Here is a 72089-nt window from a genome sequence, read left to right as displayed (position 1 = left end):
AATATTATTTATTTTTAATGGAAATTTAGGTCAAAAGACACTTCAGGATGTCAAATGACCATAATGCCCCTGTTCGGGTTACATTCCCGATTTTTCGGTAACACCGGGTTTTGTCTGTTTTTCAATTTCTCACTTTTCTTTGTACTAATTATTTAATTTTTCTTTGACATTTCTAATGATATTTATACTTCAATTGATGTCTCTTTAAGTCCTAAAAATATTTTCCAGGGTTCCCCGCAGTCCAGGGCTAGTCAACGGTCCACGCCGTGACTTCCCGGTGCGGTCACCCATCGCTAGGGTTCTCGACTCGCTTAACTTGGTTACCTTTCTTTGCTATTATTTTTCCTTTGTTTTTCTTGTATTTTTTTTTCTTGTATTTCATTATTTTATGTCTCCTCACTCATAACGAAGTGTAGTTCTAGGCATCCTAGCTGTCCGGACAACACTGGTCACCGGAACAGTAGAACGCACTACCGAACTTAGGGGTGTTACAGCTGCTTTTTCTGATTTTTTCTCTTCTATTTATAATGGTTGATCTAGGGTTAGGTCATTTTGAGTCCAAAAGGCTTTAGGAGTCTAATTTGAATCAGAAAACAAGAGCGGGAATTTGAGTCATAAAACTGGCTGCTGCATAGTACATGGCTCGTGTGTCACTACATGGGTCCCGACATGTAGGGCCGTGTAACTTGCTAGAGTGGAATTGTGGAGTCTTGCATTGGCACAGAGAGTTACACGGGTCTGTGCCAACTACATGGGCCAAGTTACACAGGCCGTGTACTATTGTTCCCATAGGATTCTTCAAGCTTGCGCTCGATAGAGACTTACAAGGGTCCCTACAGATTACACGGGTCTAATTACACGACCCATGTACTTTTGTTTCTCCATTGGCTATTTGGCTTTCTTCTGGCAGAAAGTTACATGGGTCTGGGGCTTGGTTAACACGACCCATGTACTTTGTATCAGCAGCAATACTCAATCTTTTGACCTCTCTAAGCTTCCTTTTGCACTCCTATACTGTGGGGCTTTACCCAAACACCTGAAACGATGCAGAAAACATGGAATTAAGGGCTTGAAAATTGAAATTACAAAAACTAATGAAATCAACTACTATGCATGAAAATACTTGCTTAAATGCTATGAGATAATATACAAACGTGCTTAAAAACATCTATACAATTCAAGTGTATCAAAGATCAAGGAGGTCAAGAGCATTGGTGAGACCAGTGAGAGGAAATCAAGATCAAGTGTTGATTATGTACTCTTTCAGCAACTCTTGTAAAATGAATGAATGAAATACACCTAGGAATGCCCTTATTCAATTCTTGGTGGCTCAGAATCGAATCCCTTAGAAAGTCCATGATCATACCATATTATTTGCTTATCCATGTATACATGAGATGTATGGGAATGTATGCAAGTATATGATATATGCATGCGAATTAGATAATGTGCAAAGTGAGACCATAATATTAATTAATGTTAATAGTATGCCCTAGAGCATATCATTTAGTATGTATCTTGTACATATTTTATTAATAAAAGATAATTTCACTTTTCCATTTACATAATGTATTTATGTATAATAGAAAAGGTCCATTAATATTTTGTTAGAAATTCTATTCTTAAGTTGTTGAGAATACTAGTGAGAGTATTTCTAGCACAAAATATCATAAATTGGCTCATAATAGAGGATACTAAAGGAGCAGAAGCATGAAAAACATAAGTTTAGATCATTAAAATTCAAATTTTTTCATCTAGGGTCACATGCATCATGCAAGATTCATTTTTATCTATTTGATTTCAATGATAAATAGCATATTAAAACTCTTTTAATATATTTTTGGATCTACATTTGCCATTTAAGATTTTAGAATTAACAGATTAATTCTTTAGAACCCCAGATTAGATTAAAAATAAGTGCACTAACCTTTTGATGCACTGCACTCTGTTTGGCACCTTTGGGATGAGCCTTAGGACACCAGGTGTTGTCTCTCTAGCTTGTCCACACCAAGATCACCTATGGCAGCCCTTTATCAACTTCTAAAGCTTTTTCTATGAATTAGAAAATCAAGTTTTGCCTTTTCAGAGATTACAGATGTAAACAAGACACTAGAAACAATTTCTAGTTTTTAATTCAAGAGATTGTTTGCTAATCTCTTTGAATTGATGAGAGAGTGAGGCAGCCAAGGGTGGCTGCACAAAGAGATAGATGGTAGCTTGTTATTTTTTCTTTTCATCCTATTCCTTATATATCTAGGTTACCACTTAAAACCCTTGCCACATGTCACCTTTTGATTAGCTCTAGGTTTAATTGACCCAATCACAATGTGCCAAGTGTCAAACTTATGTTTAATCTTGACTTTGATCATCTTACATGATTAAAAGATATATGGCAAGCTTATGTGTAGTGCCATGTGTCACCATCTCACGGTGCCACATGTCACCATTTGAAATGACCAAAATACCTCTGCTCTTAATTTTGAGTTCTCAACCCAAAATAATTTTTTCTCTTCTTCTAATCAATTTATATCAAATATAAATTAATTAATTAATCTTTCTTAATTAATTTCTCATTAATTAAATTCATATTTAAACACTTTAAATATAAATTTAACTTATACTATACATCCAATAACCTAGATTTGGTTTCAAGCCATGCTAGGGACTTTGCAATCTAATTGCAAACCAAACCTATTTAATTAATCAATTAAACTCTTTAATTAATTAATGAAATTATATTTAATTTGGTAATTACTTGTGTATGTGTGAGACTTCCTAGGCTCATCACTAATTGGCAATGAGACATGATATCAACTCTTAATATCATCAGAACTCTTTCTTACCATAAATGATTTCTCTAAATCATTTTATGCACCTCATAGACAATGGTTAACACCTAGCATAGCATGTCATGGCCACCCAAATAGTAATAAGGTTTACTTTAAATGAACCTATAATCATATGTTACCATGCACTAGAATCTCTCTGTTACAAAATCCTAATTCGAGCTGGAGTCATGGTTTATGTCAAACCCTATTTGCTATGAATATTATGTTCTCTTTTAATTCCAGTTCTTGATTAAAAAGATTTTTTCATCAGAAACTCTTTTCTGAATAAATCTATCTATCCTGGCTAGGAACTTGAAACATCAAGAATAATTAAATGAACATAGGATTCTATCCCTATTTACTTAGAGGTACAAATTCCATCTTAATCAACACCTACCTCCATATATAACTAGTAGGAGCCAACACATGCCCATATACCCATACAAAGTATAAGTATGAAAGCAGTATCAAACTCAAACCACCTATATACAAGATAACTGTGCTATCTCAGGTCTAAAGATTATATGCACTGATATGATTTATGACAATACATTGACAAGAGTAAACTCCATGTGCTTGTCATAAATGTCACTGGTTCGACCTACTTATCATGTATAAGTGCCTATCATGTTTGTTATATGGCATGAGATTCACCATCCATCTTATTTACATCTCATATAAATAACTTGGGAACAAACATGATTACAATCTTTCTGGATAAGTCATATCCTTATTGTGAAGTATCCTCGATTGTGAACCTATTTATGATACTTTGTGCTAGAATCACTGTCACTCATATTCTTAATAATTTAATAATAGAATTTCTAACAAAATATCAATGGACCTTTTCTATTACACATAAATATATTATGTAAACGGAAAAGTAAAAATGCCTTTTTTATTAATAAAATATGTACAAGATACATACTAAATGATATGCTCTAGGGCATACTACTAACAATCTCCCACTAGCACTAGAGCCATTCATTACAATATCTTAGACCCATCTTCTCAAGATGTCGGTCTAGCTGAGTCTGTGACATAGGCTTAGTGAATGGATCAGTTGGATTTTCAGCTGATGCTATGTTCTGCATGGCTATATCGCCTCGCTCAACTATTTCTCTGATAATGTGGTAGCGCCTTTCTATGTGTTTAGATTTCTGGTGAGACCGGGGTTCCTTAGCCTGTATGACTGCTCCATTATTGTCACAGTGAAGTGGAACTACTGACTCAATAGAAGGAACTACTGCAAGTTCTGTCACGAACTTCTTTATCCAAACAGCTTCCTTTGCAGTTTGATGCAGCAATATGCTCAGCCTCGGTAGTGGAATCTACAGTCATACTTTGTTTGGAACTCTTCTAACTGACTGTACCTCCATTACAAATGAACACATATCCAGAGGTAGACTTTCTATCATCAATATTTGATTAGAAATCAGAATCAGTATAACCATCCAATTGCAAGTCTCCACCTCCATTTATCAGGAATAAATCCTTAGTTCTTCTTAAGTACTTAAGGATATTCTTGACAGCTATCCAGTGTTCCAAACCTATATTGAATTGATATCTGCTAGTCAAACTAATAGCATATGCGATATTCGGCCTAGTATACAACATTACATACATCAAACTTCCAATAGCCGAAGCATATAGAATCCTGGCCATTTTATCTCTTTCTTCAGGTGTCTTTGGAGATAACTCTTTTGAAAGGTGGATACCATGTCTTACTGGTAACAATCCTCTCTTAGAATCAAGCATGTTAAACCTCTATAACACCTTTTCCAAGTATAGACTTCAAGATAAATCAATTATTCTTTTTGCTCTATCTCTATAGATGTGAATCCCAAGAATATAGGTTGCCTCCCCTTAGTCTTTCATGGAGAATGTATTTGACAAACATACCTTTACAATTGTCAACATATCTGTGTCATTACCGATCAACATATCAGTGTCATTACCCATCAACAATATGTCATCCACACATAAGACAAGGAAAGTGATAACACTGTCACTAACCTTCTTATATACACATTGCTTATCCTTATTTTTGATAAAATCAAATGACTTAATGGCTTCATCAAAATGGATGTTCCAACTCCTTGAAGCTTGTTTCAACCCATAAATGGATTGCTTTAGCTTGCATACTTTGGAACCATCTTAGGATTCAAAAACCCTAGGTTGTTCCATGAAAACATTTTCTTCAATGTATGCATTGAGAAAAGCTATTTTGACATCCATCCGCCAAATCTCATAATCATAGTATGCAGCTATTGCTAATAGAATCCTAATTGATTTAAGCATGGTGATAAAGTCTCCTCATAGTCGATTCTTTACCTTTGGCGAAACCCTTTCGCTACTAGCCTTACCTTATAGGTCTCTACCTTTCCATCAGAACCAATTTTCTTTTTGAAAACCCATTTGTTTCCTATAGGTACAATACCTTCAGGTGGGTCAACAAGATCCCAAACTTGATTCTTATACATGAAATCAATCTCAAATTTCATAGCATTAATCCATTTTAAAGAGTCTATATCTGATATAGCTTCTTCATAGGTAAGTGGATCATCTCCATGATCAATTTCTTCATAAGTAGACAACTCTTATTCTTCTTCATGAAGGAAATCACAATTCACTGGTGGGTGAGATACCCTAGTTGTTCTACGAGGAAAAATTATAGATGTTTCATCAATAGGTGTAGGTTGACTAGATGGATCTGTATCCATCTGATCTGTTGGTTAGTCAAAATTCTCCAATTCTAACTCTATTTGCCTTCTTTTGCCTTCTTGAACAAACTGTTGTTCAAGAAATATGGCATCTCTACTTATCACAACCTTTTGTGAGGTAGGCAAATAAAAATAGTATCTAAAATTATCTTTTTTGTAACACCCCTATGTTTGGTAATGTGTTCTACTATTCTTGTGACCAGTGTTGTCCGGACAGCTAGGATGCCTAGAACTATACTTAGATATGAGTGAGAAGACATAAAATAATAAAATACAAGAAAAGAAAATACAAGAAAAATAAGGGAAAAATAATAGCAATGAAATGTAACCAAGTTAAACGAGCTGACAACCCTAGCGATGGGTGACCGCACTGGAAAGTTGCGGCGTGGACCATTGACTAGCCCTGAACTGTGGGGAACTCTAGAAAATATTTTTAGGACTTAAATAAATATCTATTGAAGTATAAATATCATTAGAAATATCAAAGAAAAATTAATTAATTAGTACAAAGAAAAACGGGAAATCGAGAAAACGACAAAACTCGGTGTTACCGAAAAATCGGGAATGCAACCCAAACAGGGGCATTGTGGTCATTTGACACCCCGAGTTGTCTTTTGACCTAAATTTACATTAAAAATAAATGATGTTACACTTGGAAAATGTCATGAAAAATTAAATTTGTGGTACCTAAATTAAATAGCAAAAGATAGGAGTTAAATGTGGAATTTGGAAACTTTAGAATAAACAAATATTAAATCTTTACATGGTGCTCCACTAACTCCATTAAGTGGACCATTAAGCATCATATTGTGGCAAAAACTTCATCTTCTTCAACCTCCCAAAACCAGCTGAAGTGCTCATGAAAGGAAACCTCCATGGCCGCATTTCACAAGCTCCATGTAAGCTTCAATCCTTCATCTCCAAGCCAATTTCCTTGCACTTTCCTTCACTAAAGTTATTCTACATAACTTGGGCAATAGATAGGCAGCAAGAAAATTAAGTTTTGGTGAGGTTTTGAAGAATTTCAAAAGTGGTAAGTATGTATGTTTGATGCTTGTTTCATTAAACCTCGAAGGGATGTTATGGGTAGTTGAATTGTGGAAGGATTTTTGAAGTTTGATGAGTTAAGGGAGAGGTACATTTTTGGCAGTCATGGAACTTCAATAAGAGCAGTTTATCCTTGCATGTAAATGGTAGATTAAAGTGTTAATGTAAGTATTTATGTGTGTAGGAATAAATTAGATAATGTATACTAGATGTATGTGATAGTACACTTGATTTTGGAAACTTGGAAGTTAATTGAAAGGGATGTACAATTTGGCAAACTTGAAGTGTGAACTAAAATGTGTTGTTTCATGGTTTGGTTTATGGAATTATATTGTTGAATTATGGTGCTTGTTATGGCAGCATGTATATGTGTATAAAGGTTTGTGTATGGACATGTAAATGAGCTATGTTATGTAGTTTAATTGTTTGCAATTGGACTTAGAAAATTCTGGACTATAATGTGCATATTGAGTGTGGTTATAAGCTGCCAAAATGACCAAAAATGAGTTGCTAAATGTGTTTATGTTATGGTACAAAACACAAATGGCATGAAGGAAGTGACTTGGTAAGTGTTGAATGTGTCCTTTGGTATGTGATGAAGAGTATGTTGCAGGGCAGTGTGTGTTTTAGCTTAGAACCTTAAGTGTGTGACTCCCTTGTAGTGTATTTAATGGGATATCAGTAAATGAAGTTGGTAATTCATTAGGTATACTACGGGATCATGTTATGCCTTACAGAGGGGTAGGGTGTGACATATTTTAGTGGTATCAAAGTTAGTTTTTAAATTCTGTTTTCACATGTAATTTGAATATTCTTTCTTCATAGTACAACTGCTCAATGTCATTGTTTGATATATACAGTACATTACATTATAAATATGCACTAACGGGAGGAAATCTCCTTGTGTTAATTGTTCAGGAGGTCTAAGATCCTAGAATTGACTATGGAAGATGGTAATCGTTCAGTCGATCAATCTATAGAGGCTGAGGTACAAGGGGATGCCCCAGCCCTACACTGTGTGAGTGCTAGCATCATTGATTGCATTGCTGTTCCATGTACAAAAATGGACTTTGAGGTGCTAGTAACAAGTCTGCTAGGACAAGAGGTCAGGGTTAATAGAATGTATAGGGATTGTCCTTTGGTGATCCAAGGACACACTTTTCTGTCTGATCTCATTGAAATGCCCTTCAGTGATTATGATATCATCTTGGGCATGGATTGGTTATCCAAGCATCACGCCATGATTGACTGTAGATTGAAGACAGTCACTTTTGGCCTTCCTCAATATAGTGAAGTGGTAATACATGGGGAGAGATATCTATTGCCATCAAACGTCATTTCGGCTGCACTAGCCAGAAAAATGATCAGAAAGGGGTGTGAAGCAAACTTGGCACATGTGGTAGACACCTAAGTGGGGAGTCCAGCATTGAGGGACATCCCTACAGTATATGACTTTCCAGATGTGTTTCCTGATGAATTGCCAAGATTACCTCCAGAAAGAGAGGTACAGTTTGAAATTAATGTTATGCCTGGTGTGGATCCAATCTCCATAACATCATACAGAATGGCACCAGCAAAGTTGAAGGAGTTAAAGGTACAGTTCCAAGAACTACTTGAAAAGGGCTTCATCTGCCCTAGTGTGTCACCTTGGGGAGCGCCAGTATTATTTGTTAAGAAGAAAGATGGCACCCTCCGCTTATGTATTGACTATCGACAGTTGAATAAGGTGACAATAAAGAACAGATATCCATTGCCTCGCATTGATGATCTGTTTGATCAGTTGAAGGGTGCAGCTGTATTCTCCAAAATTGATTTGCGATCTGGTTATTATCAGTTGAAAGTGCAAGAGCAGAGTATTCCAAAAATTGCTTTCAGAACTCGATATGGCCACTATGATTTTCTAGTAATGCCATTCGGGTTAACTAATGGTCCAGCTGCTTTTATGGATCTGATGAACACTATCTTCAGACTATATCTCGACCAGTTTGTGGTGGTGTTTATTGATGATATTTTGATATATTCGAGGAATGCAGAGGAGCATGACAGACATCTGTGGATTGTACTACAGACTTTAAGGGAGAAACAACTATACGCCAAATTGTCGAAATGTGAATTTTGGCTGAAAGAAATCTCCTTTTTGGGACATGTTGTGTCAGCTGAAGGGATCAAGGTAGATTCCAGCAAGGTAGAAGCTATCCTTAATTGGAAGCCGCCCAAAAATATCACAAAAATTAGCAGTTTTCTGGGTTTAGCAGGATATTATCACCGGTTTGTGAAAGGGTTTTCTATGTTAGCTTCTCCACTAACCAAGCTGCTTCGAAAAGATGTAAAATTTTAGTGGACAGATAAATGCCAGCAGAGTTTTGATGAATTGAAGAGATGTTTGACTGAAGCACCAGTCCTTACTTTACCTACTCCGGGTAAAGAATACACAGTTTATAGTGATGCTTCTCACAATGGGTTGGGCTATGTACTGATGCAAGATCGAAATGTTATTGCTTATGCATCACGCCAACTAAAACTGCATGAGAGGAACTACCCAACACATGATTTGGAGCTAGCAGCTATTGTTTTTGCTCTGAAGATCTGGAGACACTATTTGTATGGGGAGAAATGCTAAATTTACATAGATCACAAGAGCTTGAAGTACTTAGGCACCCAGAAGGAATTGAATTTGAGGCAGAGGAGATGGTTAGAACTAATTAAAGACTATGATTGCTTAATAGACTATCAGCTAGGGAAAGCAAATGTGGTGGCTGACGCCTTAAGTCGCAAGACTATGGCAAGTCTCAGAGTTTCTCCTTTGTCCATGGCACATGAGTTGAAAGCACAGGATGCCAGTTTAGAGACTGATGATGAGGGACATACAATAGTTGCATGGCATGTACAGTCAGTGTTGATTGATCAGATCAGAATGGCTACTCAGAATGATGATAAATATCAGAAGCCACTGAAAGAAGTCCAGCAGGGCAAGAAACCTGAATTCTCTGTGAGAGATGATGGTTTACTACTGCATCAGGGTAGAATGTGTATTCCTAATGATGTGGAATTGAGACAGATCATTATGAAGGAAGCACATGAGTCTCCCTTTGCATAGCACCCTGGTGGAACTAAAATGTATAGAGGGTTGAAAGAGCATTTCTGGTGGATGGGTATGAAGAGGGATATAGCTGAATTTATTTCCAAATGCCTAACTTGTCAGCAAGTAATGGCAGAACATCAAGTTCCAGCTGGTTTGTTACATCCATTGCCAATACCAGAGTGGAAATGGGAACGGATAACTATGGATTTTGTGATGGGACTTTCGAGGTCATAGAATAGTCATGATGCAGTATGAGTTATAGTTGACAGACTGACCAAGTCTGCTCACATTTTGCCAGTTCGGATGGACTATAGTCTGGAAAGATTGGCCAGATTGTACATATATGAAATTGTAAAATTGCATGTCATGCTAGTATCGATTGTATCTGACAGAGATCCTAGGTTCACTTTTAGATTATGGGGTAGTCTACAGAGAGCCCTAGGAACTAGATTGAACTTCAGCACAACATTCCACCCATAGACAGATGGCCAGTCTGAAAGGGTAATTCAGATATTGGAGGATATACTACGGGCTTATGTGATTGAGTTTGAAGGTAGTTGGGATATACATTTGCCTTTGATTGAGTTTGCTTATAACAACAGCTACCAATAAAGCATTGGGATGCCTCCATATGAAGCTTTATATGGCAGAAAGTGCAGAACTCCCCTATGTTGGGATGAAGTAGGTGAAAGAAAGATGATTGGGCCAGAAATTGTTCAGTAGACAAAGGAAAAGATCAGATTGATCAGAAATAGACTCAAGGCTGCATCAGACCGTCAGAAGTCCTATGTTGATCTGAAGAAAAGAGATATTGAATATGCAGTGGGTGATAAGGTATTCCTCAAAGTTTCTCCTTGGAAGAGGATTATGAGATTTGGCAGAAAGGGGAAACTGAGTCCTCGTTTCATCAGACCATGTGAGGTTCTGGAAAGAGTGGGTCCTTTGGCATATCGGTTGGCATTACCTCCAAAGCTAGAAAAGATACACAGTATCTTCCATGTGTCCATGTTAAGGAGGTACAGATCTGACCCATCTCATGTACTAACAGTTGAAGAGATTGAGGTAAATCCAGACCTCTCATATGAGGAAGAACCCATAGAAATTCTGGCTTATGAGGTGAAGCAGCTGAGGAATAAACAGATACACCTGGTTAAAGTGCTGTGAAACTATCATTCTGGCCAAGAAGCTACTTGGGAACGTGAAGAGGATATGAGGAGACAGCACCCATAGCTGTTCAGAGACTAATGCCAGGTAAAATTTCGAGACGAAATTTATTTTAAGGGGGGGGGGGGAGAATTGTAACACCCCTATGTTCGGTAGTGCGTTCTACTGTTCCTGTGACCAGTGTTGTCCGGACAACTAGGATGCCTAGAACTACACTTAGATATGAGTGAGGAGACATAAAATAATGAAATACAAGAAAAGAAAATACAAGAAAAACAAGGGAAAATAATAGCAATAAAATGTAACCAAGTTAAACGAGCCGAGAACCCTAACGATGGGTGACTGCACCGGGAAGTTGCGGCGTGGACCGTTGACTAGCCCTGGACCACAGAGAACCCTAGAAAATATTTTTAGGACTTAAATAAATTTCTATTGAAGTATAAATATCATTAAAAATATCAAAGAAAAATTAATTAATTAGTACAAAGAAAAATAAAAAATCGAGAAAATGATAAAACTCGGTGTTACTGAAAAATTGGGAATACAACCTGAACAGGGGCATTGTGGTCATTTGACATCTCGAGTTGTCTTTTAACCTAAATGTACATTAAAAATAAATGATGTTACACTTGAAAAAATTTCTGTAAAAATTAAATTGGTAGTACCTAAATTAAATAGCAAAAGATAGGAGTTAAATGTAGAATTTGGAAACTTTAGAATAAACAAATATTAAATCTTTACATGGTGCTCCACTAACTCAATTAAGTGGACCTTTAAGCATCATATTGTGGCAGAAACTTCATCTTCTTCAACCTCCCAAAACTAGTTGAAGTGCTCTTGAAAGGAAACCTCCATGGCCGCATTTCACAAGCTCCATGCAAGCTTCAATCCTTCATCTCCAAGCCAATTTCCTTACACTTTCCTTCACTAAATTTGTTCTACACAACTTGGGCAGTAGATAGGCAGCAAGAAAATTAAGTTTTGGTGAGGTTTTGAAGAATTTCAAAAGTGATAAGTATGTATTTTTTATGCTTGTTTCATTAAACCTTGAAGGGAGGTTATGGGTAGTTGAATTGTGGAAGGATTTTTGAAGTTTGATGAGTTAAGGGAGAGGTACATTTTTGGCAGCCATGGAACTTCAATAAGAGCAATTTATCCTTGCATGTAAATGGTAGATTAAAGTGTTGATGTAAGTGTTTATGTGTGTAGGAATAAATTAGATAATGTATACTAGATGTATGTGATAGTACAATTGATTTTGGAAGCTTGGAAGTTAATTGAAAGGGATGTACAATTCGGCAAACTTGAAGTGTGAACCAAAATGTGTTGTTTCATGGTCTGGTTTATGGAATTATATTGTTGAATTATGGTGCTTGTTATGGCAGCATGTATATGTGTATAAAGGTTTGAGTATGGACATGTAAATGAGCTATGTTATGTGGTTAAATTGTTTGTAATTGGACTTGGAAAATTTTGGACTATAATGTGCATATTGAGTGTGGTTATAAGCTGCCAAAATGACCAAAAATGAGTTGCTAAATGTGTTTATATTATGGTACAAAACAGAAATGGCATGAAGGAAGTGACTTGGTAAGTGTTGAATGTGTCCTTTGCTATGTGATGAAGAGTATGTTGCAGGGCAGTATGTGTTTTAGCTTAGAACCTTAAGTGTGTGACTCCAATTGGTATGAGACCAATTGGACGTGAAACTAGGCACAAAAAGTGCCAACTTTCATGAAGGAGGCTTACCAAAATTCTACTTATAAGGTGACTTGAAAAATGACCAAATCCGGATTAGTGCTTTGAAAACCTGAAAATTGACCATTTGGGTAGCAGTTAGTGTTTTGGACATAACTCACTCAAAAATAGTCCAATTGACCTGAAATTTTTACCATGAATAGTTGAGACATATATCTACAATTCTTATGAAGACACAAAAACCCAGAAATGGCCAGAACCAAGCCCAATAGCTTGCACAAGTTCAGGTCCAAAAACTGGCTGAACCAAAAGTGACCTAAAAATGACCTAAAGTGACCATTTTGATACATTTTGTCCAGCATTGGTAGATTGACCATAACTTGGTCTACATAACTCAGAATGACCTGAAATTTTGCCCTGTGTGCAACAAGACATAGACCTACAAGTTTATAGTTTTGACCAAAACTCGAAAACCGAGGGAACTAGGTCATCCGGCTAGGTCAAATTAGTATACCGGAATCTGACAAATTGCAATAAAATGCAATATACATGAAAATGAATTGGGTAACATGTACCAACACTAAAAGGCTATTAAATATGACACATTGGTAACATTAAAACCTAATTCACCTAGACTGCATCGAGGGTCAACATCTTAGGTTCACTAAGGAAATAATAGAATTCAATAAATTAAGTATTAAGCCTTATTATTAGAGACAGTTTGAATGAGTACTGAAACACTTCAAATTGTGTTTCTCATTTAGCAAAGACTCAGGGAAAGGGAAGGAAATACTGAGTCAGAGCTAAGAGGCAATTATTAGAGGTTTGTGCACAACAGTTATTTCTTTTGGATTTTCAATTGAAATAAATTATGACTATTTGTATATTATTGTTTTAAATTGTGAAAAATTGTTTGATTGATATTTGATGGATACTTATTGATTGAAAAGCATTGTAAATGGTTTAAAACCACAGCTATCATGTATATTGATTGAATTCCTCGCTAGCTTGTCTAGTGGGATGAATTGAATTCCCTCTCTGGTTGAAGTGTTGAGGTGTGTATCTGTTGAGGACGAATAGAATGAGTACTCATATTATTGGTAGCTAACTATGTTATTCCTCATTAGCCATCGGCTTTTGGGATGAATTGAATTCCTCACTAGCCATCAGCTTTTGGGATGAATTGAACTTTGGAACATGATTAAGCTGTGTGTGTGATTTATTGATATTTATTGTGATATTGTTAAATGGAGTTTAAATTCTTTATGACATTCATTGTCTTTGAATTTAACTATGGTTTTAAGTATCCACTATTTATATGAGTTATGATATGTGATTTAAAGTTGTATTTGGTTAATGTTGTGCACCACTGAGACAATGGCTCAGCGATAGCTTTTCATTGCTGTCGTAGGTAGACAGACTGACAGGGCAGTAGACTAGGCTGCTAGTGCTTCATTGAGATTTCATCGGGTATATTGAGTATACCATATTTTGCATTTTGTATTGTAATGTATGTTCACTGTATGTATATTGTCACACCTTACCCCTCTGTAAGGCATAACATGATCCCGTAGAATACCTAATGAACTACCAAACTTCACCTACCGATAACTCATTAAGTATCCTACAAGGGATTTTAAAACAATTTTCTTATTTTTGACAAGTGGTGAGCATTTTCTAATAAGTACTTAAAACATTTAGTTAAAATTAAAACTAGTTAATATTTTTGGCCCATTTTATTTTTACGCAAATTTTATAAAAATTTTGATAGAGTTCCCTCTGTATTTTGAGAAACCAGTTCTTCAAATACCTGTAAAAAGCATTTCTAAAAATTTTTCTCAACAACTGCTTCAATTTCATACTCAATCTCAATCAATTTCTCAACACATTTATCAACTTTCAAATTTCAAATCCACTATCCAATGATCATCAAAATACTAGCAATCCATTTCATTCAAATTAAATAAAATAGTTCCATTCATATTTCATTAGAAACAAAACAATTTAGATACATCATTACAAAATTTACATTAAGAGAATTTCAAACTACAATATATATTACAACTTTATACAAATTTTATACAAACTGCTCAAGACCCATTTTTTTCATGTCCATACATTTATGCGCAATATATACATCAAAAGAAATATTTACAGTTAGGGTATAAATTATACCCGAAGACTTCAATCTGAATGATCCTCAATCTTCATCAGCTCAGTCTGCTGCTCCTCTAGTCTCTAAATCTGCGACAGCAATAAAAGCTATCGCTGAGTACTAGGACTCAGTCGTGCACAACATACTAAAATAATCTTTATGTAGAATATAAATCACATTTATTCGAAAATTTGACTAAACATGAGCATTAAATACAAAACATGAATTATGAAATTTTAATGCAAACCAAGTTCATTTCGAAGTATCAAAACACATTTCATAAAATCCACAGTTAGATCATGCCATTCGAAACAAATAGAATCTCAATAGCCAGAGGCTAAAGAGAAACCACATCACAAGGCTAGCTAGCTCAAATATATGGATATCCATTCACATCCTCTTCTACTGGCACACCTCAACACTTCCCCAGAGAAGGAATCAAAATTCGAAACTAATTACCTCCACTAGTCGTGCTAGTGAGGTGTTCAAATATATGGTCATGACACTGTAGTTTCAAAACTTATCTTAACAATTTGCTAAACATTGTCATTTCAATATACATAATAACTTTCAACAATTTAAATCAAAACATCATAAGAATGCCATAATCCAATATTTCACATTATTCAAAACAGTATGCAAAAGATGATTACAAAAAGTATACATTGTGCACAAACCTCAAGCGAGTCGCCCCTTAGCCTCGACTCGGTTCCTCGGGTTCCTTCCCGATATTCTTTTCAACTGAAACACACAATTTTACAATGTTTCAGTACTAGAACTTAACATAAATCCAAAATAAATTTAGCATCATTTTTACCTAGCTCTAACGTGCTAAACTCGACATTCTTGAAATTTTGTGCTTTGGGTTACTATTCACTACACTATTCAAGTCAATTTGTTGACTTTCTAAGGCTTAATAGGTATGGGAATTCCAACTTCACCCACATACCACATTTTGGTCACTAAACTTGTTGGTTTTGGTCATTTTCTCAAAACTTAGGTCTTTTAGGCAAAATTGCCAAATTTTTAGTTTTGGTGTCCCTAATTGTACTGTTTTATTGGTCAGTTTACTGTTAGAATTTGGAAAAACTTTCTTCATAGAAAATGTTCCCTATTGTCTCAAGTTTATTCTCCTTTTTGAATCACCCCAATTGGAGTTTTGTAGCTCAAGTTATAAGCAAATTACGTTTACTGTTCATGCTGCAGAATTTGGTTCTGTAGATTTGTTGATCCAAGTTCATTCAGTAATTTGATCAAGTTAGGTTCATAATTTGGTCTAACTTTCTTCATGTTAAATGTTATAATATGTCTTAGGTTTCCATCGGTTCAAGAATCACCTAAATCAGAGTTTTTTAGAGAGAGTTATAGCCATTGAAACTTTACTATTCAAATGGCAAATCTGCAGTCTGCAAATTCAGGTCACCAAATTTGCTCAGTAATTTGATTGGGTTAATGGCATAATTTGGGTTGGTGTTCTTCATGAAAGTTTTAGGTCTATATCTCATCTAACTACTGGTAAACTTTTAGGTCATTTTGACCTGTCTAGCTCGAGTTATGACCAAATAAACAAATACTGTTTATTTGGTCAGCTTGTGCAGAGGTAGCCTGCTATTTTTCGACTTCGGTCACTTTGTTCACTAGGTTTTAGTCACTTTTTGAGCAGGCTTCCTAAATGAAAATTGTGTCATTTAGTGCCTATTTTCATCCCCAATTGGTCCCATATCAATTGGACTTGTAAAATTTCATTTTTGGTCCCTCAAAGTTGACTTTTGGTCATGGTGCATACCCAATCCGAATTTAACTTTGATTCAAACACTTCTAACACACTTAATTAGGTCACAAATGGTCATTTCTTTCCTTAAAATAAGTCAAAGACATCATTTACCAATTTCTTAAATTTTCTCCCAAAACCCTAAGGGTCAAGAACCAAAATTCCTCAATTCATGAATTCTAAGTGTACAAGTCTCACTTACTTACTCAATCAAGCATGAGTACCTCTTTAATTCTAACAATTTCTATCAAACCCTAATTAATTTCATGCTGACCAACATTCATAAAGCTTCATACATGAGTGATTTCTTGAGTTTCTATGTAATTTGCTACTTATTCAAGCTCATTTCTATGCATTTTACTCAAATTAAGTTAGAAAGAGGGACTTACTTGTTGAGAAGAATTTGTAATTCCAAATCTTCACTTCTTTTTTATCCTTCTTATTTCAAATCTCTTTATGAAAGCCAAAGAGCAAGACCTTACTTTGGTGAGTATGAAATTTGTGAAGAAATAATAGGGTTTAAGAAGCTTAAATGACCATTAATGGAGGAAATTAAAAAGAAAAAGAAAGAGAAAAGAATGGGAGCCGGCTGAATTTTTTTAGGGAAGAAGAAATGACTTTTCCTTCTAATTTTTTAGGTATTTTAAGTGAAATTTTATGTATTTGACTTAGTAAAAAAAGTTGGGAAATTAAAATTGATTTTTGACATCACAATGATGTCATCCACATGATGCAATAAACCTTTTTCTTTTCTTTTTCAATTTTCTTAAATTTTTCATTAGTTCTTTAATCTAATCTTGATTCAAAAATTTTATTTTCTCTGATTTTATTGGACAGTTAGGTCAGAAGTCAGCTCTCGGGGTCAATTGACCAAATTATCCCTCGCCGATTCATCCCAGTTTGCAAATAATTCAATATTTCTTTCGGCTCCCTGACCTAATTATTTGACTGACTTAACAATTCTTTTTCATGATTTTCTCTTTTCCACTGTGTTCGTAATGGTCCTAAGGACCGCAGCGTCACATTTTACGGTTTGAAATTTGAGTTTAAAATGACTTCGCAGTCCTTCCCGAGAAGGTCACCCATCGCTGTGACTCTCAGCTCGTTTAATTTCTTATGTTCTATTTTTCTTGTTTATGCTTAACTAATTGGACATTACTAATTATTTGTGTTTATAGCTTCTCTAGTTGTCTTAAGTGTGGTTCTAATCCCCTTAATTGTCCGGACTAACACTGATCACCGGAATAGTGAAATCTACTAGGCTATGTAAACGGGGGTGTTACATATATAGTATTCTTGGTTTTGAGCAGTTGTAAATTAAAATTGTACATTGAAGTTGTAAAATAAATTGTAAATTAATTTGGTTTGTAAATATTGTGATATATTTCTTTTATCTCAGCCTTTGAAAACACTGAAAAATTATTGTGGATTTGAGTTGACAAATGTTGAGAACCATATTGTGTTGATTGAATGTTGGAGTTTGAGATTGAGAAATATATTTGAAGTGCTTTTTACAGGTTTTTGAAGAACTATTTTATTCAAAATACAGATGGCACTCTGCCAAAATTTTTATAGAAATTACTAATAATTCAAAGGTGTTAGCTGTTTCACTTCAGTCCAAAAAAAATATTTAATACCTGTAAATAGTGCTCACCACTGTAAAAAGAAGTAAGAAAAGTTTTAAAATCCCTTGTAGTGTATTTAATGGGTTATCAGTAGACGAAGTTAGTAATTTATTAGGTATACTACGGGATCATGTTTTGCCTTATAGAGGGGTAGGGTGTGACATTTTTGATATCCAACAAATCGACCATTTTCTTATCTGGTTTCCAATTTATCAGTGTTCAGCTTTTTGATATCAGCTGGACAACCCCAAATCTTAACATGCTTTAGACTTGGTTTTCTTTCATGCCATATCTCATAAGGTGTGGAAGAAACTAATCTGGATGGAATCCTTTGCAAAATATACAAAGCTGATTCTAATGCAAATCCCCAAAAAGTGATTGGCATATCAGTATAGCTCATCATACTACGTACCATATCCAATAGGGTACGATTTCTCCTTTCAGATACACCATTTAGCTGTGGTGTTCTTGGAGGAGTCTGCTAGGAAATAATGCCATGCTCTCTCAAGTATTCATCAAATTCAGTACTCAAGTATTCACCTCCACGATCTGATTGAAGAGATTTAATACATTTTCTTGTTTAATTTTCTACTTCAGATTCAAATTCCTTGAACTTTTCAAAGGATTCATGTTTGTATTTCATCAAATACAAATACCTAAACTTTGATTTATCATCAGTAAAGGTAATAAAATAATGAAAATTGCCTCTAGCCATTTCCTTAAATGGACCACATACATCACTATGTATTAGCTCCAAAATATTTTCAGCTCTTAGCCCTTGTCCAATAAAGGGTGATCTAGTCATTTTACTTGAAGGCAAGATTCACAAGTTAGAGTAGGCTTAGAGCCCAATGAAGATAAAATCCCCATTTTCTCTAGTTTTGTAATCCTATCTTCTATAACATGACCTAACCTTAAGTACCAAATATATTTTGAACTTGAGTTGATTTTCACCATGGCATTGCATTCATCTAGATCACTTGCATTCATTTTGTGTTTGTCATTATTATCCAAATAATAAAGATCATCATTCATATAACTCGAACCAACATATTTATTTCCAAAATAAATATTGCAAACATCATCTGTGAACTGAAATTCATAGCCATTTCTAGTCAAACTAGATATAGAAATGATGTTCTTAAAAGCATCAGGTACATATAAAATATTATCCAAACACAAAACATGTCTAGATATGTAAAAAGATTTAGATCCTATGGCTAAAGCTTTAATAGTTGAGCCATCGCCAATTCAGAGTCTGACATCTGTAGAACGCAAGTTGCTACTATTTGCTAGTTCCTGCATATCATAAGAAATGTGAGAACTGGCACTAGTATCTAAAACCCAAGCTGTAGATGAACTATGAGTATCAACAGAATCTAAATAACAAGATATGGACATACATTTTGAAGATGTATCCTTCTTGTCCTTCAGAGAAGCAAGATACTCTGGGCAGCTTCTTTTCTAATGCCCATCCTTCTGGCAGTGGAAACACTTTCCTTTGCCTCCATCAGCTTTAGTTTTCCCTTTCTGTTTAGCTATTTTCTTGGAAGGACCAGGAATCTGAGGTTTCTTCTTCTTATTGAACTTTCCAGTATAAGAAGATGCAATCAAAGCTATCTCTTTTCCTTTATTGCCCGGTATATTTTTTTGGGCAATAATCAGCATGTTGTGTAAACCAGCCAAGGTACATTCCTATTTAGTCATATGGAAATTTGTTATAAAATTCCCAAAAGACTCAGGAAGAGACTGAAGGATCAAATCCGTCTGCAATTGGAAATCCATGTTGAAGTCAAGATGTTCTAGCTACTCAATTAGCCGAATCATCTTGTGGACATGATCCCCAACATTCTGTCCCTTAGACAACCTCATGCGGAATAGCTGTCTAGATATCTCATACCTAGCATTCCTGCTGTGTTCACCATACAACTCTTGTAGGTGAAGGAGGATCTCACTCGCACTTTGCATGTTCTCATGCTGCTTCTGTAACTCACTACTCATAGAAGCAAGCATATAACACTTGGCTCTCATATCATGCTCCTTCCACTTGTCCAAAGTTTTATATTCCTCTTGTGTGGCCTCTGGAGGAAAAAGACTAGGAACCTGTGAATCTAGAACATATCCAATATGTTCAAGGTTTAGGATAAGTTTCAAATTTCTTAGCCAATTAGATAAATTAGGTCCTGTCAACCTATTGCAATCAAGTATGCTTGCAAGGATATTGGATGGTGGTGGTTGTTCTATGCTCATTATTATCAGAAAATTAACTGTAGAAAATAACTAGATTAATTAGTAAATGTATTATGTATTTAACCAAAATGATTATGGTCTTTTAATCAAATTGGTCCTCCCACTAACTTAGCGAATCCTACACTTCCAAAGTAGAAAACAAAAATCCTAGTTGGATGGATTTCTAGTGGGTGATTGAATTCTTATAATTCTATTGATCATCCTTAGGTACATCCATTATTAGAATTACTGTTAGTAGCATGCCCTAGAGCATATCATTTATTATGTATCTTGTACATGTTTTATTAATAAAAGGCATTTTACTTTTCCGTTTAAATATATTTATGTGTAATAAAAAAGGTTCATTGATATTTTGTTAGAAATTATATTCTTAAGTTGTTAAGAATATGAGTAATAGTATTCTAGCATAAAGTATCATAAATTGCTTCACAATCAAGGATACTTCACAATAAGGACATGACTTATCCAGAAATATTGTAATTATGTTTGTTCCCAAGTTATTTATATGAGATGTAAATAAGATGGAATGGTGAGTCTCATACCGTATAACAAACATGATAGGCACTTATACATGATAAGTAGGCCGAATTAGTGACACTTATGACAAGCACATGGAGTTTACTCCTATTAATGTATTGTCATAAATCATATTAGTGCATATAATTTTTAGACCTGAGATAGCACAGTTATCTTGTATATAGGTGGTTTGAGTTTGATACTGCTTTTATACTTGTACTATGTATGGGTATATGGGCATGTGTTGGCTCGTACTAGTTATATATGGAGGTAGGTGTTGATCAAGATGGAATCTGTACCTCTAAGTAAATAGGGATAAAATCCTATGTTCATTTAATTATTCTTGATGTTTCAAGTTCCTGGCCAGGACAGATAGATTTATTCAGAAAAGAATTTTTGATGAGAAAATCTTTTTAATCAAGAACTGGAATTAAAAAAGAATATAATATTCAAAGCAAATGGGATTTAACATAAACCATGACTCCAGCTAGAATTGAGATTTTGTAACAGAGAGATTCTAGTGCATGGTAACATATGATTATAGGTTCATTTAAAGTAAGCCTTATTACTAATTGGGTGGCCATGGCATGCTATGCTAGGTGTTAACCATGGTCTATGAGGTGCATAAAATGATTTAGAGAAATCATTTATGGTAAGAAAGAGTTCTGATGATATTAAGAGTTGATATCATGTCTCATTGCCAATTAGTGATGAGCCTAGTAAGTCTCACACATACACAAGTAATCACCAAATTAAATATAATTTAATTAATTAATTAAAGAGTTTAATTGATTAATTAAATAGGTTTGGTTTCATTGATTAATTAAACCATACAATTAAATCGTATAATCAACAATCTAAATGGCAAATATAGTGGCTCTGATACCAATTGAAGGAGCAGAAGCATGAAAAACACAAGTTTAGATCATTGAAATTCAAAATTTTTCATCTAGGGTCACATGTATCATGCAAGATTCAATTTTATCTATTTGATTTCATTGATAAACAACATATTAAAACTCTTTTAATATATTTTTGGATTAACATTTGTCATTTAAGATTTTAGAATTAATAGATTAATTCATTAGAACACTATATTATATCAAGAATAAGTGCACTAACCTTTTGATGCACTGTAGTGTGTTTGGCACCTTTAGGATGCGCCTTAGGACACCAAGTGTTGTCCCTCTAGGTTGTCCACACCAAGATCACCTATGGTAGCCCTTGAACAACTTCTAAAGCTTTTTTTATGAATTAGAAAATCAAGTTTTGCCTTTTGAGAGATTACAGATGTAAATAGGACACTAGAAACAATTTCTAGTTTTTAATTCAAGAGATTGTTTGCTAATCTCTTTGAATTGATGAGAGATGAAGAAGAAGAGAGAGTGAGGCAGCCAAGGGTGGCGGCACAAAGAGATGAATGGCAGCTTGTTATTTTTTCTTTTCTTCCTATTCCTTATATAGCTAGGTTACCACTTAAAACCCTTACCACATGTCACCTTTTGATTAGCTCTAGGTTTAATTGACCTAATCACATTGTGCCAAGTGTCAAACTTATATTTAATCTTGACTTTGATCATCTTACATGATTAAAAGACATATGGCAAGCTTATGTATAGTTCCATGTGTCAGCTTATGTGTAGTTCCACAACATCTGATGTCTCAACTTCATCCCTCTGGCACATGGTGTACACCCTGACTGGTGCACCACTCTGCTCAGGTTGGCTCACTGTGCCCTGGCTGCCAGAAGTGTTACCTCTACCCCTGCCTCTGCCTCTGCCTCTACTAATTGTCTGTTGTCCTCTGGAAGCAAAACCTTTAATAGATCCCTCAGTAGTAGTAGGCGGCCCAGATCTGCGGGCACTAATGCAATCTCTAGCAAAATGCCCACTTCCACCACAATTGTAACAGGCTCCTATGGCCTTATAACATACTCCTCCATGAGTCCTGCCATAAGTCTCACAAGCACGGGTAGGAAAGGAACCCTGAGATGTTTGCTGTCCGAATCTAGGTGGCCTCTGCCCTGAGAATCTTCCCCTACTAGATCCTCTGTTACTTGGTCCCCCAAAGCTCTTCCTCTTACCTGAATTGTTACTTGGACTCTAACTTGTAGGCTTACTGCTCTTCTCTTTTTTAGTGATTACCTTCTCAGATGCCCCTTCCAGTTCTATCCTTTCCAATTCAAAGGCTTGTGATATCAACCCAGAGAAGTTGTCATGTCAAAACCCAACCACTTGCAATCTCAAACTAGGCCTCAAACCGGCCTCAAACCGGCCTCAAACCGTTTGCATCTGTCTCTACTTGTGGTGATTAGGCTTCTAGCATAGTGGCTGAGGCGAGAAAAGTCTTTCTCATACTCGGTTACAATCTTGTTCCCTTACTTCAAACTGAGAAACTCTTGTAGCTTCATATCCACATAAGTATCAGGAACATACTTTTATCTAAACTCCCTTAGAAAGTCATCCCATGTCAGCACTGGTGGCTCAGCCAAACTGTGGAGAATGGTCTTCCACCACTCATATGCATCTCCATGCAGCAAGGAAATTGAATATTCAAACTTCAACTCATCTGTGCAGTGCAATTTCTTGAAGACCCTCTCCATCCATTCTTGTAACACCCCTAATTGCATAGCCTTGTATATTTCACTGTTCTGGTGACCGGAGTCGGTCTGGACAATTAAGGGGATTAGAACCACACTTAAGACAACTAGATAAGCTATATACACAAATAATTAGTAATTGTCAATTAGTTAAGTATAAATAAGAAAAATAGAACATAAGAAGTTAAACGAGCCGAGAGTCACAGCAATGGGTGACCTTCTCAAGAACGACTGTGAAGTCGATTTAAATTCAAATTTCGAACCGTAAAATGTGACGCTGCGGTCCTTAGGACTATTATGAACGCAGTGGAAAAGAGAAAATCACAGAAAAAGGTTGTTAAGCCAGTCAAATAATTAGGTCAGGGAGCCGAAAGAAATATTAAATTATTTACAAACCGGGTTGAACTGGTGAGGGGCAGTTTAGTCAATTGGCCCCAAGAGCTGACTCCTAACCTAACTGTCAAATAAAATCGGAGAAAAGAAAATTTTGGAATCAAAATTTAAATTAAAGAACTAAGGAAAAATAAATGAAAAAAAAAAGAAAAAAAAAGTTAAAAAGTTAATACATCACTTTTATTACATCAAAATGATGTCAAAATGGATTTTTAATTTCCTACCATATTTGACCAATTCAATTACATAAAGTAACCGTAAAATACATAAAAATTAAAAAAGAAAATGACAGCAGCCATCTCTCCCTAAGCTCACCATTTTTGTCCTCTATGAAAGCTTGAGTTCAAGCTTGTAAACACCCATTTGACCCTACCTTGCCCCAAATTCTCCCATAAAAACTTGTTTTAGTCATTTGAGAAGAAGATTGATCACCAAAGAAAGAAGAAAAGAAGAAGGAAATTAGAGAATTCAAATCCAAGTGGAGGTAAGCACCCTAATTTGAAAATTTGAGATTTATTAGTTGTGTTTGTAGTTTAAAGTAACTTAGAAGTTAAAGAAATGAAACAAAAATAATTATGAGGACCAAACCTAAATTTTGGCCAGCATGGTAGGGAGTGTGATTTGCATGGCTTGATTGATTTGGATGGGAATATGAACCTCAAGTAGTTGAGTGATTATAGTTAAAGGCTTTGAATTAGTTAAATGCAAAAAATGTGTGAACTAGGGTTTTGGACACTTAGGGTTTAGAGAAAAAAATGTGAGAAATTGGTAAATGATGTCTTTGACCTAGTTTGCAGTGAGAAATGGTCATTTGTGACCAAATGAAGTGTGTTAGAAGTGTTTGAACCAAAAGCAAATTCAGATTCAATGTGGTCATGCTTCCTGATCCCTTTGAGGGACCAAAACTGAAAATTTACAAGTCCAATTGGTATGAGACCAATTGGGAATGAAAATTAACACTAAATGACACAATTTTCATTTCGGAACTATGCCCAAAAAGTGACCAAAACCTAGTGAACAAATTGACCAAATTTGGAAAATCTCAGTCTGCCCTGTACAAACTGACTAAATGAATAGTATTTGTTCATTTGGGCATAACTTAAGCTAGATAGGTCTAAATGACTTGAAATTTTACCAGTGGATAGTTGAGATATAGACCTAAAACTTTCATGAAGAACACAAACCCAAATTATGCCATTAACCAAGTCATTTGGCCACCTAAATTTGGTGACCTAAAACTGCCAAAACCAAAATTTGCCCAGAAATCTGGGTTAAGTCCAATCTGGCAGCCATGATTCAAATGGCTATAACTTGAGCTACAAAACTCCAATTTGAGTGATTCAAAAAATAAGAATAAACTTAAGACAATAGAAAACATTTTCTATGCAGAAATTTTTACCAAATTCTAACGGTAAAATGACCAATGGAATAGTGCAACTTAAGACACCAAAACTGAAAATTTGCAAATTTGCCTAAAAGACTTAAAATTTGGGTAAACAACCAAAACTAACAAATTCAGTGATCAAAATGTAGTATGTGGGTGAAGTTGGAATTTCCATACCTATTAAGCCTTAGAAAGTCAACAAACTGACTTGAATAGTGTAGTGAATAGTAACCCTGAAATACAAAATTTCAAGAACGTCAAGTTTAGCACATTAGAGCTAGGTAAAAGTGAATTTATGATACTAAAACACTGTGAAACTGTATTTTTCAGTGGAAAAGAACACCGAGAAAGAACCCGAGGAATCGAATCAAGGCCAAGAGATGACTTATTTAAGGTTTGTGCACAACGTCTAATTTCTGTAAATTATTTTCTATATATTATTTTGAATAATATGAAATAGTGAATTGTGACATTATTTATGATGTTTTGATTTAAATTGTTGAAAGTTATTGTGTATATTTGAAATGGCAATGCTTAGTAAATTGTTAAGATAAGTTTTGAAACCACAGTGTCATGACCATATATTTGAACAGCTCACTAGCATGACTAGTGGGGTAATCAGTTTCGAATTTTGATTCCTTCTCTAGTTGAAGTGTTGAGGTGTGTGCTACTAGAAGAAGAAATTGAATGGATATCCATATATTTGAGATAGCTAGCCTTGTGATGTGACTTCTCCTTAGCCTCTGGCTATTGAGATTATATTTGTTTCGAATGGCATGATATAACTGTGGGTTTTATGAAATGTGTTTTGACACTTCGAAATGAACTTGTTTGGATTAAAATCTCATAATTCATGTTTTGTATTTAATTCTCATGTTTAGTCCAATTTTTGAATAAATGTGGCTTAAATTCTGCATAAAAATTATTTTCGTATGTTGTGCACCACTGAGTCCTAGTACTCAGTGATGGCTGTTATTGCTGTCGCAGATTTAGAGACTAGAGGAGCAGCAGAGTGAGCTGTTGAGGATTGTGGAGTGACTTACCTTAAAGTTATATCGGGTATAAGTTATACCCTGACTGTAAATATTTATTTTTGATGAATGTAATGTACGTAATTATATGGACATGTAAAATTGGTCTTGAGCAACTTGTACAAAATTTGTATAAAGTTGTAATAAATTTTAGTTTGAATTTCTCTTAATGTAAATTTTGTAATGATGTATATAAATTGTTTTGTCTCTAATGAAATATGAATGGAACTATTTTATTTAATTTGAATGAAATTGATTGCTAGTATTTTAATGATTACTAAATTTTTTGAAATTGAGAAATGATGACTGTTGAATTTTGAAACTTGAGAAATTGGTTGGGATTGTTGTGGAGATGATGAAAGTGGTTGAGATAAATAATTGGAAGTGCTTTTTACAGGTATTTGAAGAACTGTTTTCTCAAAATACAGACGGCTCTCTGCCGAAATTTTTATAAAATTTGCGAAAAAATAAAATGGGCTAAAAATTTTAACTGGTTTTCAACTTTAATAAAATGTTTTAATACCTATTAGAAAATGCTCACCACTTATAAAAAGTGAGAAAATTATTTTAAAATCCCTAGTAGGGTACTTAATGAGTTATTGGTAGGTGAAGTGCGGTAGTTTATTACGTATTCTATGGGATCATGTTATGCTTTATAGATGGGTAAGGTGTGACAGTTCTAACCATTGTTCAGCTTCCAATGGATCCACTGTACCCTTGAACTCTGTTGCCCCATACTTCATTAACTTGTTATATTGTCTAGCTAGGGATGGTGGTTGCACTGGAGGTGCTTGCACAGGAGCTTGGACTGGTATATTGCCAGCTATTTCCTGAAATAGTGCAGCCATCTGCTGAGCGAACTGAGCAGGAAACTGCATGGGTGGGATGGGTGCAGCCGATCCATTGGCATTCTGAGGAGCTAGGGCTTCCCCCTGTACCTCAGCTACTACTGATTGCTTTACTGTGTGATCCCACTCTTCCATATTGAATCACAAGGAATTCTATTCCCTGAACTACCAACACAAGGAGATTTCCCTCCATTAGTCCATATTTATGATGTAATGCACTATATGTATCAATAATGACAATTGAGCATTTGTACTTATAAAAAATTTTCAAACATGCAATTTCAAAACTTGTATAAAAACCAAAGCTCTGATACCACTTAACATGTCACACCTTATCCCTGGTAAGGCATGACATGTTCCTGTAGCATACCTAAGGAATTATCGAACTCCACCTACCGATAACCCATTGGTTATGCTACAAAGGATTTTAAAACAAATCACAGCTTTTTATCTTATCAATTCTTTTGCAGAAAACTGCATGAGAATAGTTAAAATTACATGTAAACATTCATTGGAAATAATGATAGACTAAATATTGCAGAAGTTATATTTTCATAAGTCTCAAAGTAAAATATAAAATAGTTACAAACTTAAAATGCGATAGCAATGCAATGCTTTTAAATACAAACTGGTCAATGTCCGTACATCCATACATATAGGTACAAAATATATCAAAAGGAAATTACAAGGGTATACCTACAATATATACCCACAAACAATACTAAAATACTGCTTCCAAGTCTCTCACTCGGCAGCCTTCTCCTTTCCCTTACCTGCGACAGCATAAAGAAGCTATCGCTGAATATATCACTCAATGGTGCACAACTAATAACTTTAAAACTTAAGGTAAAACATAATTTGTCAAAGCATTCTTTAATCACATTTTTCTTAAGCATGAAAACTTCACAATAGTTTTGAGTCCATAAGAGCCATTTATTAGAATAACATTGCAAATGAGATATCACACTTCATAAATCACAATTCACAAAGCATTAGTGTTTCCAATATCAACACACAGTTTAGGCCATGATACAAAATTTCACGATCAGTGCCGTGTTGTACACCACGACAAAGCAATCTCAACCTCACTAACCATTATTAATGAGGGAAGGGCTAGCTAGCTAATGAGTACTCATGTAGTCTTACCCCACTAACCGTTATTAATGGGAGACATAATCAATATCAATTATCAACCTCAAGTAGCCGTTACTACTGGGAAGTTCCGAAAGGGACTGTCATGCTAACTGTTGTTTTAAAACAGTTTCCAAAAATTTCCCACTCAATAATCACATTTATAAACTAATAAACACATTTAAATTCATCATAATATCCATATAAAGGTGGCAACACCTAAATTTCTTAAATGTAAGAGAAAAACCATATTTCAGTCAAAGTAAACTTGTTCAAAGCAAACTCATTCAATTTAACACATTCCAAGCAATTTACAAGTTTAAAAACGAAGAAAATGTTAGTTGTGCACAAACCTTCAATGCTCTCCTTTCTCTTTACTCACTATTTCTTATCCGCTCCAACTTCTTTTTCTACTAAAAATAAACAAATAAAATACCTCAATATCAATCACAATTGCTGCCAAAAACTCATTACACGCATGTCTAATATATCCCAAGTTAGCTTTGCAAATTTTAGAAAATTTTTGATTTTGGACAACCTGGCGCCCCAATTTTTGAACCCAATTTTTACCTAGTTTCGATCATAATTTGGTGAGGTGTTTTTCATGAAAATTGTTCATCTAGGTCTCAACTTTATTTTTCTTTTTGAATCGCCTAATTCGGAGCTGTGTAGCCAAGTTATTCCTAAAACACAATTACTATTCATGTCACTGTTCATGCTGCAAATTTAGTTCTAGCAGATTTATCGATTCAACTTCATTCAGCAATTTGATCAAGTTAAGTTCATAATTTGGTCTAATGTTCTTCATACGAAATGTTCTACTATGTCTTAGGTTTCCATCGATTCAAGAATCACCTAAATTGGAGTTTTCTAGAGAGAGTTATGGCCATAAAAATTTTCCTGTTCATATGGTAAATCTGTAATTCTGCAGATTCAGTGATTCAAACTTGCTCAACAATTTGATTGCGTTAAGTCCATAAATTGGCCTCAAGTTCCTCATATGAAATGTTTTACTATGTCTTAGGTTTCCATCGGTTCAAGAATCGCCTAAATCAGAGTTTTCTAGAGAAAGTTATGGCCATGCAAAATTTACTGTTCATATGGTCAAATTCTGCAGGTTCCAGATTTCTGTCTCCAAGCTCAAGGCTCATTTCGGATAGCTTAAGGTCATTTTCGGGGCAAGGTATCTCCATGAAAATTCTAGCCCTATGTCTCAAGTTTCGTTTCCAATTGGTTTCACAACAATTGGAGTTGTGTAGCTTAAGTTATGGGCTTCCAAACATACTGATATCAGTGTGCAAAATTCTGCCCTAAGTCCAATTTTTCATTTCTTCAATTACTTCCATTAACCAACCTCAATTCACATTTAATTCACCCAAAATGACTTTAATTTAGCATTGACACATCAATGGCACTTCCTAGCATAAACCCCACAATTTTCAAATGCCAAAGTTTGTAATTTTCCCTAATCTTACTATTTCATTACTTCCATTCATCAACCCAATGTCAATTCAAACTAAATAAACATCAAATGATTATAATTTAACACTACACACACCAACTTCACTCTCTAGCACCAAAACCCAATTTCCCCATGTACCCTAATCTTCCATAATTTAATTTATGCAATCCCATGAAATCTTACTACTTCCAATCATGCATACTACTTCACTTTAACTTAGATTTATCATCAATTTAACTAAAAATACATCAAACCCTAATTTTTCTCTCATTTGGCCAAAGCCCTAGTTAAGGTTCCATGCATATTTTTTTTCATTTTCTTATAAAATTTTATCATAAATTAACTTCATTCCAAGTTTATACAACTAATCTAACATGAAAAGAAACTTACCTCTTGTTGATTTCTTTCCAACTTCACTTTTCTTCCAATTCTTGTTCTCCTTGCTTTTAATCTCTCAATCAAAGATCTCTTTGATGTTTTCTTTTAGTGAGCTATGGAATTTATGAAGGGAATTTAAGGGAATTAAAACTTGGGAGGGGAAATCATTGAGGGGAAGAAGTGGAAGAAGAAGAGAAAAAGAGAGAGAGAGGAAGAGAGAGCAGAGGGTAGTGGCATCTTATGAAAAGAAAAAAATGAAGAAGATATTTGTCTTCTTATATATATATATATATATTTATTTATTTATTTATTTATTATTTATCCCCAAAATTAGCTTATTAAAATTATAAACTTTAATTGTGTCATTAGGATAATTAAACTTTTTTTTTTTACATTTACACTTAATTTTGTCCTTTTAATTAAATAGTTAAATTTAACTATCAAAAGCCCATAAGTCTTTCATTTTAATTTTGTCATAATGGAAATAAAAGTTTAAGTTTTCATTTCATAAATTTTCCCTTACATATTTTTACGTGAATTTTTCTTCAATTTTTACCCTATAATTCAATTCATTAATTTTATTTAATTTGATTGACATTTTGGTCAAAAGTCAACTCTTGAGGTGAATTGACCAAAATGCCCCTCATCGGGTCATAATCCTTCTTTTTATAATACTCGATGAGTCCTTAGCTTTTTTGTTCACTAGAATTTTTATTGTGTCTATCTCAATTAATTTTTTATTTATTTTTGGTCCTCAAGGTGTCTTTGAATAGTATTAGTCACGGACCAAAACTGGTACTATTCATAACTCGGAGGTTCGGGGTATTACAAATATATAATGTAAACAGAAAAGTGGAAATGGCTTTTTTATTAATAAAACATGTACAAGATACATACTAAATGATGTGCTCTAGGGCATACTACTAACAGATACTTCACACAGGACATGACTTGTTCAGAAAGATTGTAATCATGTTTGTTCCCAAAGTATTTATATAAGATATAAATAAGATGGAATGGTGAGTCTCATGCCGTATAACAAATATGACAGGCACTTATACATGATAAGTAGGCTGAACCAGTGACGCATATGACAAGCACATGGAGTTTACTCTTGTCAATGCATTATCATATATCATATCAGTCCATATAATCTTTAGACCTGAGATAACACAGTTATCTTGTATATAGGTGGTTTGAGTTTGATATTGCTTTCATACTTGTACTGTGTATGGGTATATGGGCATGTGTTGGCTCCTACTAGTTATATATGGAGGTAGGTGTTGATCAAGATGGAATCTGTTACCCTAAGTAAAAGGGATAATGTCCTATGTTCATTTAATTATTCCTGATGTTTCAAATTCCTGGCCAGGACAGATAGATTTAGTCAGAAAAGAGTTTCTGATAGGAAAATCTAATTAATCAAGAACTAAAATTAAAAGAGAACATAATATTCATAGCAAATAGGGTTTGACATAAACCATGACTTTAGCTCAAATTGGGATTTTATAACAGAGAGATTCTAGTTCATGGTAATATATGATTAAAGGTTCATTTAAAGGTATTCCTTGTTACTGATTGGGTGGCCATGACACACTATGCTAGGTTTCAACCATGGTCTATGAGATGCCTAAAATGATTTAAAGAAATCATTTATGGTAAGAAAGAGTTTTGATGATATTAAAAGTTAATATCATATCTCATTGCTAATTAGTGATGAGCCTAGTGAGTCACACACAAACACAAGATAATCACCAAGTAAAATGTGATTTAATTGATTAATTAAAGAGTTTAATTAATTAATTAAATAGATTTGGTTTGCAATAAGATTGCAAAGTCCCTAGCATGACTTGAAACCAAATCTAGGTTATTGGATGTATAGTATAAGTTAAATTTATATTTAAAGTGTTTAAATATGATTTTAATTGTGAAAAATTAATTAATGGATATTAATTAATTAATTTATATTTGATATAAATTGATTAGAAGAGAAGAAATAATGATTTTGGGTTGAGAACTCAAAATTACAACATAAGGGTAATTTGGTCATTTCACAGGGTGACATGTGGCACCATGAGATGGTGACACATAGCATCATATAAGTTTTCCATTTGTCTTCCTATCATGCAAGGTGATCAAAGTCAAGATTAAATCTAGCTTTGACACTTGGCTTAATGTGATTAAGTCAATTAAAAATAAGATGCAATGTGATGGTGGCATGTGGCATAGGGTTTAAGTGATTACTTGACCTAATTATATAAAGTAATGTTATAAGAAAATAAAATTAGACAACACTCTTATTTCTCTCAAAAGTGGTGTCACCTCTTCTTCTTACTCTCCTCTTCATCTTTTCTCATCAATTCAAAGAGAATTGCCCAAATTCCTTTGAATTAAAATTGCTAGAAATTGTTTCTAGTGTCCTATACACACATACAACCTCTCTAAAGGTAAGAACCCAATTTATAATTGGTTGGTAAAGGCTTGAGAATCAAATTTTAGGCTATCCATTAGTGATCTTGGTGTGGACAAGCTAGAGGGATAAGACTTGGGGTCCTAGGTGCTTCCTAAAGGTGCTAATCACATCCATTGTGCATCAAAGAGGTTAGTGCTCTAATTCCTCTTTTAAACTAGGGCTTAAATCAATTAATTTGTTAATTCACAATCTTGAATGGAAAACATAAATCCTAATACATATTAAAAGTGTTTTAATATGCAATTGAGTATTGAAATTAATTAGGCACATAAAGTATGTGGTATGATGCATATAACCCTAGAAGAAAATTTTTGTTATTCAATGCTCTAATGAACAATTTTCATGCTTCTGCTCCTTCAATTGGTGTCAGTGTAACAACCCTCACCCGTCTACAGTGTAGCCGAATAAGGCGTGCCACACGGAGTGTCAGAGCACCTAGTCTGTAATTAACTCATTTTCCTGAGCTCATTTTGATTTTAAGAAGTCTTTTATGTAATATTCATATCATATTGATACTATTTTTATACTTCAATAAAATCAGTGTTTCAAAAAATGGTAATAGAAATCTGGCAAGGTGCCATCTGTATTTCGGACAAACTGTCTTTCCAAACTTGTTAAAAATAGTTCAATATGATAATATCAAAATCTCAACCATCCAACTAATTTTTCAGTCTCACAATTTTATAATTTCAAAATACAGTCCATCATATTTTACATTCATCAAAACACTATCCATAGGAGTTTAATATATACAAATTATTACAAACCTTAAAGTTTTATGATATCTATATATATTACATAACAAAATGTCAAAATACAACTGATAGTCATTACACAAGATCCTAAGTCCTACCATGCATGCAGTGTAGTTGTAACACCCCTAAGTTCGGTAGTGCGTTCTACTGTTCCGGTGACCAGTGTTGTCCGAACAGCTAGAATGCCTAGAACTACACTTCGATATGAGTGAGGAGACACTAAATAATGAAATACAAGAAAAGAAAATACAAGAAAAATAAAGGAAAAATAATAGTAAAGAAATACAACTAAGTTAAGCGAGCCGAGAACCCTAGCGATGGGTGATCGCACCGGGAAGTCACGGCGTGGACTGTTGACTAGCCCTGGACCGCGAGAAACCCTGGAAAATATTTTTAGGATTTAAATAGACACCTATTGAAGTATAAATATCATTAGAAATATCAAAGAAAAATTAATTAATTAGTACAAAGAAAAGTGAGAAATCGAAAAAACGGACAAAACCCGGTGTTACAGAAAAATCGGGAATGCAACCCGAACAGGGGCATTGTGGTCATTTGACAACCCGAGTTATCTTTTGACCTAAATGTCCATTAAAAATACATGATATTATATTTGGAAAATGTTATGAAAAATTAAATTGGTGGTACATAAATTAAATAGCAAAAATTAGGAGTTAAATGTGGAAATTGAAAACTTGGATTATTATAATGTTAATGTTAATTAGTGGAGCACTAAGTGGACACTTAGTGGACCACTTAATCTGCATTTAGACAGCAGATTCATCCTCTTCTTCAACCTCTCAAATTCAGCCGAAATGCTCCCAATGAAGAACTCCATGGCCAAAGCTTCCAAGCTCCATGCATGAACTCCAATCCACCATTTCAAGCCATAATTTCTTCACTTGTTCTTCAGTAAAGTTGCTCTACATAGCTTGGGCAGTAGATAGGCAGCAAGAAATGAAAGTTTTTGTGGAGTTTTGAAGAATTTCCAAAGTGGTAAGTTTGTATTTTTTATTGTTGCTTTGTTAAAGTTTGTAAGAATGTTATGGGTGTTTGATTTATGAAGAAATTTTTGAGGTTTAATGTTGAATGGGAATATGTATTTTTGGCAGCCATGGAAACACCTTGAAGGCAGTTCATTTGTGCTTGTAAATAGTGGATTAAAAGGTTGATTAAATATTTATGTGTATAGGAAATCATTTGGGTGATTATACTTAGTATATGTAAATGTGTATTGAAATTTAAAACTTGGAAATTGATGGAATATAAATGTACCATTGTGGCAGTTTGTTGACTCTTGAAGAATGTTGGAATTCATGCTTGAATTATGGTATATTAATGTGGAATTGTGTTGGATGTTAGGGCAATTTGAGTGTGTATATGATGGTGCGAAGTTGGACATGAAAAAAGTGTTATGGTTAGGCGATTAAATTGTTATAAATTTGGTTTGAAAATTCTGTACAAAATGGTGTATGTTGAATGTAATTGTAAGCTGCCAAAATGACCTATAATGTGTTGTGAATTATGTTTAGGTCATGGTACAACCAGAATTGGCTTGAATGTTGAGCTTGGTGAGTGTTAAAAGTGATCCTTGATGTGTATGAAAGAAATGCAATAAGGCAGTTTGAGTTTTAGGCCTATAACTTTAAGTGTGTGGCTCCAATTGGTATGAGACCAATTGGAGGTGAAATTAGGCACAAAATGTGCCAACATTCATGAAGGAAGCTTGCCAAAATTCTGCTTGCAAGGTAGCTTGAAAAATGACCAAATCCGGATTAAGTACAATTGAGACCTGAAAATTGACCATTTAGGCAGCAGTTAGTGTTTAGGCCATAACTCACTCAAAACAGGTCCAATTGACCTGAAATTTTAACCATGAATAGTTAAGACCTATATATACAAGTCTTATGAAGACACCAAAGCCCAGAAATGGACATAAGCAAGTCAAACAGCTTGCACAAGTTCGGGTCCAAAAACTGGCCGAACCTAAAATGACCTAAAGTGACCTAAAGTGACCAATTTTGATGCAATTTGACCAGCAATAGTAAAATGACCATAACTTGGTCTACATAACTCAGAATGACCTGAAATTTTGCCCCGCGTTCCATAAGACATAGATCTACAAGTTTGTAGTTTTGACCAAAACCCAAAAACCGAGGGAACTAGGTCGTCTGGCTAGGTCAAACTAGTATCCCGGAATCTAGCAAATCGCAAGAAAATGCAGTATACACGGAAATGAATTTGGTAACATGTACTAACCCTAAAAGACTATCGAATGTGGCATGTTAGTAACATTAAAACCTAATTTACCTAGAATGCATATAGGGTCGACATATTAGGTTGATTAAGCAAATAATAGCATTCAGTGAATTATTTATCAAACATTATCATTAGAGACAGTTTAATTAAGTACTGAAACACTTCAAATTGTGTTTCTCAGTTAGCAAAGACTCAGGGAAGGGGAAGGAAACACTGAGTCAGAGCCAAGAGACAGTTATCAGAGGTTTGTGCATAATAAGTATTTCTTTTGAACTTTTCAATTGAAATAAATTACGATTATTTATATGTTATTGTTTTATTGTTTTAAATTGTGTTTGTGCACAATAATTTTGACTTCTCATTTTCTACTAAAAAATTTAATTGAACATTATAGTTTTAAATTATGTCCGTGCACAATACTTTTATATTCACTGCTTTTACTAGCAAATTTATTTGGCGAAATGAGTTATGAATAATTTTTTATTGCTTTGGTTTTGGGAATATTATTTGGAACTTATTGTATTGCCAACTTTGCAAATGGAAATTTTGAGATAAAATGTGATTTATGATTTGTATGAAATATTGTGATTTGAAATTGTTTTGATTCACACTTGGCATGACACTGTTGATATATTATCAGTCTGGGGTGAGTGTGATTATGTTCCTCCCTCTTTGACTTCCTAGTCTGAGGTGAGTGTGGATGAGTACTCATTATTCAGCTAGCTTCCTCCCTCATTGATTTTGATTATTGGGGTGAGTGTGTCTTGTCGTGGTGTACAACACGGCATGTGTGGAAAAAATTATGTCATGGCCTAAATTATGTTATCGATTGGCAACATTGTATTATTCAGTTATTTGATCGAATTGTGTTATTGATTTGCAAAACGGTATTATTCAGTTATTTGATCAAATTGTGTTATTGATTTGCAAAACGGTATTATTCAGTTATTTGATCGAATTGTGTTATTGATTTGCAAAATGGTATTATTCAGTTATTTGATCGAATTGTGTTATTGATTTGCAAAATGGTATTATTCAATTACTTGATCAAATTTGTGTTAGGTGAATTTTGTAAATTGTGAAATAGAATTGTGAATCATTTGATTTGTGAACTGTCAATAAAAGATTTATATATCGCATTTTAAATTGTTATTGTGCACCACTGAGTAAATTTTACTCAGCGATAGCTTTTCATTGCTGTCGCAGGTAGACAGACTGACAGGGCAGCAGACTAGGTTGCTAGTACATTCAGCGAGAAATCATCGAGTATATTGAGTATACCATATTCTGCATTTTATATTGTAATGTATGTTCACTGTATGTATATATTGTTCTTGGTTTTGAGCAGTTGTAAATTAAAATTGTAAATTGAAGTTGTAAAGTAAATTATGAGTTATTTTGGCTTGTAAAATTTGTACTGTATTTCTTTTATCTCAGTCTTTAAAAAATTATTGTGGATTTGAGTTGAAAAACATATTGTGTTGAATTACGTTGGAGTTTGAGATTGAGAAAAATATTGAAGTGCTTTTTACAGGTTTTTGAAGAACTGTTTTGTCCAAAATACAGATGGCACTCTGCCAAAATTTTTACAAAAATTATTAATAGTCCAAGTGTGTTAGCTGTTTTACTTCAGTTCAAAAAGGTTTTTAACACCTGTAAATAGTGCTCACCAATATAAAAAGAAGTAAGAAAAGTTTTAAAATCCCTTGTAGTGTATTTAATGGGTTATCAGTAGACGAAGTTGGTAATTCATTAGGTATACTACGGGATCATGTTATGCCTTACAGAGGGGTAGGGTGTGACAGTAGTGCAGATGACTTTAGACTCCTGTGTAGATCTGATGTCTCACCTGGTCGTAGGTCTGCTGGGCTCCCTAGCTGTGTCTCCAATACCTACGCGTTACAAAAGCAACGCGCTAAGCAATTTTGCTTAGTGGTACCAAATATAAAGAAATATACACTAAAATAAAGTAAATGAATTGTTTATGAATTTATGACATTGATATTCTTTACAGTTGTTGATTCTACTTTTATTTGCTAACCTTTCATTTTTGCTAATTTTGGTGGTGCTGTATGTCAGAAGACTCGATTTAGCTATTTGAATTTAATAATGCTTAAATTAACTGCCCATGTAGCCTATATACTGATCAGACTGGATAAACGGATATACTGGCACTGGGTACCTAGTACCTCAGGCCATCACACCATCGGTCACAAAGTGTCTCCCGGTGTGCAAACAGTGTGGCTAAAAAGCCAAATAGTCAATCTGGCAATAAGCCAAGTATAATAACACAATACGTATAGCTGTAGGCTATTAAAGTCACAGTGCAGCATAATATGCCGTTAAAACACAGTATGGCATAAAGCCATTTACAGAACAGCTGTCAGAATCCTATTGGCATGCCAAACTATCCAAACTAGTCAACTAGACAAACAAGGGCACATTACAAATTAATTGTTTAATTCCTCTTTTTTTTTTCTGAGTTTGCTAGTTATCATGTAATTCACAAGTCAATGTAAATGTTGACCTTTTTAGGTACTATGGATAAGTTGATTCTAGCATCAACATGTCACAAATTGTAATTCAATATGCTGCCAATATAGTGCAATTTACCCTTTTCATAAGTTGGCATTCATTGCCAAATTACTTCAAGCATCATTGTATTTAAATGTCAAATTCTCAATTTTAGTGTGCTAGATTAGTCTAGCCTAAAGTCCTATTTTTCTTGGTTTTTAGCTTCTGGTCAAAGAAGAAAAATTGTAGCTCTATGTCTTATTAAACTCTTGGCAAAATTTCAGATCATTCTAAGTTATATAGACCAAGATATGGTCAATTTACTGAAGCTGGACAGATTGCACTTTTAGTGTCAAATTTGGTCAATTTTAAGTCACTTTTAGTTCTGGTAGTTTTGGTATCCGAACTTATGCAAGCTATTTGACTTGGTTCTGGACATTTTTGGGCTTTGGTGTCTTCATAAGAATTGTAGCTCTATGTCTAAGCTATCCATGGTAAAATTTTCAGGTCAATTGGACCTGTTTTGAGTGAGTTATAGTCATCCTAATGACTACTATTCATATAGTCAAAAATCTGGGTTTGCAAGGTTGCCATTCCTGATTTGGTCATTTTTAAGGTCAGTGTCTAGGCAGAATTTTGGCAACATTTCTACATGAAAGTTGGCCTATTTGGTGTCTAGTTTCACCCTCCATTGGCCTCATACCAATTGGGTTCACAGTTTTGCACTTATGAACTAATTTAAGTGCTGCCAACATACATAACCTGCATTTGAACATTACACTTTCAATTTTGATAATCCTCCTCCTCCCAACACTTCAATATTCAATCATGGTACTTCTATGTACATTGTACACAATTCCAACAAAGTATTTTGAATAGAATACTCAAGTGCTCAATGCACACAATACACCATTCAAGTTTAACATTTACTTCCACCAAAATTTAACATACTTCAATATCAATATTACATATACACTTCCATGGCAACTACACATGCTGCCCACAATTCAACACCATCATATTTCATCAATAAATTTCATAAACTCACATACAAAATCATGAGATTTAAGGTTGCCAAACATAGCAGTTTACTAAAGCATCAAAGTCCCATTTTTAAACCCTTAATTCAAGCATTAACATATACATACTTGGACATTAACTTACTACAACTTCTATTTGAGTTAATCAACCTTAATTCCCATCCATTAGAGGTAAGAAAAAACTCAAACACATCAAGCTTTCATGGCTACCGAAAATGAATAAATTTATAACTCAATATCTTCTTCCATTTTCTTCACCAATTTACTCACCTCAACCTAAACACAAAGTTTACTAAAGCAAGGGAGAGGATTTGGACACTTACTTCTGTTGGAGCTTGTTAAAAACTCACTACATCCCTTTCTTCTTGCTGCCAATGGCTTCCTCAAGTTGAATGTGCAAGCTTTAATGAAGGAATCAAGTGGAAAAAAGGCTTTATTCAAGGTTGCATAAGCTCCCTCACTTTCGGCCATGGAGTTTCTTTCATGGCAGAATTTGGTTGGTTTGTGTAAGGTTGAAAATGAAGTGGTTTCTACTGTCCCAAGGCTTATATTGGTGTTCCAAGATTCTAGTTAGTGGAGCACTAAGTTCCATTTTAATGTTTAATTATTCAAGGTTTCCTAATTTGCACTTTCTTTCACTATTTACATAATGTGTCTCATTTTAAATTTTCATGACATTTTCAAAGTATAATATCATTTATTTTTAATGTACATTGAGGTTAAAAGGCAACTCTAGGTGTCAAATGACCAAAATGCCCCACTTCGGGTTGTGTTCCCGATTTTTCGGTAACACTAATTTTTGTTTGTTTCTCGGTTTTTCGTTTTTTCTTATACTAATTTATTAATTTTTCTTTGATATTTCTAGTGTCAATTACATTTCAATAAACCTTTAATTATGTCTCAAAATTTAATTTCGAGGGTTTCCTAGGGTCCTGGGGTTGGCAATTGCCTTCGCCATAACTTTCCGATGCGGTCACCCATCGCTACGGTGCCGGCTCGTTTAACTTAGTTTCATTTCTTCTCTTTTATTTTTCTTTAATTTTACTTGTATTTTCTTTTTATTTATTTCATCATTATATGTCTGTTCACTATCACTGAAGTGTAGTTCCAGGCATCCTGACTTACCCGGACTGACATTAGGTCACCGGAGCAACACAATGTACATAACACGTACAGGGAGGATGTTACAACTCTTCCCCTCTAAATAAAAATTTCGTCCTCGAAATTTACCTGATGTGAAGAGCTGAGGGATCTGTTGCCTCATTGTCTCCTCGCTCTCCCATGTTGCCTCTTCCGTGTTGTGATGCCTCCATAGGATTTTCACTAGTGAAATTGTCTTGTTTCTGAGCTTTTTTACCTCTCGTGCCAAGATTTTAATTGGTTCTTCTTCATATGTCAGGTCAGGTTGTACCATAATTTCTTCTGCTGAGATGACATGTGAAGGATCTAATCTGTATCTTCTAAGCATCGAGACATGGAACACATTATGAATCTTGTCCAGCTCAAGTGGTAAGGCTAATCTGTAGGCTACTGGTCCCACACAATCAATAACTTCATATGGGCCAATAAACCTAGGGCTTAATTTTTCTTTTTTCTCGAATCTCAACACTTTCTTCCATGGTGATACTCTGAGAAATACCTTCTCGCCAACTTCATACTCGATGTCCTTTCTTTTCAAGTCTGCATAAGATTTCTATCGGTTTGAGGCAACTTTCAAATTGGCCTTTATCAGTTTTACCTTTTCCTCTGTCTGTTTTACCAAGTCTGGCCCCACTAGCTTATCTTCATCCAATTTAGTCCAACATATAGGTGTTCTACATTTTCTCCCATACAGTGCTTCATAGGGTGCCATCTGTATGCTAGCTTGATAGCTACTATTGTATGCAAATTCTGCCAGTGGAAGGTATCTGTCCCAGCTTCCCTCAAGCTCAATAACACAACTCCTTAGCATATCCTCAAAGACTTATCACATATGTTCGGTTATTATTATCATTATCAGTTCAATTTATTATTTGCAATAACTCAATGAGCTTTAGAATTTACCTGGATTATTCTTTCCGACTATCCATCCGTCTGAGGATGAAAAGCCGTACTAAAATGGAGTTGTGTGCCAAAGGATTCTTGTAATTTCTTCCAAAATCTAGATGTAAACTTTGGGTCTCTATCAGATATAATGGAAAATGGAATTCCATATAGTCTAACTATCTCACTAATGTACAATTCTGTTAACTTTTCCAGTGAGTAGTCAGTTCTAACTGGCAGAAAATGTGCTGATTTGGTCAACCTATTCACAATCAACTATACTGCATCATGCTTCTTTTGAGTGAGAGGTAGACCACTGATAAAGTACATAGTGACTCGGTCCTATTTCCATTCAGGTATATTTATGGGCTGTAACAAACCTGATGGAACTTGATGTTCTGCATTGACTTGCTGACATGTCAAGCATCTAGTTACATAGTCAGCTATGTCCTTCTTCATACCTAGCCACCAATATCGAAGTTTCAGGTCATGGTGCATTTTTGTGCTTCCTAGGTGCATAGCATACACACTGTTATGTCCTTCTCTCAGAATACTGCTTTTCAACTCTTTATCATTTGGTACACACACTCTTTCTTTATAGTACAGGCACTCATTTTCTTTCACTTCATTTTCAATTTCCTTTCCTTCAGTGATTTTGCCCATAATAGCCATTAATTTCTCATCTGTCTTATGCCCATCCTATATCTGTTGTAACAGATTTGGCTTCACTTGCAACTCAGCCAAAATAACTCCATCATAAGTTAAGGAGAGCTGGGTATTCAGAGATTTTAATGCTACAATAGATTTTTTGCTTAAGGCATCAGCGACTACGTTTGCCTTCCTAAGGTAGTAGTCAATCACACAATCATAATCTTTCAGGAATTCAATCCATCGCCTCTGTCTCAAATTAAGTTCCTTCTAGGTTGGCAGATACTTCAGACTCTTATAGTCTGTGTATATGTAGCATTTTTCTCCATACAAGTAATGCCTCCAATGCGAAGATAATTGCTGCTAACTCTAAATCATGAGTAGGGTAATTCTTTTCATGTGGCCTTAACTGCTTGGAAGCATATGCGATCACTTTCCCTTCTTGCATGAGTACACACCCTAACCAATTATGTGAGGCATCACTGTAGACTACAAAGTCTTTTCCTGGCACTGGCTGTGTTAACACTGGTGCCTCTGTCAACATAGCCTTTAGCCTCTCAAAACTGGCTTGACACTTGTCATTCCAGTCAAATTTCATATTCTTGTGTAGTAATTTGGTCATTGGAGTACAAATCTTCTATAATATCCAACTAACCCTAAGAAACTTCTAATCTCAGTTGTATTTCTAGGAGACTTCCATTCCATAACTGCTTCAATCTTCTTGAGATTCATTCTAATCCCTTCAGCTAATTTAGATTAATAAAAAAATGGTAAATAAACAAGTAAAAAGGGTAAATTGAATTGAAATATGATTTGGTACTCCGGCACACTGTGTGGCATATCTTACTCGGCTACACTGTAGACGAGTAAGGGGTGTCACATTTAGTGGTATCAGAGCATCGGTTTAGGCGTTTTTGGGCCTAGATAGAGTGCATATCATTGCATTGCATTTGAAAGTGTTGAGGCGACACTGATGCAGATCTGTTTGTTTTTTTATTTTGAATAGGATATGGATCCTACTTCTTAAAGAACAGTTGATGAAGAGGTGGAGAGTCGTGCTCCACCAAGGGCTGAATCTGGGGGCAGGGGAAAATCTACTCCACCAGCAGCTGAGGCACCTGCCCAACCTCAGTTTGCACTATTTCAACAAATGACTGAGTTTTACCGACAAATGATGGGGGCAATTCCACCACCACAACCACAGCCACGACTTTCACCTTCACCACATAAGTTCCTTTTGGAGAAACTGCGAAAATATGGGGCTATGGATTTCTTTGGGAAGAAGGAGGATGATCCCATGATAGCAGAAAACTGGTTGGATAGAAAAATCTGAGTGCTAAAATAGCTTAATTGCACCCCCGAGCAGAACCTGGAGGGTGCTGTGTCCCTACTTCAGGATGATGCATATCAGTGGTGGGACACAGTAACCAGTGAGGTGCAACCGAAATAGATCGCCTGGGAATTCTTCCTCACAGAGTTCAGGAAGAAATATGTCAGTAAAGTGTATTTAGAAGAGAGAATAAGAGAATTTATTAGTCTGAGACAAAGGCAATTATCAGTGGTAGAGTATGAGCGAGAATTGGTCAGACTGAGCTGGTATGGGAGGGAGATAGTCCCTACAGAGGCAGAGCAGTGCAGAAGGTTCGAAGAAGGGCTCAATGACAATATCAAGGCTCAATGACAATATCAAAGTCATGATAACAGCATTGGAGATTATGGATTTTGCTAAGCTAGTTGATGCTACAACGAAAGTAGAAAGAATCCGAATAAATGAACAAAATAGAAGGGAAAGACAGCAGAAGAGGGGTCCAGGTCAGTCCAGTACATTTTCTGCTCCTAGTAAGAAGAGTAAAGGTCCTCCTACTCAGGGTTCAGGATAACCACAAGGTCAGGGTCAGTCTCAGGGGCCCATTCCATAGTTCACACCTAGGAGAGGCCAGTCCACACCATCAGTGGGCAACTTTCCAGGGACGGTATTCAGGGGACCAGCCCCAGCATCTTTTGCCTGTCCTTACTGCCAGAAGTGGCATAAGGGGGACTGTTGGCAAGTGACTGGTGCATGCTTACGGTGTGGATCTACAGAATATCAGATCAAGAATTGTCCGAAGAGGACTACTACAGCCGCTCCAATACAAGCTGACAGACCTACTCCTGCACCACAAAGGGGTAGGAAGCCCGGTAAATCTGAGGCAGCTGGTCCATCACTAAGGCCTGCATCTGAGTCAGCTGAGAGGCCAAAGACTAGAGTACCTGCCAGGGCCTATGCCATGAGAGCTTAGGAGGAGCAAGATGCCCCGGATGTCATTAGGGGTACGTTCTCTCTCTACAACAATTTTGTGCATGCATTCGTGGATCCAGGATCCACTCATTCATACATCTGCATCAAACTACCCTTAGAGAGGGGAGTTCCAGTAGAGGAGAGTGATCAATACATTCTGGTAACAAATCCACTAGGCCACAGTGTGATAGTGAATAAAGTGTATAAAGGTTGCCCGTTGAGTATTCAGGGGTATGAATTCTCAACAGACCTAATTGAATTGCCCTTCCACGAGTTTGACGTGATTTTGGGAATGGACTAGTTGTCATGTCATTAGGCAATAGTTGATTACAAATTAAAGAGGATTTCTCTGAAAACTTCTGAGGGTAATGAGATTACTATTGTGGGTGAAAGGATAGATTTCCTTTCTAATGTTATCTCAGCCACAGTTGCAAGAAGATTGATGAGAAAAGGCTGTGAAGCTTACCTAGCACACGTGGTTAATACTAGGCAGGTTAAGCTGAACCTGTGTGATATACCCGCAGTGAGAGACTTCCCAGATGTGTTTCCTGAAGAATTGCCTGGTTTACCACTAGAAAGGGAAGTCAAATTCGCTATTGAGGTAATGCCAGGTACAGTACCAATTTCTATTACTCCTTATAGGATGGAACCCACTGAATTGAGGGAGTTGAAAATTCAGCTGCAGGAGTTACTCGATAAGGGGTTCATACACCCCAGTGTGTCACCATGGGGAGCTCCAGTGTTGTTTGTGAAGAAGAAAGATGGAACTTTGAGATTGTGTATTGATTACCGGCAGTTGAACAAGGTAACTGTGAAGAATAAATATCCATTGCCCAGAATTGACGATCTGTTTGATCAGTTGAAGGGAGCCAGTGTATTTTTAAAAATTGATCTCAGATCAGGTGTCATCAGCTGAGGGTAAAGGATGCAGATGTGTCAAAAACTGCATTCAGAACCTGGTATGGGCATTATGAATTTCTAGTTATGCCGTTTGGGTTAACAAATGCACCAGCAGCATTTATGGACCTTATGAACCGTATCTTCCATCCATACTTAGATCAGTTTATAGTGGTCTTTATTGATGATATTCTGGTGTATTCTAAGACCAGGGAAGAACATGATGAACATTTAAGGATTATTCTGCAAACCCTGCGAGAAAAGAAGCTGGATGCTAAGTTGTCCAAGTGTGACTTCTGGATGAGTGAAATCTCCTTTCTTGGACACATAGTATCAGCTGAGGGGATTAGAGTGGATCCCAAAAAGATAGAAGCAGTGATGGAATGGAAGCCTCCTAGAAATACAACTGAGGTCATAAGTTTCTTGGGGCTAGTTGGGTACTACAGAAGATTTATGAAGGGGTTCTCTCTTATAGCTGCTCCAATGACCAAAGTTGTTGCACAAGAATGTGAAATTTGGCTAGAACGATAAGTGCCAAGCCAGTTTTGAGAGGCTAAAGGCTATATTGATAGAAGCACCAGTGTTAACACAGCCAGTGTCGAGAAAAGACTTTGTGGTCTATGGTGATGCCTCCCATAATGGGCTAGGATGTGTATTAATACAAGAGGGGAAAGTGGTTGCCTATGCTTCCAGGCAGTTAAGGCCACATGAACAAAACTACCCTGCTCATGACTTAGAGTTAGCATCAATTATCTTCGCACTGAAGATTTGGAGGCATTATTTGTATGGTGAAAAATGCTACATCTATACAGACCACAAGAGTCTAAAATATTTGCCCATCTAGAAGGAGCTCAATCTTAGATAGAGGCGATGGATTGAGTTCCTAAAAGGCTATGATTGTGTGATAGATTATCATCCTGGGAAGGCAAATGTAGTTGTCGATGCTTTAAGCAGGAAGTCCATCACAACTTTAAGATCATTAATGCCTGTCTGTCCTTAGCTTAAGATGGAGCTATTTTGGCTGAGTTACAAGTGAGGCCAAACCTGCTACAACAGATACAAGATGGGCAGAGGGCAGATGAAAAATGAATAACCATTGTGGGTAAAATTCCAGAGGGAAAGGAAACCGATTATAAGGTCAAAGCAGATGGATGTCTGTACTACAGAGGAAGAGTGTGTGTACCAGATGATGGGGAACTGAAGACTAGCATTCTGAAAGAAGCACACGCTAGTATTGTAACACCCCCGTTTGCATAGCCTGGTAGATTTCACTGTTCCGGTGACCGGTGTCGGTCCGGATAATTAAGGGGATTAGAACCACACTTAAGACAACTAGAGAAACCATAAAGACAAATAATTAGTAATGTTCAATTAGTTAAGTATAAATAAGAAAAACAGAACATAAGAAGTTAAACGAGCCAAGAGTCACAGCGATGGGTGACCTCCTCGGCAACGACTGTGAAGTCATTTTAAACTCAAATTTTGAACCGTAAAATGTGACGCTGCGGTCCTTAGGACCATTATAAACACAGTGGAAAAGAGAAAATCATGAAAAGGAACTGTTAAGCCAGTCAAATAATTAGGTCAGGGAGCCAAAAGAAATATTGGATTATTTGCAAACCGGGATGAACCGGCGAGGGGCAATTTGGTCAATTGACCCCGAGAGCTGACTCCTAACCCAACTGTAAAATAAAATTAGAGAAAAGAAAATTTCAGAATCGAGAATTAAATTAAAGAACTAATAGAAAAATAGAAATAAAAAAAAAGAGAGGATAATCAAAAAGTTAAAAAGGTGGTGACATCATATATGAAGTCATAAATAAAATTTATTTATTTGATAATTTGACTAAGTCAATTAAGAGATAAATATCCAAAATAAAGAAACAAAAATCATTTTTGCTTCTTCTTCTTCTTGCTAGCCAAAACTCCTTCTCTCCCTCCTCCATGAATTTCCACCATGAAAGAGTTATTCAACCTTGAATAACTTAATGTTCTTTCATTAAAATTAACCCTAAACCCTAGAAAACCTCTAAATCATCATAGAAAGGAAGAATAGAGAAAAGAAAAAGTGTGAAGTTGGAATAAAAAGTGAAGATCAAAGGCTTCACCTAAGGTTGGTATTCTAACCTTCAATTTCTATTTTAAATGCATATTTAGTTGTTGAAATGAGCTTAGAACTAATGAAATGAAAACAAATATGGGGGGAGAAGGACAAACTAAATTTTCGGCCAGCTTGAAGAAGGGACATAATTTGTATGGTTTGATGCATTAGAAAGAGTTTAAAAGCCTTAATTAGTTGAATGGTTAAGTTGAAATTCTTAAATGTGATTAATTGCAACAAGGTAGTGAGATTAGGGTTTGGAGGCCTAGGGTTTTGAGGCAAATTTTGAAGAAATGCATAAATGATGACTTTTACCAATTGTGAACTGAAAAATGGTCAATAATGACCAAAGGAGATGTGTGGGAATTGTTAGAGTGGAAGCCAAATTCGGAGGGTGAAAGGTCATGCTTCTGGCAGCATGACCAAGCCAACTTTGAAGGACCAAAACAGAAATTTTACAAGTCCAATTGATATGCCATCAATTGGAGATTAAAATAGACATAAAATGCCACAATTTTCATTAAGGAACCATGGCCAAAAACTGACTAAAACTTAGTGAACCAATTGACCAAAATGAAATGAGAGCAGGCTGCCACTGTACAAACTGACCAAATGAACAGTATTTGTTCATTTGGTCATAACTCGAGCTAGGCAGGTCAAATTGATCTGAAAATTTACCAGTGGTTAGATCACATATAGATCTAAAACTTTCATGAATAACACCAACCCAAATTATACCATTAACTTAATCAAATTGTTGGGCAAAGTTGAGTTACTGAACCTGCAAAACTGCAGATTTCCATTTGAACAGTAAAGTTCCAATGGTTATAACTATCTCTAGAAAACTCCGATTTAGGCGATTCTTGAACCGATGGAAACCTAAGACATAGTAAAACATTTCGTATGAAGGAAATTAGACCAAATTATGGACTTAACTTGATCAAATTACTGAACGAAGTTGGATCAAAAATCTATCAGAACCAAAATAGCAGTATGAACAGTGCACGTGAACAGTAATTGTATTTTGGCTATAACTTGAGCTACAAAACTCCAATTGGGGTGATCCAAAAATGAGAATACACTTAAGACAATAAGGAACATTTTCTATGAAGGAAGGTTTGCCAAATTCTAACAGTAGATTGACCAATGGAATAGTGCAACTAAGAGCACCAAAACTAAAATTTGACAATTTTGCAAAAAGGACTTAAGCTTTGAGAAAATGACCAAAACCAACAAGTTTGGTGACCAAAATGTGCTATGTGGGTGAAGTTGGAGTTCTCATACCTATTAAGCCTTAAAAAGTCAACAATTTGACTTGAATAGTGTAATGAATAGTAACCCGAAACACAAAAACTTCGAGAACGTCGAAATTAGTACATTAAAGCTAGGTAAAAATGAAGTGAAATTTATTTTTGGATTTATGCTAAGTTATGGTACTTAAACACTGTGAAACTGTGTGTTTCAGCTGAAAAAGACTTGGAAACTCAAAGAGACTGAGTCAAGGCTTCAAGGCGACTCCAGTCAGGTTTGTGCACAATAAGAATTGTTTGAATATTTTAATCTCAAAAATTTGACTTCTTTGATTAATTATGTACTGTGTTGCCATTTTATAATCGTAAATGTGACTTTGAAAATTGATCAAATTTCTCATAAATTGTTTGTATAAATTGCTTTGAATTGATTTTTCTGTTCACACTTAGCATGACAGTATCACATTATTCCTCCTCCATTTATGGGGTTGAGATCGTTTATTTTCCTCCCTCTCTGGCTTGCCAGTTGAGGTTGTAGATCGGATGAGTACTCATTAGCTAGCTAGCCACCTCCCTCATTGATTTCGATTAATGGGGTTGAGATTGCTTTGTCGTGGTGTACAACGCGGCATTGATCTGAAATTTTATGTCATGGCTTAAGTTGTGTGTGACTTTGGCAACATTGTGTTTATGAAATTGTTTGACTAAACTGTGTTTAATAGATTATTTGACAAAATGGTGTTATTATGAACTTTGATATTTGTGAAATATGATTGACAAATATTTAAATTGTGTTTGGCAATGAATGATTTATTTATTGTATTTTAAATTTTTATTGTGCACCACTGAGTATTTTTATACTCAGCGATAGGTTATTTTGCTGTCGCAGATAAGAGCAAGGAGAAAGCAGCAGAGTGAGCTGCTGTTAAATCGAGGACTACTCTGATCATTTTGTACGGGTATTATTTTATACCCTTGTAGATAATCTTGATGTAAATATAAAAATGTTGTATGTATCAATATAGTTGAGCAGTTATAAATAAATTGTAATAATATTATTTTAGATTTTCTTCTGTAAATTTAATATTTGTATATATAAATTTCCTGCTTTATGCTTTGTGAATGGAAATATTAAATATTTTGAGATGAGAAATCTTGAATTGTATTGTGAAATTATTTTGAAGTGTGTTGAACTGAGTTGATTGAGTTATTGAAGGTTGGGAGTTGTGAAATATTTTTGGAAGTGTTTTTTTTAGGTAATTGAAGAACTGTTTTCTCCAGTTTTCAAACGGAACTCTATCAAAATTTTTATAAAAATTTGCGGCAAAATTTAAAATGGACGAAATTTTTACTAGTATTTAAGCTTTGAATAAATGGTCCTTAATTCTCACTAAAATGCTCACCACTTTCAAAATGTAAGAAAATCGTTTTAAAATCCCTTGTAGGGTACTTAATGGGTTATCGGTAGGCGAAGTTCGGTAGTTCATTAAGTATTCTACGGGATCATGTTATGCCTTACGGAGGGGTAAGGTGTGACATGTTTTAGTGGTATCAGAGCATGGTTTTTTAATAAATTTTGACTATGTGTATGAACATTTTGTTGATAAGTACAACTGCTCAAGTGTCTTTAATTGATACATATGACGTATTTACATCATGAATATGCACTAACGGAGGTCAACCTCCTTGTGCTTGATCTCAGAAAGTAGAAATTTGGGAAAACGGAATGGAAGGAGGAGATCATTCCGAAGAACAATCTGTTGAGGCTGAGGTTCAAGGGGAAGCCCCAGCACTCCAGAACGTGAGTGGGTCAGCCACTCCAGCTCCTGCTCCAGCACCGCAGTTCCCTGCTCAATTTGTACAGCAGATGGCTGCGTTCTTCCAGCAAATGGCTGGTAATGTGCCACCCCAAGCTCAAATGCCAATACCTGTAGCACAACCACCGCCCTCGGCAATATGAAAAATTGATGAAATTTGGGGCTACCGAGTTTAAAGGCACTGTGGACCCACTGGAGGCAGAACAGTGGTTGGAAAGAATGGAACGGGTTTATAGAAAACTGCAATGTACGGAAGAGATGAAGTTTGAGTATTCAGTATCTCTTCTCCAAGGGGATGCATATGAATGGTGGAAGACCATCCCCCACAGCCTGGTTGAGCCGCCTGTGCTGACATGGACAGACTTCCTGAGGGAATTCAGGCAGAAGTGGGTTCCTGATGCTTATGTAGATAAGAAATTACAAGAATTCTTGAGTTTGAAACAAGTAGACCGAACCATAGCAGAATATGAGAGAGACTTCTCAAGGCTAAGCCACTATGCTGGAAGCTTAGTCTCCACCCCCCGAGACAGATGCAAGAGGTTTGAGTCTGGGTTAAGGCCGAATTTGAGGATGCAAGTTGTGGGTTTCAGACATCAGAATTTTGCTGAATTGATTTCACAGGCCTTGGAACTAGAAAGGATAGAATCTGAAGGGGCAGTGAAGAAGGGTTCACAAGAGAAAGAGAAGACTAAAAAGACTACTGGACAAGTATCTGAATGTGGTTCTGGCAAGAGGAAACAATTTGGGGGATCTAGCTCCCATAAATCTGGCAGAGGTAAATTTTCTGGCCAAAGACCACCTCGGTCTGGTCAGCAAACCCAGCAAGCACCCCGAGGAGCTCTATCAGTACGGCAGTGTGAAACTTGTGGTAGAACTCATGGTGGGGTTTGTTTCAAAGCTACCGGTGCATGTTTTAACTGTGGAGGGAGCGGACATTTCGTTAAGGATTGCATTAGTCCGCGTCGGTCTGGATCTTCTGCTACATCTGAGGGATCAGCCCAAGTCTCTGCACCTAGAGGGTCACAGTCAGCTACTAGAGGTAGAGGCAGAGGTAGGGGTCCTGGTAACACTCCTGGTAGTCAGAGCACTGTTAACCAGCCAGCACCCAGTGGTGCACCAGTCAGAGTGTATACCATGCGTCAGAGGGAGGAAGCTGAAACATCAGACATTGTAGCTGGTATTTTCTCCATCCTTGACCAAGATGTGTATGTGTTATTTAATCCTGGCTCCACACATTCATATGTTAGTGCTATTGTGACGTGTCCTACTGCTATTCCGTGTGTACCAATGGACTATGATGTGCTAGTAACTATTCCATTAGGCCAGGAGGTCAGAGTAAATAGGCTATATAGGGACTGTCCTTTGGCGATCCAAGGACACACTTTTTTGTCTGATTTAATTGAAATGCCCTTCAGAGATTATGACATTATCTTGGGCATGGATTAGTTAGCCAGGCATCATGCGATGATTGACTGTAGACTGAAGACAGTCACTTTTGGTCTTTCTCAGTATGGTGATGTAGTAATACATGGGGAGAGACAGTTATTACCTTCAAACATCATTTCAGCTACATTGGCCAAAAAAATGATTAGAAAAGGGTGTGAGGCGTACTTGGCACATGTGATAGACACCCAAGTGGGGAGTCCAGCACTAAAAGACATTCCTACTGTATGTGACTTTCCAGATTCCTGATGAATTGCTAGGATTACCTCCAGAAAGAGAAGTGCAGTTTGAAATTGATGTTATGCCTGGTGTGGACCCAATCTCCATAACACCATACAGAATGGCACCAGCAGAACTAAAAGAATTGAAAGTGCAGTTGCAAGAGCTGCTTGATAAGGGCTTTATCTGCCCTAGTATGTCACCTTGGGGAGCGCCAGTATTGTTTGTAAAGAAGAAAGATGGCACTCTCCGGTTATGCATTGACTATCGGCAGTTGAATAAGGTGACAATAAAGAATAGATACCCATTGCCCCGCATCGATGACTTATTTGATCAGTTAAGGGCTGCAGCTGTGTTCTCCAAAATTGACCTGAGGTCAGGCTATTATCAGCTGAAAGTACAAGAGCAAAGTATTTCTAAAACTGCTTTCAGAATCCGCTATGGCCATTATGAGTTCTTGGTCATGCCATTCGGGTTAACTAATGCTCCGGATGCTTTTATGGATCTGATGAACACTATCTTCAGACCATACCTCGACCAATTTGTTGTGGTATTTATTGATGATATATTGGTCTATTTAAGGAATGCAGAAGAGCATGATAGACATCTGCGGATTGTACTGTAGACTTTGAGGGAGAAACAGCTATATGCCAAATTATCGATATGTGAATTTTGGCTGAAGGATATATCCTTTTTGGGGCACATAGTATCAGCAGAGGGTATTAAGGTAGATCCTAGCAAGATTGAAGCTGTCCTTAATTGGAAGCCACCTAGAAATGTCACAGAGATTCACAGTTTTCTAGGGTTAGCTGGATACTACCATCGATTTGTGAAGGGATTCTCCATGTTGGCATCTCCATTGACTAAGCTACTTAGAAAGGATGTGAAATTTTAGTGGACGGACAAATGCCAGCAAAGTTTTGATGAATTGAAGAGGTGTTTGACCGAGGCTCCAGTCCTAACTTTACCTACACCGGGTAAAGAATATACAGTTTACAGCGATGCTTCTCACAATGGGTTAGGCTGTGTATTAATGCAAGATCGAAATGTCATTGCCTATGCATCACGCCAGCTAAAACCGCATGAGAGGAATTATCCGACACATGACTTGGAGCTTGCAGCTATTGTGTTTGCTCTTAAGATCTGGAGACATTATTTGTATGGGGAGAAGTGCTATATCTACACAGATCATAAGAGTTTGAAGTATTTGGGCACCCAGAAAGAGTTGAATCTAAGACAGAGGAGATGGTTAAAGTTGATAAAAGACTATGATTGTCTAATAGACTATCATCCAGGGAAAGCTAATGTTGTAGCTGACGCCTTAAGTCGCAAAACTATGGCAAGTCTACGGGTTACTCCTTTGTCTTTGGTGCATGAGTTAAGGTCACTGCATGCCAACTTAGAGATTAATGATGATGGCCAGACAGCAGTTGCATGGCATGTACAGCTAGTATTGATTGATCAGATCAGAATGGCTGCCCAAAATGATGAAAGGTATTAGAAGTTATTAGAAGAAATTCAGCAGGGCAAGAAACCAGAATTCTCAATTAGAGATGATGGTCTATTGCTATATCAGGGCAGAATGTGTATTCCTAATGATGTTGATTTGAGACAAATCATTTTAAAGGAAGCACATGATCTCCTTTTGCCATGCATCCTGGTGGTACAAAAATGTATAGAGGACTAAAGGAGCATTAGTGGTGGATGGGTATGAAGAGAGATGTGACAGAGTTTGTATTCAAATGCCTAACTTGTCAGCAAGTAAAGGCAGAGCATCAAGTACCAACTGGGTTGTTACATCCACTACCAGTGCCAGAATGGAAATGGGAAAGAATAACGATGGATTTTGTAATGGGACTTCCGCAGACACAGAAGAGTCATGATGCAGTATGGGTCATTGTCGACAGACTAACTAAGTCTGCTTATTTTCTGCCAGTCCGAATGGACTACAGTTTGGACAGATTGGCCAGGTTGTACATTGATGAGATTGTAAGACTGCATCAGACAGTCAGAAGTCCTACATTGATTTGAAAAGAAGGGATATTGAGTATGCAGTAGGTGAAAAAGTTTTCCTCAAAGTTTCACCTTGGAAGAGGATTATAAGATTCGGCAGGAAGGGGAAACTAAGTCCTCGTTTTATTAGGTCATATGAGGTATTGGAAAGAGTGGGTCCTTTAGTTTATCGTTTGGCACTACCTCCAGAGTTAGAGAAGATACATAACGTCTTCCATGTGTCGATGTTGAGGAGGTATCGATCAGATCTATCTCATGTACTACTAGTAGAAGAAATTGAAGTAAATCTAGACCTCACATATGAAGAAGAACCCATAAAGATTATGGCTTATGAGGTGAAGCAGCTACAGAACAAGCAGATACCATTGGTAAAAGTGCTGTGGAACCATCATTCGGGCCAAGAAGCTACTTGGGAACGAGAGGAGGACATGAGGAGACAACACCCACAACTGTTCAGAGATTGATACCAGGTAAAAATTTCGAGACGAAATTTATTTTAAGGGGGGGAGAATTGTAACACCCCCGTTTGCATAGCCTGGTAGATTTCACTGTTCCGGTGACCGGTGTCGGTCCGGACAATTAAGGGGATTAGAACTACACTTAAGACTACTAGAGAAACCATAAACAGAAATAATTAGTAATGTTCAATTAGTTAAGTATAAATAAGAAAAACAGAACATAAGAAGTTAAACGAGCCGAGAGTCATAACGATGGGTGACCTCCTCGGGAACGACTGCGAAGTCATTTTAAACTCAAATTTCGAACCATAAAATGTGACGCTGCGGTCCTTAGGACCATTATAAACACAGTGGAAAAGAGAAAATCACGAAAAGGAACTGTTAAGCCAGTAAAATAATTAGGTCAGGGAGCCGAAAGAAATATTGGATTATTTACAAACCGGGATGAACCGGCGAGGGGCAATTTAGTCAATTGACCCCGAGAGCTGACTCCTGACCCAACTGTCAAATAAAATTGGAAAAAAGAAAATTTCGGAATCGAGAATTAAATTAAAGAACTAATAAAAAAATAGAAATAAAAAAAAGAGAGGAAAATCAAAAAGTTAAAAAGGTGGTGACATCATATATGAGGTCATAAATAAAATTTATTTATTTGATAATTTGACTAAGTCAATTAAGAGATAAATATCCAAAATAAAGAAACAAAAATCATTTTTGCTTCTTCTTCTTCTTGCTAGCCGAAACTCCTTCTCTCCCTCCTCCATGAATTTCCACCATTAAAGAGTTATTCAACCTTGAATAACTTAATGTTCTTTCATTAAAATTAACCCTAAACCCTAGAAAACCTCTAAATCATCATAGAAAGGAAGAATAGAGGAAAGAAAAAGTGTGAAGTTGGAACAAAAAGTGAAGATCAAAGGCTTCACCTAAGGTTGGTATTCTAACCTTCAAATTCTATTTTAAATGCATATTTAGTTGTTGAAATGAGCTTAGAACTAATGAAATGAAAACAAATATGGGGGGGGGGGGGGGGGGGAAGGTCAAACTAAATTTTCAGCTAGCTTGAAGAAGGGACATAATTTGTATGGTTTGATGCATTAGAAAGAGTTTAAAAGCCTTAATTAGTTGAATGGTTAAGTTGAAATTCTTAAATGTGATTAATTGCAACAAGGTAGTGAGATTAGGGTTTGGAGGCCTAGGGTTTTGAGGCAAATTTTGAAGAAATGCATAAATGATGACTTTGACCAATTGTGAACTGAAAAATGGTCAATAATGACCAAAGGAGATGTGTGGGAATTGTTAGAGTGGAAGCCAAATTCGGAGGGTGAAAGGTCATGCTTCTGGCAGCATGACCAAGCCAACTTTGAAGGACCAAAACGGAAATTTTACAAGTCCAATTGATATGCTATCAATTGGAGATGAAAATAGACATAAAATGCCACAATTTTCATTAAGGAACCATGGCCAAAAACTGACTAAAACTTAGTGAACCAATTGACCAAAGTGAAATGAGAGCAGGCTGCCACTGTACAAACTGACCAAATGAATAGTGTTTGTTCATTTGGTCATAAGTCGAGCTAGGCAGGTCAAATTGATCTGAAATTTTACCAGTGGTTAGGTCACATATAGATCTAAAACTTTCATGAATAACACCAACCCAAATTATACCATTAACCTAATCAAATTGTTGGGCAAAGTTGAGTTACTGAACCTGCAAAACTGCAGATTTCCATTTGAACAGTAAAGTTCCAATGGTTATAACTCTCTCTAGAAAACTACGATTTAGGCGATTCTTGAACCGATGGAAACCTAAGACATAGTAGAACATTTCTTATGAAGGAAATTAGACCAAATTATGGACTTAACTTGATCAAATTACTGAATGAAGTTGGATCAAAAATCTGCCAGAACCAAAATAGCAGTATGAACAGTGCACGTGAACAGTAATTGTATTTTGGCTATAACTTGAGCTACAAACCTCCAATTGGGGTGATCCAAAAATGAGAATACACTTAAGACAATAAGGAACATTTTCTATGAAGGAAGGTTTGCCAAATTCTAACAGTAGATTGACTAATGGAATAGTGCAACTAAGAGCACCAAAACTAAAATTTGATAATTTTGGAAAAAGGACTTAAGCTCTGAGAAAATGACCAAAGCCAACAAGTTTGGTGACCAAAATGTGGTATGTGGGTGAAGTTGGAGTTCCCATTCCTATTAAGCCTTAAAAAGTCAATAATTTGACTTGAATAGTGTAATGAATAGTAACCCGAAACACAAAAACTTTGAGAACGTCGAAATTAGTACATTAAAGCTATGTAAAAATGAAGTGAAATTTATTTTTGGATTTATGCTAAGTTATGGTACTGAAACACTGTGAAACTGTCTGTTTCAGCTGAAAAAGACTTGGAAACTCAAAGAGACTGAGTCAAGGCTTCAAGGCGACTCCAGTCAGGTTTGTGCACAATAAGAATTGTTTGAATATTTTAATCTCAAAAATTTGACTTCTTTGATTAATTATGTACTGTGTTGCCATTTTATAATCGTAAATGTGACTTTGAAAATTGATCAAATTTCTCAGAAATTGTTTTTATAAATTGCTTTGAATTGATTTTCTGTTCACACTTAGCATGACAGTATAACATTATTCCTCCTCCATTTATGGGGTTGAGATCGTTTATTTTCCTCCGTCTCTGGCTTGCCAGTTGAGGTTGTAGATCGGATGAGTACTCATTAGCTAGCTAGCCACCTCCCTCATTGATTTCGATTAATGGGGTTGAGATTGCTTTGTCGTGGTGTACAACGCGGCATTGATCAGAAATTTTATGTCATGGCTTAAGTTGTGTGTGACTTTGGCAACATTGTGTTTATGAAATTGTTTGACTAAACTGTGTTTAATAGATTATTTGACAAAATAGTGTTATTATGAACTTTGATATTTGTGAAATATGATTGACAAATATTTAAATTGTGTTTGGAAATGAATGATTTATTTATTGTATTTTAAATTTTTATTGTGCACCACTGAGTATTTTTATACTCAGCGATAGCTTATTTTGCTGTCGCAGATAAGAGCAAGGAGAAAGCAGCAGAGTGAGCTGCTGTTAAATCGAGGACTACTCTGACCATTTTGTACGGGTATTATTTTATACCCTTGTAGATAATCTTGATGTAAATATAAAAATGTTGTATATATCAATGTAGTTGAGCAGTTGTAAATAAATTGTGATAATATTATTTTGGATTTTCTTCTGTAAATTTAATATTTGTACATATAAATTTCCTGCTTTATGCTTTGTGAATGGAAATATTAAATATTTTGAGATGAGAAATCTTGAATTGTATTGTGAAATTATTTTGAAGTGTGTTGAACTGAGTTGATTGAGTTATTGAAGGTTGGGAGTTGTGAAATATTTTTGGAAGTGTTTTTTTTAGGTAATTGAAGAACTGTTTTCTCCAGTTTTCAAACGGAACTCTGTCAAAATTTTTATAAAAATTTGCGGCAAAATTTAAAATGGACAAAATTCTTACTAGTATTTAAGCTTTGAATAAATGGTCCTTAATTCTCACTAAAATGCTCACCACTTCCAAAATGTAAGAAAATCGTTTTAAAATCCCTTGTAGGGTACTTAATGTGTTATCGGTAGGCGAAGTTCGATAGTTCATTAAGTATTCTACGGGATCATGTTATGCCTTACGGAGGGGTAAGGTGTGACAAGTATTTATGCTATGCACCCGGGAAACACAAAAATGTATAATGATTTGAAGCCTCATTATTGGTGGCCTGGTATGAAGAGGGATATAGCTGACTATGTGACTAAGTGTTTGACATGTCAGCAAGTTAAAGCAGAACATCAAGTTCCATCAGGATTGCTACAGCCTATAAGCATGCCTGAATGGAAATAGGACCGGGTCACTATGGATTTTGTTAGTGGTCTACCTCTCACCCAGAAGAAGCATGATGCAGTATGGGTGATAGTGGATAGATTGACAAAGTCAGCACATTTTCTGCCAGTTAGGACTAACTACTTACTGGAGAAGTTAGCAGAATTGTATATCAGTGAGATAGTTAGACTGCATGGAATCCCACTTTCCATCATATTTGACCGAGACCTAAGGTTTACATCGAGATTCTGGAAAAACTTGCAAGAAGCCTTGGGCACACAACTCCGCTTTAGAATGGCTTTTCATCCTCAGACGGATGGACAGTCAGAACGAGTAATCCAAGTAAACCTAAGAACTAATTGAATTTTCATAGTTAATAAATTGGAATGATAGTAACAATGTGAATTATGTGATAGATCTTGGAGGTTATGCTAAGGAGTTGTGTTATTGAGTTTGAGGGGAGTTGGGATAGATACCTCCCACTGGCAGAATTTGTATATAATAATAACTACCAAGCTAGCATTCAAATGGCTCTGTATGAAGCACTGTATGGGAGAAAATGTAGAACCCCAGTGTGTTGGACTGAATTGAGCGAAGATAAGCTGGTAGGACCAGACCTGGTGAAACAAACTGAGGAGAAAGTGAAGATAATCAAAGCTAACTTGAAGGTTGCCTCAGATAGACAGAAATCTTATGCCGACTTGAAGAGAAAAGAGATACAGTATGTAGTTGGCGATAAAGTGTTTCTCAAAGTGTCACCGTGGAAGAAAGTACTAAGGTTTGGAAGAAAGGGTAACTTAAGCCCTAGGTTCATTGGCCCATATGAAGTCATTGAACGTGTGGGACCAGTGGCCTATCAGCTAGCTTTACCCCCAGAACTAGATAAAATTCATAATGTATTCCATGTTTCTATGCTGAGAAGATATCACTCAGACCCTTCACATGTCGTCTCCATTGAAGAGATTGAAATCCAATAGACTTGACATATACAGAAGAACCTATACAGATCCTAGCTCGGGAAGTGAAGGAACTGAGAAATAAACAAATTCCACTGGTGAAAGTGCTTTGGAGGCACCACAACACTAAAGAGGCAACATGACAAAGTGAAGAGACAATGAGGCAACAGTTCCCTCAACTGTTTGCATTAGCTAAATTTCGAGGATGAAAGTTTTATTAGAGGGGAAGAGTTGTAACATCTTCACTTTAGCTACTCCGTATAGTCTACTGTTTCGGTGACCAATATCGGTCCGGGCAGCTAGAATGTTTGAAATTATAATTAGACTAAAGTGGGGAGTTATAAAGAAATTAAATAATGCTCATAAAAATGAAGGAAAAAATTTTTAGAAATGAAATACACTAAGGTTAAACGAGCCGAAACCCCAGTGATGAGTAACCCGAAGGGGAAGTGACGGTGAAGGCCATTAGCAACCCTAAACCCGGGGGAAAAATTATAAAATAATTTTTGGAACTCTAAAGAAGGGTCATTGAGGTTCTTATGGTATTAGAATGCCAAGAAAATGCTTAGAAAAATTTTTTAATCGGTACAGACAATTTTGGCTCGTTAAGCCAAACTGAGGGCATTTTGGTCATTTCGTCTTCCGAGATGATTTTTGACCAACTTGTCCATTTATGTAAATAATTTATATAACAAAAAAATGAATAAATGTTGTTAAAAATTTAATTGAAATTAAATAGACAAGAAAAGGATAGAAAATGTGAAAAAATGAGGATTTTGACATCATTATGATGTCATTAGTATTCTCCCACCCAATCACATGTTGACACATGGCACTAATTTGTTTAAAAAGACTTAATGGGCAGAAAACAAAAGAAAAAAAATCAAAAGCTTTTTATCCCTTCTTCATTGCCGTCTCCCTCCTCTCCCATCGTCCATCATAGCCAAGCTTTACAAGCTTGATTTTCTTGGTTTTCACTCAACTAAAGCCTAAGTTCCCAACACAAATTCTTGTTCTTTCATTTTGGTAAATCTTTTGGGAGCAAAAAGAAAAGAAAAAAAAGAACCCTAGCAAGTTGAAATTTCACTCCATTAGAGGTTAGTGACCTAAACTTGATTTTCTCTTTAAATTCATGTTAAAGGAGTATGATTGAGTGCAAAATTACAAAGAAATTTAATAAATACCATTGTATGCTAATCCCATATTTTCAGCAGCCTTGGTTGGGGTGAGATTTTGATGGTTTTCATGGAACTAAAATGGTAGTATGGCTGCCCTTAGTATTAATCTCTTAAGTGGAGTAATGAAATGCAAGTTATAATGCATGGTTTGAGATAGTTAAGTTAGGGTTTGGGATGAAAATGAGACTTTGATCATGTGATGGTGAAAGTAGGTTTTAATGGTCAATTAGTGACCATTTGGTTTTGTTTAAATAAGAAATGAAATAGTTCGTGTAGTGGAAATTGAGTTTAGTGTGGCTGCCCTTGGTGACCTGCAGGACTGGGCATGAGTCTAGCATTTTTGGGCAGCAATAACTGGAGTTGTAGAGGTTCAATTGGTGCAAGGCCAATTGGAAATGAAACTAGACACATAATGGCACAACTTTGGTGAAGAAACCATGCCCAGAAAACCAAACCAAGTTGACCTAAAGATTGCCCTAATCCGGGTGACCTAAAATATGCCTGGGTAAAATGACTAAATGAACAGTGTTTAGTCATTTGGTCATAACTCAGTGTAGAAAGGTCCAATTGACCTGAAAGTTTACCAAAAATAAGCTGAGATATAGACCTACAACTTTTATGAAGAAACCTAACCCAAATTATGACCATAACATATTCAAAAAGTGACCTGCAGTCACTACTCAAAATACTGTAGATTTGGTCAGTCCAGAAATTCTAGAAAAATTATAATCCGACCAGTTGTGGTTTTTGGGCCATAACTTGAGCTATAAAACTCCAAATGGAGTGATTGAAAAAAAGAAATATAACTAGAAAAAATAAGGAACAACTTTCATGTTGACCATTTTGCCCAATTCCTACTACAAAAATGACTAATGGAATAGTAAACACAAAGTTTGAAATATGAAAATTTTAAACAAATAACATTAAACTTAGAAATGGTATTGGCAACCAATACCAACAATTTTAGAATGCAAAATGTGGTGTGTTGGGAGTATTAAAATCAATGTACCTATTGTCCATGTAAAAGTCAACATTTTGTTGACTAATGAATTGAATAGTAACACCAAAACTTGAATTTCAAGAATTATGAAACTTAAAAGTGTAATATGCCCTAGTATACCTAGCAAGATTGGTTTGGATAGGTTGGCATGCCAATAGTGTTCTGGTAGCAGTACTGCATATGGCTTCACGCCATTCTGTGTTTCATGGCCTCCCATGCCATTCTGTGATAAAATAGCCTTCAGCTATGGTAATTGAGTTATTATACTTGAATTATATCCTTAATGATTATTACAGCTTATTAGCTGTTCTGTTGCACACCGGGAGACACAATGTGACCGATGGTGTGATGGTCCGAGGTATTTAGTACCCAATGTCAGTTTACCCATTTATCCAGTCCAGTCGACTAGTATGGGTTACTCGGGCAATGATAATGAATTTCACAAAATTTTAATCAATTTATACTGCAATAAATGCCAGAAATTAAGTCTACCTAAAATGTAAACATACATTCTGCATATTTATATTATTTTAGTTATTTTATTTTATATTGTCATCACTAAGCAGAATTGCTTAGCGCGTCGCTTTTGCCACGTGCAGGTACTGGAGACATAGCTGGGGAGTCCAGTAGACCTCATACTGGGTCAGCTTTCAGATCGGCACATAGAGTTCAGAGAGTGCATTTGGTAGAACATTAGGCCACTTTTGATATTTTGATATTTTGTATTTTGTAAACTTCTGTAATGTATATTATAAATTCATGTAATTATGCTTTTGATGTAATTATCTATGAACTATGTTCAGTAATAAATGTGAGCATTTCTCATTGAGTTGACTGTGATATGAATTGAATTTAATTTTAAGATATTGAAGTCATTTGAGAAATTGTTGAGAATATATTGGCGGTTGACTGAGAATGATGTGATGATTTTATTGGAAGTGTTTTTAACAGATTCAAAAGAACTGTTTTTCCAATTTACAGCCGGCACACTGCCGGATTTTCTATAAAATTTGCAGAAAAATTTAGATTAATCAAAAATTGTAAATAAACAAGTAAAAAGGGTAAATTGAATTGAAATATGATTTGGTCCTCTGGCACACTGTGTGGCATATCTTACTCGGCTACACTGTAGACGGGCAAGGGGTGTCACACAAGGTCCCATTTCAAACCCTTAATTTAAGCACTAACATGCACATACTTGGACATTAACCTACTATAACTTTTATTTGAGTTAATCAACCTTAATTCCCATCCAATACATATAAGAATAAGTCACTAACCCTGCATTTCCATGGCTGCCAAAATTAAGGTTCACCAATACTCATCTTTTCCTCAATTTTTCTTAGCAATTCAACTTACCAAAAGCTCAACACAAGGATTATTGAAGGAAAATGGAAAGATTAAGCACTAACCTCAACTTGAGCTTGACAAATCCTTGAAATTTCCTCTCCTTTTTGCTGCCTATAGGTTGCCCATGGTGTAAAGATCATTTTTCATGAAGGAAGCTTGAGGAAATAATGGCTTGATCATGGAGAACTTGAGCTCATGCATGAAACGGCCATGGTGAATTTGGAAGGATTTCATTTCGACCATGGATGAAAGCTTGAAGAAAATAAGATGGTTTAGTGGAACAATCTGTCCCAACTACTTATATAGGTGGCTAAAGATGAGAGTTAGTGGAGCACTTAGGAATAATTTAATGGTTATTTATTTAAAGTTTCCAATTTTTGCAATTTGGCCATCTCACTTTCACTATTTACATAATGTATCTCCTTTTAACTTTTCATGACATTTTCAAAGTGTAATATCATTTATTTTTAATGGACATTTAGGTCAAAAGAAAACTCGGGGTGTCAAATGACCACAATGCCCCTATTCGGGTTGCATTCCCGATTTTTCGGTAACATCGAGTTTTGTCGTTTTCTCGATTTCTCGTTTTTCTTTGTACTAATTAATTATTTTTTTTTTTATATTTCTAATGACATTTATACTTCAATAAGTCTTTAATTATGTCTCGAAATTAAATTCCGAGGGTTTCTTACAGTCCTGGGGTCGGCTGTTGCCCGCGCCGTTACTTCATTGTGCGGTCACCCATCGCTGCGGTGCTGGCTCGTTTAACTTAGTTTCATTTCATTGCTATTATTTTTTTTTGTTTTTTTTTATATTTTCTTTTCTTGTATTTCACTACCTTATATCTCCACACTAATATTTAAATATAATTCCAAGCATCCTAGTTGTCCGGACAGACACTGGTCACCAGAACAGTAGAACGCACTACCGAACATAAGAGTATTACAATTCTCCCCCCCTTAAATTAAATTTCGTCCGCGAAATTTTACCCAATGGCAATCTTACAATATTAACACATTTATTTTCTCCTTTCTATATGACCGCATAATCTTCTTTCCTCTGAATTTGTGTAAAACTTTTAACAATCTAATATAATATTTACTTTGTTTATACAACACTAATCTTCTCTTACTATCGTTCTGTCTAATATTTTGATTCATGTTCCCTTCTTGAATGACCATTATGGTCGTATTAGAATTACTTATCTAATCATGGGTCCTTTGACCATTCTAGTCAATAATCTTACTCATATTCGTAACATTTTTATTATATCTGAACCAACTGTTCAAAATTTTTTTTACTTCCACAACTCTTTTTATCTATTAATATTCTATAGCTTACTTCCTTTTGTACTAAACTATAAACTTTTGATATTCTAACTTTTGAGTTTTAACTCCCTAAGTAGGATTTCCAAACTCATTTCCAATAATAAAATTCTGTCTTGGCATAATTATACCAAAACAGATGTTGTTGACAACTATTCTCATCTTGGTGTACTATCGAGTAGTACGTAGCTCTACACAATAATCTCAAGTCAATACTGTAATCTGCAGCTTACAATATAAACATCAAGAATATTGCATAGTTACTACGATACATTCCAATAGATCAAATTTTCCTATATTTTATCCTTTCGAATTTACTGATATTCGAATCTTATTCTGATTACAATATCCACTGACAATTACTAACTGTAATATCTTTGCCCTCATCTAGAGTAATTCCATTACTGTAACTTACTTTTAGGTAACTGAAATTTTTTTTTATTATACAAGGGACAGCAGGAAGGTAAACAATACTGGCACTAACATAAAAGTATGTGGACCCCAGGTATATATATATATATATATATATATATATATATATATATATATTAGTTACTAATTGAGCAAGTACCAGCAACAATGTCAAAAGTCTCAACCTCTTCTCTCTGTCTCATTGCATAAACTTTGACCGGAGCACTGCCTTACTCGGGGCTCCTCAAATTCTTTTCTCTTCCCCAAATTACTGCTTGAGCTCTGACTCATAGGTTTCTCCCTCTTCTCTATTTCACACTACCCTTGTGGGGGGATGGGTTTGTACTTGAGCTTGGGCTGACAGATTATCAGCCATTTGTTGAAAGAAAGTGGCCATTTGCAGGGCCATTTATGCAGTAATTTATACAGGTGGGGCTGGTAAAGTCGAGCTTCCGACTCTCTGAGGGGCTGGGATATCCCCTTGTACCTCAGCCTCTATTGATTGATCGACTGAACGGCCCCCTTCTCCCATAGTCAATTAGAGGATATTACACCTCTTGAACAAATAACACACGGAGATTTCCTCATGTTAGTGCATATTTATAATGTAATGTACTGTATGTATCAAATAATGACATTGAGCAGTTGTACTATGAAAGAAAAATATTCAAACTACAGGTCAAAATAGAATTTAAAAACTTGCTCTGATACCACTAAAACATGTTACACCCTACCCCTCCGTAAGGCATAACATGATCCCGTAATATATCTAATGAATTACCAACTTCGTCTACTGATAATCCATTAAATACACTACAAGGGATTTTTAAACTTTTCTTACTTTTTTTTACAGTGGTGAGCACTTTTGACATGTGTTAAAAATTTTCTTTTACTGAAGTGAAACCAAATAACAAATTTAAAGTATTAATAATTTCTGTGAAAATTTTGATAGAGTGCCATCTGTATTTTGAATAAAACAGTTCTTTAAAAACCTATAAAAAGTACTTCAAATATATAATTCCTCAATCCCAAACTCCAATAATTTGTTCAACACAATAAATTTCTCAACATTATCAATTTAGTTCAACAATAAATTCTCCAGTGTTTTTAAAAGCTGAGATAAGATAAATTTATCACAATACTTTTACAAGCCAAAATAATTTACAATTTTAGTTTGCAACTGCTCAAGACCAAGTACAATATATACATACAGTGTACATACATTACAACAAAAACTACACAATATGGTATACTTGACATACCCGGCGAAATCTCAAAATGTGGTAAAAGCAGCCTACTCTGCTGCTCTGTCCGTCTATCTACCTGCGACAACAATAAAAAAGCTATCGCTGAGTAAAATTTACTCAGTGGTGCACAATAACAATTTAAAATGTGGTATATAAAACTTTTATTGACAATTTACAATCCAAACAATTCACAATTTTTCAAAGCTCACATAACACAAATTTGATCAAACAATTGAATAACACAGTGTTGCCAATCAATAATACAATTTAGGTCATGACACAAATTTGCCGAATATGCCATGTGTACATCACGACAAGGCACACTCACCCCACTAATCGAAATCAATGAGGGAGGAAGCTAGCTAGATAATGAGAACTCATCCGCACTTACCTCAGACTGACAAGTCAAAGAGGGAGGAATATAATCACACTCACTCCATAAATGGAGGAGGAACATAGTAATATTGTCATGCCAAGTGTGAATCAAAAGAATTCCAAATCACAATATTTAAATATTTCATACAAACCACAAATCATATTTTATCTCAAAATTTCCTTTTACAAATTAGGCAACACAATAATTTCCAAATAAAATTCCCAAAGTCAAAACAATAAAAAATTATTCATAACCCATTTCTCCAAATAAATTTTTTGATAAAAGCAGTGAATATAAAAAGTATTGTGTACAGACCTCTGATATATGCCTCTTGGCCCTGACTCAGTGTTCTTTATGCTTCTCAATATCCTTTTCAACTGAAACACATAATTTAAAGTATTTCAGTACTCAATGAATTTGTTTCTAACAATAAAATCTAATAATTAAATTTTCTTGGTACTATTCCCTTCAATCCATTTCATTAGTCAATCTATAATGTTGACCCTTGATGAACTCTAAGTGAGTCAATTCTAATGTTACCAATATGTCACATTTTATAGCCCTTTAGTGTTGGTACATATGTTACCAAATTTATTTTCAAGCATATTGCATTTTATTGCAATTTGCTAGATTTCGGTACACTATTTTGACCTAGCCGGATGACCTAGTTTCCTTAGTTTTCGGGTTTCGGTCCAAACTACAAACTTGTAGGTCTATGTATTATTGCATGCGGGGCAAAATTTCAGGTCATTCTAAGTTGTGTAGACCAAGATATGGTCAATTTACCAATGCTAGACAAAATGCACCAAAATGGTAACTTTAGGTCATTTTTAGGTCACTTTTGGTTCGGCCAGTTTTGATACCTGAATTTGTGCAAGATATTTGGCTTGGTTTTTGGCATTTTTGGGCTTTGGTGTCTTCATAAGAATTATAGATCTATGTCTAAATTCATGGTAAAAATTTTAGGTCATTTGGACTTGTTTTGAGTAAGTTATGGTCATAAAACTAACTGCTGCTCAAATGGTCAATTTTCAGGCTTTCAAGTCACTAATCCAGATTTGGTCATTTTTCAAGTCACCTTCTAGACATAATTTAGGTAACATTTCTATATGAAAGTTGGCCTATTTGGTGTCTAGTTTCACCCTCCATTGGCATCATACTAATTGGGTTTACAGTTTGACACTTATGACCTAATTTAGGTACTGCCATCAATACACAACCTGCACAAAATACTTACACTTCCAATTTGATATTCCTTCTCCTTATTACTTCAATATTCAATCAATGGCACTTTCATATATATATATATATATATATATATATATATATATATATATATATATATATATATATATATATATATATATATTGTACACAATTCTAGCAAGCATATTGGGCAGAAAACTCAAGTGCTCAATGCACACAATTCACCATTCAAGCTCAAAATTCACTTCCACCAAAATTCAACATATCTCAAAATCAATATTACACATACACTCCAATATACTCATACTTCAATATCACTTACATATGCTGCCCACAATTTAACACTATCATATTTCATTAATAAACTTCATATTTGCACACAAATTCATGATATTATAGGCTGCCAAACATGGCAGTTTGCCAAAGCATCAAGGTCCTATTTCAAACCCTTAATTCAAGCAATAACATGCACATACTTGGACATTAACCTACTATAACTTTTATTTGAGTTAATCAACCTTAATTCCCATCCAATACATATAAGAATAATTCACTAACCCTGCAATTCCATGGCTGCCAAAATTAAGGTTCACCACAATACTCATCATTTCCTCAATTTTTCTTAGCAATTCAACTTACCCAAAGCTCAACACAAGGATTATTGAAGGAAAATGGAAAGATTAAGCACTAACCTCAACTTGAGCTTGACAAATCCTTGAAATTTCCTCTCCTTTTTGCTGCCTATAGGTTGCCCATGGTGTAAGGATCATTTTTCATGAAGGAAGCTTGAGGAAATAATGGCTTGATCATGGAGAACTTGAGCTCATGCATGAAACGGCCATGGTGAATTTGGGAGGATTTCATTTCGGCCATGGATGAAAGCTTGAAGAAAATAAGATGGTTTAGTGGAACAATCTGTCCCAATTACTTATATAGGTGGCTCAAGATGAGAGTTAGTGGAGCACTTAGGAATTATGGTTATTTATTTAAAGTTTTCAATTTTTGTAATTTGGCCACCACACTTTCACTATTTACATAATGTATATTCTTTTAATTTTTCATGACATTTTCAAAGTGTAATATCATTTATTTTTAATGGACATTTAGGTCAAAAGACAACTCGGGGTGTCAAATGACCACAATGCCCCTATTCGGGTTGCATTCCTAATTTTTCGGTAACACCAAGTTTTGTCATTTTCTTGATTTCTCATTTTTCTTTATACTAATTAATTAATTTTTCTTTGATATTTCTAATGATATTTATACTTCAATAAGTCTTTAATTATGTCTCGAAACTAAATTCTGATGCAGTCCTGGGGTTGGCTATTGCCCGCGCCATAACTTTCCCGTGCGGTCACCCATCGCTACAGTGCTGGCTCGTTTAACTTAGTTTCATTTCATTGCTATTATTTTTCCTTTGTTTTTTTTGTATTTTCTTTTCTTGTATTTCACTGTCTTATATCTCCACACTAATATTTAAATATAATTCCAAGAATCCTAGCTGTCCAGACAAACACTGGTCACCAGAACAGTAGAACACACTACTGAACATAGGGGTGTTACAGATCACAATTCACAATTCACAATAATGGTGTTCATGTACCATTGTACTCAATATATTCTTCCTTTCTCTCACAAAGAAAACTAATGTTTCATTCATATTTTCATGTAATTCATTTATTCATTACAATATTTATATGAATTCATAACTCATACAAGGTGTTATTATCTTATTTGTAATGGAAACATAAGTCCTAATGTAAACCTCATCCCATTTATACTCAACAATCCATCTAGGTTAATTTCATTTCATATTCAAGTGGTATCACTTATGTTTTATTAGACCTACTAGTAATGGGAATACAAATCTTAACTATATACTCACATAACTTAAATGTTCATTAAGTCATTTAGGTAAATTACTATTTCTATTCCAAGTAATCCATGAACATTTCATGGATTCCAAATTTCATACCTTAATTTTCTCTATCAATTTAGTTCTTACACTTTGTGTCTTTGTATTACTATTCACACAAATTGTTGACTTTTTAATACATAATAAATTTATTGAACCTAAGTTCACCAGGATACCACATTTTGCATTCTAAAGTTGTTGGTATTGGTTGCCAATACCATTTCAAAGCCTAGTGTTGGTTACTTTACAATTTTCAGATTTTAAGTATTAAGTTTACTGTTCCATTGGTCATTTGTACAGTAGGAATTTGATAAAATTGTCTTCATGAAAGTTGTTCCTTATTGTGTCTAGTTACATTTCTTTTTTAGAATCACTTTATTTGGGGTTTTGTAGCTCAAGTTATGGCCTAAAAACCATAACTGGCCGGATTGCAATTTTCTAAATTTTCTGGGCAGAATCAATTCTGCAGTTTTTGTACACTGAATGCAGGTCAGTTTTTAGGCATGTTATGGTTAAAATTAAATTTTTGTTGGTAAAATTGCAGATCAATTGATCTTTTTTACACTAAGTTATGACTATTTGAACAAATACTATTCATTTGGTCATTTTCCAAGGACAACATATTGATCACCCGTATTAGGGTAATTTTTAGGTTAACTTGGTTTGGTTTTCTAGGTAGAGTTTCTTCACCAAAGTTGTGCCATTTTGTGTCTAGTTTCATGTCCATTTGGCCTTGCACCAATTGAACCAATACAACTTCAGTTATAGCTGCCCAAACCTACTGGACTCACACCCAGTCCTGCAGTTCACCAAGGGCAGCATGCTTAAGCTCAACTCCATTATCCTTACTCACTTCAATTCCTCCTCACACACATTCAAATGGTCACTAATTAACCATTACAATGTTAATATACCATTACATAAGTAAAACTCTCATTTTTCACAAACCTTAATTTCCAAAGTGTCCATTTCATGCTATCCATGCCATCTAACACATCCAACACAAATAATTCAACATCTAACTCAAGTTTTCTCATCACAAATGTAACACCCCTATGTTCGGTAGTGCGTTCTACTGTTCTAGTGACCAGCGTTGTCCGGACAGCTAGGATGCCTAGAACTACACTTTGATATGAGTGAGGAGACATAAAATAATGAAATACAAGAAAAGAAAATACAAGAAAAAAAAAGGAAAAATAATAGCAAAGAAATGTAACCAAGTTAAGCGAGCCGAGAACCCTAGCGATGGGTGACCATGCATGGAAGTCACGGCATGGATCGTTGACTAGCTCGGACGCGGGAACCCTGGAAAATATTTTTAGGACTCAAATAAATATTTATTGAAGTATAAATATCATTAGAAATATCAAAGAAAAGTTAAATAATTAGTACAAAGAAAAGTGGGAAATCAAAAAACGAACAAAACCCGGCGTTACCGAAAAATCGGGAATGCAACCCGAATAGGGGCATTGTGGTCATTTGACATCCCGAGTTGTCTTTTAACCTAAATGTCCATCAAAAATAACTAATATTACACTTGGAAAATATAATGAAAATTTAATTAGGGGTACCTAATGTAAATAGTAAAAATGGAGGTTAAATTGACTAATTATCACATTTAAACATATAAAATAATTTATATTTGGTGAGTGGAGCACTATGGACTAAATTTAATCTTAAGTGGGTAGATTGCTCCACTAAACACTTCATCTTCAACCTTCAAAACCACCGTTGCTGTAGTGAAGAGCTCCCAAATCCTCCATTGCCGCATTTGATTCAAGCTCCCACATCTCCTCCATTCCACCTCCAAACACCAAGGTTGCTTCATTAAAGTTTATCCCCACATCACAAGGAAGAGTTTGATAGCAATTTTAAGAAGTTTTGGTGAGGTTTTGAAGAATTTCCAAAGTGGTAAGTTTGTGTTTTTGATTATTGTTTAATTAAAGTTTGTAAGGATGTTATGGGTGTTTGAATTATGGAGAAATTTTTGAGGTTTGATGTTTAAATGGAGAAATGTACTTTTGGCAGCCATGGAAACACTTTGAAGGCAGTTTATTTTTGCTTGTAAATGTTGAATTAAATGATTGATTAAATGTATATTGTGTAGGAAATTGTTTGGGTGATGTATACTTAGTATATCTAAATGTGAAATGAAATTTAAAGCTTGGAAATTAATGGAATGTAAATGTACCATTGTGGCAGTTTGTTAACTCTTGAGGAATGCTGGAATTCATGCTTGGTTTATGAAATAATGGTGTTGAATTGTGATAGTGGTTATGGCAGTTTGAGTGCATGTATGATGGTGTGAAGTTGGACATGTAAATGAGCATGAATTGGTGATTGAATTATTATATATTGAGTTGGACAAATTCTGCACTTATTGGTGCACATTGAATGTAATTGTAAGCTTCCAAAATGACCTATAATATGTTGTGAATTATGTTTAGGTTATGGTGTAACCAGAATGGGCTTGAATGTTGAGTTTGGTAAGTGTTAGGAGTGATCCTTGATGTGTATGGAAGAAATGCAATAAGGCAGTTTGTGTTTTAGGCCTATAACTTTAAGTGTGTGGCTCCAATTGGTATGAGACCAATTGTAGGTGAAACTAGGCACAAAATGTGCCAACTTTCATGAAGGAAGCTTGCCAAAATTCTGCTTGCAAGGTAGCTTGAAAAATGACCAAATCCGGATTAAGTGTAATTGAGGCCTGAAAATTTACCATTTGGGCAGCAGTTAGTGTTTAGGCCATAACTCACTTAAAACAGGTCTAATTGACCTGAAATTTTAACCATGAATAGTTAAGACCCATATCTACAAGTCTTATGAAGACACGAAAGCCCATAAATGACCATAAGCAAGTCAAACAGCTTGCACAAGTTCGGGTCCAAAAACTGGCCGAACCTAAAATGACCTAAAGTGACCTAAAATGACCAATTTTGGTGCAATTTGACCAGCAATAATAAAATGA

This window comes from Hevea brasiliensis, chromosome 11 (assembly GCF_030052815.1).
Source record: "Hevea brasiliensis isolate MT/VB/25A 57/8 chromosome 11, ASM3005281v1, whole genome shotgun sequence".
Classification (NCBI taxonomy): Eukaryota; Viridiplantae; Streptophyta; class Magnoliopsida; order Malpighiales; family Euphorbiaceae; genus Hevea; species Hevea brasiliensis.
This window is presented reverse-complemented; position numbering follows the sequence as displayed.